The 71703-nt window shown below is 41.4% G+C and overlaps 3 protein-coding genes across 11 annotated transcripts in view; 2 read left to right on the top strand and 1 right to left on the bottom strand.

Moving 5' to 3' along the window:
* Positions 1–1831: 1831 nt before the first annotated feature.
* On the top strand, positions 1832–23821 carry LOC117504952. Of its 3 annotated transcripts, XM_034164443.1 has the most exons (11): positions 1832–2930; positions 4137–4241; positions 4322–4395; positions 8035–8215; positions 12759–12989; positions 14821–16206; positions 17613–17673; positions 19085–19155; positions 20193–20247; positions 21282–21476; positions 22620–23821. In XM_034164443.1, exons 4-11 carry the CDS (start codon positions 8185–8187, stop codon positions 23266–23268), a joined length of 2679 nt encoding a protein of 892 aa, XP_034020334.1. In that variant the 5' UTR covers positions 1832–2930; positions 4137–4241; positions 4322–4395; positions 8035–8184; the 3' UTR covers positions 23269–23821. The 3 variants fall into 3 exon arrangements, with proteins under 3 accessions (XP_034020334.1, XP_034020335.1, XP_034020333.1); XM_034164444.1 differs by lacking the exon at positions 8035–8215 and having other exon boundaries at positions 1833–2930; positions 4322–4469; XM_034164442.1 differs by lacking the exons at positions 1832–2930; positions 4137–4241; positions 4322–4395 and adding an exon at positions 6525–6638.
* Positions 23822–29461: 5640 nt separating this feature from the next.
* On the top strand, positions 29462–59873 carry otud4 (OTU deubiquitinase 4). 7 transcript variants are annotated; one of them, XM_034164437.1, is made up of 22 exons: positions 29462–29861; positions 31571–31654; positions 33863–33913; positions 35013–35059; positions 35467–35539; positions 38396–38477; positions 39311–39476; positions 50653–50707; positions 50802–50901; positions 51490–51554; positions 51634–51734; positions 52007–52104; positions 52277–52439; positions 54646–54784; positions 54870–54947; positions 55035–55631; positions 55680–55764; positions 56168–57496; positions 57915–57955; positions 58051–58729; positions 58874–58953; positions 59270–59873. In XM_034164437.1, exons 1-22 carry the CDS (start codon positions 29718–29720, stop codon positions 59732–59734), a joined length of 4722 nt encoding a protein of 1573 aa, XP_034020328.1. In that variant the 5' UTR covers positions 29462–29717; the 3' UTR covers positions 59735–59873. The 7 variants fall into 7 exon arrangements, with proteins under 7 accessions (XP_034020328.1, XP_034020331.1, XP_034020329.1 ...); XM_034164440.1 differs by having other exon boundaries at positions 55035–55764; positions 56168–56235; positions 56551–57496; XM_034164438.1 differs by having other exon boundaries at positions 55035–55764; positions 56168–56235; positions 56524–57496.
* Positions 59874–69154: 9281 nt separating this feature from the next.
* The window catches only part of LOC117505233 (microfibrillar-associated protein 3-like), a 5798-nt gene continuing 3249 nt past the window's right edge, over positions 69155–71703 (bottom strand). The window contains 2 exon segments of the mRNA XM_034164825.1: positions 69155–70635; positions 70637–70976. Coding sequence (XP_034020716.1) covers positions 70266–70635; positions 70637–70896 — 630 coding nt within the window. The 5' untranslated portion in view covers positions 70897–70976 and the 3' untranslated portion in view covers positions 69155–70265.

Raw genomic sequence — 71703 nt, 5'->3', positions numbered from 1 at the left:
TGTACGTAAAACATGAAAACCTTTTCAGAGGTTGGTGAGATTGTGTCAGTGATTTGAATAAGCATCTGTTACAGTAACTTTTATGTTTTGGAGTAAAAATATGAAGGCAATTGTCAGGTTTGTCTTGAATTTATGAACTTCGGAATCTGAAAATCTCTGACTCACACTCTTCTCTTTGCTTTCCACGTTTGTGTGGTGCAGGTAGGTCATGGCGTGCACGTGGAGCGCTCTCGTTCTCTTTATTCTGCTAACTGAGGCACTGGCCACACCTCCCTCACCAGGTGAGAAATAAATCCTTTTCTTGATCCACTAAGCTGACGGGTGCTTTTTGGCGTGGTACCTGTGTGATATGCCAGTGGGCCTGATTTCTGCACGTTACATGCGAGATGGGTGGACTTGGGGTGTGCCAAAGTCCTTTTTGCTGTCCAGGTGGCATGTGAAGTTCAGTGCCAAGCTGAGCAGTACATGGTTGGGTTTGTCCTGTTCATTAGTCGTGGGTGTGTGATGTGAAATTGAATGTTTGGTCCCAGCCTGTCACTGTGCACAGCAGACAGTGGCCACCAAAGCACCCTGAGGTGAAGCATTAAGGTGAAATTTTTAGTTTGATTTGATTGCTTTCAGTTCGGTATCATTGAGAATATGAGTAAGTGGTTCACCATGAGGATGTTAAGAGCAAAAGTATGCTTAAAAAAAAAAGAAAAAAAGTTGGGTTTGAGTTAAAAAAAAGAACAACATAAAACAGAGATGTGTTGTGAGGTGAGTTCATATGTTTGTGTTGGTGTCTTTGTCCTGTCCAGGTCTGCTTCCTGGGTTGAGCTTGTTTGATGTTTTTTGGGGGGGTTACAGCAATATGATAGCTGAAATGATTCTCTGCTCATCATTTCTTGAAGCCTTGCTTGTCGGCAACCTGACGACGGGATGCTATACCACCTTCATCTACACGAAGTCAGCAGCATACTAGAGTTTTAGAGCTCCGCAAAACCTGTTTTTGTTGCATTTATTGTTTGTGCAAATAGAGTTTTTGTTCATAACTGAGGTACAGGAAAGCCAGAGAGCTGCATTCCAGCACACATGAAATTAGAACTTCAATATGTTGTATTATTTGTATCACAAATTGCAAATTATTTATTTATTTTTTTCAGTTTGTTTTTACTCTGTGGTGGTCTGGAAATAACATGAATAAAAATCTAGAAATTTCTATCAATGGGAAAAGTTTATAAGCACATTAATGTAAAATGCTGACTCTGCACATTTCCATACCTGAGGTGAGTTAAAACGTAAAGTTCTTCTAATTTTGCTTAAGTGGTGCACATTATGGGTTGCGCTAATAGGGTTCGATAAAGGAATAGTTTGTGCCATCTTTTATGCTTAGTTATCAAGTTACAGGGTAATGCGTTATAGAATCCAATGGACGTAGTCCTTGTTACTTTGGAAACCAAGCATTCACCACAGTCAAAATGGTTTTGTTTATTAGACAAACCAATAATTTGTATCACTTTGTACCAAAATTGGTCAACTTTAAATTTTGACTCCTTTACAAACTGAAATTGACTTTTGTCTTGGCTTTTTATCCCATAATTCCATAACAGTCCAAACTATACCTTTTTTTTTTGGAATTCCTATAATCAGACAAAAGATGTGATGTACATTTCAGTGTAACTGGAGCATTTTGCATGTTTACCCAACATGGCCACTGTACTGTTTTTTTTTTTTTTGTTTGTTTGTTTTTCAGCCATGGTATATAGAGGGTGAACTATAATTGTTGTTTAGTCCCCTTAAGTGGTACCAGTTGGGTTGACATTGGCTTCTAGCTCATGGACCGACTGACTTCACCTAAAGTTATGCTTTTTGTGGGAGTAGAAGTTGATCTCGCTGCTTCTGTAAAAGATTTCTGTTTTTCTTTTGGAGCGTCTCTGCAAAATGTTTGATTGACTCGTTGGTGGTCTGTGCTGTAAATCAGGTTTAGGTTCCCCGTCTGTCCCTGTGCGGAACTGGATGATGATCTCAGGATCTTGTTTCCTCCTGCAGACCTCCATCAGACATGTGCAGCACCCGGATGACATAAGAGCACTTGTGGAGGACACACAGCGGGACTACAGGAGCTACTGCAGGATGAACCAGGTGAAGGACACAGATGAACTGCATGGGTTCAGAGTTGGGCAGACATTCCAGTAAAAAATCCCGTAGGTCATAACTCCAGTCAGACTGGAGGTCTGTCTGCCATTTTCATTTTTCCTTGCGTCTCCTGTGCTCCCCTGTCTGTCTCACGCTGTTGCATGTCTGTGTGGATGGTGTGCGCCCCCCCCGGCCTTATTCTGGTTCTGTGGTCATCTGTCAGCACACCAGCTGTTCCTTATTAATCACCACAAGCAGTTCTGCGAGTCCTGCGCTAACCTTATTAGTTTGTCTGGCGGTTCGTCTCCTCACAGCAATTCATCGCCGTTCGTCTCCCCCGTTCACTGTCCTGTGCGCCGCCCCCTTCTGCTTCTTTGTCTGTTGGTCTCCCCTTGCTGTTCTGATCATCGTCACCCCATCTGTCTGTCTGATGTCTTGTCCATCCTGTCCTGCTTCTTCAGCACCAGCAGCCTCTCCGATCAGCCCTGCGCCCAGCAGCAGGGGTCGCTCTCGTCTCACCTGAAATGAAGCTCAAACACACCATCCTCTTTTCACTGATTCTCTCCTCCAGACTATCCTCACTTCAGCTCCGCCGCAGTGGCTCCGTCTCTCCCTTCATTCGTTCCACTCTGTAGTTTTAGAGGATCCGGTTTATTGGCTGGTTGCTTTGTCAGGTCTCCGTGCCTACCTGACGGGTCGGATCTTGACCTCAAAGCCTGGAAAGACTCACTTTGGTTACAGGCTGGTTTCTAGGGCGGCAGCTGGTACCAGCAGTGGAGCCTAGACGGTTTGAAGGAATCTGCCTGGACAGACAGGTACACGGCGACTGTTGACACCATACGTGAACATGGAAGCTCATAGTGCATCTTACCTGTTGTTCTGTTTAAAACCAGATTTGTCCAAAATTTGATACTTTTAACATGATTGTTTGTAGCATAAACGTGATCTGAATTCTTGAAAATTAAATGAACTATTACAAGTCGTACTTCGACCACTTCAGACATAAACCGAAACCATTGTGTATGTATTTTAAGGGGCCATTTTGGATTTCCTTAAAGCTACAGTGTGTAGGATATAGTGCCATCTAGTGCTGAGGTTGGAAATTGCATTACGGTGTCATTGTTTTCCCTGTCACGTTTTTTTTTTTTCTCTTAACCAGTAACGACCACTAAATCCTACATACTGCGGCTTTCAGGTGACATAAAAATTTTAAATTTTTTCATTCCTGCAATAATTGTGCAGTTACTTGTTGCAGTAAGTCAAACGTTTGAGTAAATAACTTTGAAAATCCCTCATTTCTATTTTTTTCATCTTTTTAATGTGAGGGGTGTGTATTTTTACCCATATTTTTTTTTTTTTAATCCAATCAAATTTGAGTTTGACCTGCCAATTCCTCCCATTATATGAAGCCGCATTTGTCCCTGTTGCACTGCAGTCGTTTTAAGAATTAGCAACACACATTTGGTGTTGGCTGTGCCAAACATCACCGCATCAAGCTTAAATTGTTTGTTTGCTGAACAAATAATAATACAAAAACTTCATCAGGCTACGTGCTAACTAGCCAAGATGTCTGACCTGGGCAACCAATGGTAACTACCAACAGAAGCAAGTGTATTTGTACTGTTCAGTCTTGCAAACTGACTACAAATATTATTAGACTAGTTTTTAAAATGTACCAAAAAGTCTCTCCAACTGCAGCTGTGGGAGCTTGTAACTCCTTCAGAGGTGTCAGATGTGTCTTGGTGGCTTCCCTCCTTAGTCTTCTTTGTGCATTAGCTTGCCCCAGACAAAATTTTAGTGTAATTTTTTTAAATATATATATTTTAAGTAATCTCTTTCAATATTGTCTTGTTAAATTCTGTGAAATATTTGAGTTGTTTTTTTTTTGTTAATGCATAAAAAAAACAGGACAAATGTGATAATTGAGAAGATAACGCTGATAAAGATAAAATCTGAGTTTGTGGACAAACAGATTTGCCGTCGTGTCATCCTGGTGTGTAATTGTTGCACTGTTTTGTCAGGTACAAACAGGTGGTGGAGAAACATCAGGACCGCGTAGACATGTTTAAAGCCGTCAACATCTACAGGGAGCACATGATGAACCAGATGAGTCTCTACAAGGCTGCGTAAGAACGCCATCTGCCTCTTTGTTGATGCTTTCATTTGTCCTTCCATTGGTGTGTGTTAACGTGCACGTCTGACGCAGGTCCTGTGACCAGGAGGCGGGGCTGGCGATGGAGATGATTCAGTCCGGACAGAAAGGAGCAAAACAACACTGAAGTGATTCAGCAGGTCGGTTCGTTGGACTTAGTGGAGTAAGAGCGAATTCCTCAGACGGCACCAGGGTCACGAAAGTAAACACAACCACACAATTTTGTCACCTGTTAAACTTTACATATTAAAGAGTGTCTACAAGCCAGGGTCCCTGTTCTTGGATGGACTTTGTCCTCATGTTCTGCCTTTAACAGGTGTCTGTGTTCATATTCTTATTATAAGTAGAAAACCAGTTGAGTAAAAAAAGCAACTGTTTTTCAGTTTCCCTGTTTAGTGTCTGTTGCTCCCCTTGCAGGTTAGGCTTTGATACTGCGGCTTGTTTGAATGCACGTGGGTTTCAAGTTTTACTGCAGTATTTGACCTTATTCTACTACTAACAGGAATACTACAGCGCCTGTCTACTGCCCTCCATCACTAACGCTGCTATTAATACTGTTCGTATAGTTACTGTAATAATAATTTTCTTGTCTGCATTTTGGAAGCTGTTGTTCCCACATTCATGTGAGGTCAAGGTGCCCCAATGCACTTCTTAGTTTCATTGTTTTGCTCAAGGACGTTTTGACCACAATCTGTTTTGAAACCCAATGTACCAATAAAACCTGCTTAAAAAACAACTCCACTGCTTATATTAGTACTTTGGTTTAATATGGTTGATGATATGATTTAACTGACGTGTGACCTCTTGTGGTTTCGATCAGGATTCTGCATTGGTTTTAAAAGGCATAGCTTTCCTTTGTATCAGCAACCACAACAGAGGGGAAAAAAATGATGTGGTGTTCCTCAGGGATCTACTGTAGGTACTCTTGTGTTCAAACTTCACATTTTCCCAGTACAACATAGTTTGTTACAATTATGCAGGTGATATCCAGATATTCCCCGCCATATCGACAAACGACTGAAACTTAAGAATCAAACCTTTTGACAAAATAAAGGCAAAACTGAAATAGATTTTGTTGTGAAGGAGGAAAGACAAACTATTCTTAACCTTTGAAATAATTTCTTTGAGTCCAAAAGTCAGGCGTCTTGGTTTTTAGCCACATCAAGATGATTGCAAAAACTGACATTAACTTTAAACGTGTATCAAGCAAAACTTCAGATAAAATTTTGTATAGAACTGGCAACTAAACACAGTCTATTTGCTGCTGAATTAATGGAATGACTACTTTTTTTATGTAGCTTGGACTTCTATAATACAGGTTTCACAGATCTCTGTACAAACTCAGTGCTTCAGTTTGTCTGAAACCAACAAACGCTAAAAAAAAGTCACTTCCGGTCAGTCCAGTTCTGAGATCGCCTTATGGGTTGTGGGTTCACAAAAGTGCTATATGCTTTTAGACCCCCCCAGTCTATGGGTCTGGAAACTGCATCCTGGTCAGACCAGCAGTTTGCATCTGCCTGTTACAGTTCCAAGGTCAAGTCCAAATGTCAGTGTTTAATTTATATCCATGTATTTGGAACAAACTTCTGCAAAGTGACAGCACTGTTCTTTTATACTGTAAAATTTTTAATTACAATTCTATCAAATGGAGGGATTTTTGTGGGTATTGTTGATTTAATTTCCTGTTTTATAGTTCTTTCAGGTTGTCACTTGTTGATGTAGGTGTGGGCGGTATCTGTAACAAACCGTATTGTTTTTGATATTTTGTGCAATTTAATGTTTGAAACACCAGAGGTCCAAATACTGAACCCTGAGGAACCCCCCACCAATTAATTGTTCTCTTAAGACTTTGCCATATATTAACTTTTTCCCAGTATGCTGTGCCACTGTGTGCTTGTAAAGCACTTTGAAGCTCCTCGGTGATGCTCAGAGTTTGTGCTTGCACACGTCATCCACACATGCTTTGTGTTTTTCAGTAACTTTGATGTCTTTCTCATTGCACGAATTATTAATTAACACGTAAGTCTGCGTGCGTGTGTGCGTGCGCTGCCCTTGTGCGGAGGCACCGCATCTCTCTCCCTCGCGCGCGCTCCTCTCACGCACGCACAGGAGGAGAGAGGAGGCGGAAAACCTCCATCTGCCCTGCTCGGTGACCGACCCGTCATCCTCGGGTTCGGCAAGAATCGGAGCCGCCGGCACCGCGTCAGCTCGCGCCGCGCCGCCCCGGAGCACGGCACGCGCAAAAGAATGTGACCACAAAAAAGAAGAAGAAAAAAAAGATGATTTAAGGTGGAAGAAATGTTGAATCTGTATATAGGCTGTGCCCCGGACTGCAGCACCGACGCCGCCGCCACCTGAACTCACAGCGCCGGTAAGTCACGGAGCGAAGGCGGCCTGGAGAGGAACCGGCTGTCCGGAACCGGTGCTGGTATCGTGTCGGAAATGGACGACGGGCTGACCCGGGAACCTCCTGAGGTCCCGTGAGGTCGAGTTACCGTTCAGCCATGTTGCAGCGGGGGGGGAACTGCTCCTGACACCTGCCCTCGGTCCCTCTGAAAACCGTGCACGGTGCAGGCTGCACAGAGTGAGCCCCCCGGAGCGGGAGAAGACTCTGTGTGTTTACCGGGGACCGGGAGAAGCGGGTTAACGGAGGAACCGGTTCCCCGTGCGGTTCTGCAGACGGACACCGAAACCACCTCCGACTTCAAATTTATATTTACTTCATCACATGCTGCGCTTTATTAAACTATTACATTCATAAAATACACACAAAAAATGTTTAAAATATTTAATGTATTTTACTATTTCTATTTGGTCATTTTATGCATTTTGTTATACATTTGTTTTAATTGATGATTTTTTTTTTTCCCACTTATTTTTATAGGGTTGATTGGTTCATTTCAGAATTATTTATTATCCCAAGATAAAATGTTATCTTGGGATAATAAATTATTTGTGTGGATGCTTAAATGTTGGAAACTTCTTTCAAAAAAAAAAAAAAAGTCTGAAAGCACAACAATATTCCAAAACATCCAACCATCCATCTTTTTTCCATACTCACTCCAATTAAGGGTCATTACAACAAAACAAAAAATTTTTACATCATTTGTGTTTCAAAATGCAATAACAGGATGCATGTCTTAATCTTACGTGTTATTTATTATTATAATTTTGTAACTTAAAAAAATATATATTTTCACACATTTTAATGATTTTGTCCAACAAGCCATCAGGGATAGTGACGTTATTGATGATTATTGATTATAATTAATTGGAGGTAGGAAGGTCAGGGCAGTAACCTGCACAGCAGGGTCCGTTACCATGGCGATAATGGGAATGATTTATTCCTTTATTATTGCGCCTTATGCTTTCAATAATTTATTAATTCACAGATTCACATTGTTGATATTGCTTTTCCTTTCATCTTTCTGCCTCGCCTTTCATCCTGTCATCATCACTCTCCACACTTTTCTCCCCTCAGTGTCTAATCATCTCTCCGTTTCCATTCCTTTTCTCGCCATTGTGCTCTTCTTTCTCACCTGTCCCTCCAGCTCTCTTTTAGGTCAGTGAGAACCAGTAGGAGCTCAGTCGAGAAACAAATCCTCTGGGTCTCCCATCTTTCCTTTATCTCTATCATGCCATCCACACTTCCACACGTTTAAAAGCATGCTTGCCTTATTTTAGTATCACAGCCCTCTTCCTCCTCTCTTGCCCTCCTCCGAGTTCTGACTCTTTCTCTCTCTCTCTCTTCAAACAACAAAATAAAGCGTGGGTCGAGTGTGTTGCCGCCTCTTCCTGATGCACATGCAAAGATATGTGCCAGTGATGATGCTCACTCAGTGAACCTACCCAGTGTTGTGTGTTCAAGTCCCTTCCCAGCAGCCACTTCTCTGTTCAGTCCTGATGTCAGCAGTAGAATGGCATCTGACCTCCTCATCAGACTGTCAGGTAGTATGCACACATATGCTGACGATGTGACTGTATATCACCATGATTAGAAAATGCAGACGATTGTCCGCAGGATAAAAGTGCATCAACAGATTTATGTTAAACTTGTTTCAGTGGTGGGTCTCGGATGAAGGAAAATTTTTTTTTTTTTTTTTTTTTTTTTAGATTTTTAAGCAGTTCCTCATTCCGGTACAGGATCATCAAAAAGAAAGGTCCCACCTCAGGAGATCTACATGTCAGGCTGACAGGTGCACAATGAAGACTCTTAATTGTCAAGTATTGCCTCGTCTAGATGGTGGGAGAGGGCGAAGGTTGTGTTATCACCCCATTTGTCTGTTTGTACAACCCAAAAACTCATAAATGGGCTTAGATTAAATTTTGTGGTACAATAGTCCTCACATCAGAGAGAGCAAGAGAGAGTTGATTAAATTTTGATCCAGATCTCAGTATATCCACAGTCAGTGATATCACATCTCTAAGAGTTGTTGTGCTCTTTAATGTCTTTATAACTTTATGATGTCACCAAGGTCTACTGTATAGATTCACACTTAAAGGCTCTTGTCTCTCAGATGATGGTAATGGTTCACCACTGTTACTCTTGTGGAAGCACTGTATATGATATACCTTCTAGTTGTTAAAGCTACAGTATGTAGAATTTAGGGGCGTTTATTATTTTCATAAATGGATATAACATTCGTAACTATTCATTTGTGCATTAATGCCTGCAACAATGAATGTATTTTCATAATACTAGAATGAATCCTTCATATCTACATGGGGGGGGGGGGCTCTTGGCATGCCGCCATTTTGCGGTGCCATATTTAGAGTAGTCAAAAAGGGATATACTTTCACATTTTGCAGTACAACCAGAAGACTGAAGGTGTGTAAAAAGAGATGAATCAGTGGTTGCTCACAATACGTAGCACAGGCCGAGGCGGAGGATTAGCAGCAATCTTCCATTCCAGCTTATTAATTAATCAAAAACCCAGACAGAGCTTTAATTCATTTGAAAGCTTGACTCTTAGTCTTGTCCATCCAAATTGGAAGTCCCAAAAACCAGTTTTATTTGTTGTTATCTATCGTCCTCCTGCTCGTTACTGTGAGTTTCTCTGTGAATTTTCAGAACTTTTGTCTGACTTAGTGCTTAGCTCAGATAAGATAATTATAGTGGGCGATTTTAACATCCACACAGATGCTGAGAATGACAGCCTCAACACTGCATTTAATATATTATTAGACTCAATTGGCTTTGCTCAAAATATAAATGAGTCCACCCACCACTTTAATCATATCTTAGATCTTGTTCTGACTTATGGTATGGAAATTGAAGACTTAACATTATTCCCTGAAAACTCCTTTCTGTCTATCATTTCTTAATAACATTTACATTTACTCTGATGGACTACCCAGCAGTGGGGAATAAGTTTCATTACACTAGAAGTCTTTCAGAAAGCGCTGTAACTAGGTTTAAGGATATGATTCCTTCTTTATGTTCTCTAATGCCATATACCAACACAGTGCAGAGTAGCTACCTAAACTCTGTAAGTGAGATAGAGTATCTCGTCAATAGTTTTACATCATCATTGAAGACAACTTTGGATGCTGTAGCTCCTCTGAAAAAGAGAGCTTTAAATCAGAAGTGCCTGACTCCGTGGTATAACTCACAAACTCGCAGCTTAAAGCAGATAACCTGTAAGTTGGAGAGGAAATGGCGTCTCACTAATTTAGAAGATCTTCACTTAGCCTGGAAAAAGAGTCTGTTGCTCTATAAAAAAGCCCTCCGTAAAGCTAGGACATCTTACTACTCATCACTAATTGAAGAAAATAAGAACCCCAGGTTTCTTTTCAGCACTGTAGCCAGGCTGACAAAGAGTCAGAGCTTTATTGAGCCGAGTATTCCTTTAACTAGTAATGACTTCATGACTTTCTTTGCTAATAAAATTTTAACTATTAGAGAAAAAATTACTCATAACCATCCCAAAGACGTATCGTTATCTTTGGCTGCTTTCAGTGGTATTTGGTATTTGGTTAGACTCTTTCTCTCCGATTGTTCTGTCTGAGTTATTTTCATTAGTTACTTCATCCAAACCATCAACATGTCTATTAGACCCCATTCCTACCAGGCTGCTCAAGGAAGCCCTACCATTATTTAATGCTTCGATCTTAAATATGATCAATCTATCTTTATTAGTTGGCTATGTACCACAGGCTTTTAAGGTGGCAGTAATTAAACCATTACTTAAAAAGCCATCACTTGACCCAGCTATCTTAGCTAATTATAGGCCAATCTCCAACCTTCCTTTTCTCTCAAAAATTCTTGAAAGGGTAGTTGTAAAACAGCTAACTGATCATCTGCAGAGGAATGGTCTATTTGAAGAGTTTCAGTCAGGTTTTAGAATTCATCATAGTACAGAAACAGCATTAGTGAAGGTTACAAATGATCTTCTTATGGCCTCAGACAGTGGACTCATCTCTATGCTTGTTCTGTTAGACCTCAGTGCTGCTTTTGATACTGTTGACCATAAAATTTTATTACAGAGGTTAGAGCATGCCATAGGTATTAAAGGCACTGCGCTGCGGTGGTTTGAATCATATTTATCTAATAAATTACAATTTGTTCATGTAAATGGGGAATCTTCTTCACAGACTAAGGTTAATTATGGAGTTCCACAAGGTTCTGTGCTAGGACCAATTTTATTCACTTTATACATGCTTTCCTTAGGCAGTATTATTAGACGGCATTGCTTAAATTTTCATTGTTACGCAGATGATACCCAGCTTTATCTATCCATGAAGCCAGAGGACACACACCAATTAGCTAAACTGCAGGATTGTCTTACAGACATAAAGACATGGATGACCTCTAATTTCCTGCTTTTAAACTCAGATAAAACTGAAGTTATTGTACTTGGCCCCACAAATCTTAGAAACATGGTGTCTAACCAGATCCTTACTCTGGATGGCATTACCCTGACCTCTAGTAATACTGTGAGAAATCTTGGAGTCATTTTTGATCAGGATATGTCATTCAAAGCGCATATTAAACAAATATGTAGGACTTCTTTTTTGCATTTACGCATATTAAACAAATATGTAGGACTTCTTTTTTGCATTTACGCAATATCTCTAAAATTAGAAAAGTCTTGTCTCAGAGTGATGCTGAAAAACTAATTCATGCATTTATTTCCTCTAGGCTGGACTATTGTAATTCATTATTATCAGGTTGTCCTAAAAGTTCCCTGAAAAGCCTTCAGTTAATTCAAAATGCTGCAGCTAGAGTACTAACGGGGACTAGAAGCAGAGAGCATATCTCACCCATATTGGCCTCTCTTCATTGGCTTCCTGTTAATTTTAGAATAGAATTTAAAATTCTTCTTCTTACTTATAAGGTTTTGAATAATCAGGTCCCATCTTATCTTAGGGACCTCATAGTACCATATCACCCCAATAGAGCGCTTCGCTCTCAGACTGCAGGCTTACTTGTAGTTCCTAGGGTTTGTAAGAGTAGAATGGGAGGCAGAGCCTTCAGCTTTCAGGCTCCTCTCCTGTGGAACCAGCTCCCAATTCAGATCAGGGAGACAGACACCCTCTCTACTTTTAAGATTAGGCTTAAAACTTTCCTTTTTGCTAAAGCTTATAGTTAGGGCTGGATCAGGTGACCCTGAACCATCCCTTAGTTATGCTGCTATAGACTTAGACTGCTGGGGGGTTCCCATGATGCACTGAGTGTTTCTTTCTCTTTTTGCTCTGTATGCACCACTCTGCATTTAATCATTAGTGATTGATCTCTGCTCCCCTCACAGCATGTCTTTTTCCTGGTTCTCTCCCTCAGCCCCAACCAGTCCCAGCAGAAGACTGCCCCTCCCTGAGCCTGGTTCTGCTGGAGGTTTCTTCCTGTTAAAAGGGAGTTTTTTCCTTCCCACTGTTTCCAAGTGCTTGCTCACAGGGGGTCGTTTTGACCGTTGGGGTTTTTACGTAATTATTGTATGGCTTTGCCTTACAATATAAAGCGCCTTGGGGCAACTGTTTGTTGTGATTTGGCGCTATATATAAAATTGATTGAATTGATTGATTGAATACACAAAATCATGACAGTGCAGTTTGCAACCTCACCACTAGATGGCACTATTTCCTACACACTGTAGCATTAAGTTTGCTTCTTTTTTTTTTTTTCCCCAAGGCCACTTTGCTTCACATTTGGCCAGCATAAATCTAGTGTAAAAACAAGTTTCCAATGGTTAAGAACCACTTCAAACCAGTTTAAGAAAGGTTTATATCTGATTTAAGCAGTTTTTAAATTTGTTTTATGTTAACAGAATGTTAACCTTGCCTTTGTGTGGAATTGTTTGATACCAATTAAAGTGTCATTTTCCAGTTTTAAGACATAAAGTTCAATCCCATTGGTTTCTGCACACGCACACCTGCTGTCATGGTGATGTGAGCGCAGTTATCTGGCTGTGATGTGAACTGAACTGTAATCTGTTTAACACTTAACATGAATCAAATCACACATGCTCAGTTCGATGCCTTTCTATCTCTTTAGAGGCCACCCAGAAGGCTCAGATGCATTCTGGGAGCAGAGCGGAGGCGGAGCCCATCAGGACGAAGACCCCACTGAGTGGGTGTGGTGGCCAGCAGGATGAACCTGGTCTTGCACTCTCACCGGATGGCCCTGGAGCGAGCCCCGAACCGCCCACTCTCACAAATACCCCGGATGGCCATGATGCCACCGCCACGGGCACGATGGCTTCAGACCTGCTGAGGAAACTGGCAGGTACAGTGTCCTGCTGGTTAAGAAGATGAATTAATAAAATTACATAAAAAAAAAAAAAATCATGATTTTTAGATGTATGAATTCATGGTGACTTACAATTACTGTCATTTTTCATTAGTTACTTCCTCCAAACCATCAACATGTTTATTAGACCCCATTCCTACCAGGCTGCTCAAGGAAGCCCTACCATTATTTAATGCTTTGATCTTAAATATGATCAATCTATCTTTGTTAGTTGGCTATGTACCACAGGCTTTTAAGGTGGCAGTAATTAAACCATTACTTAAAAAGCCATCACTTGACCCAGCTATCTTAGCTAATTATAGGCCAATCTCCAACCTTCCTTTTCTCTCAAAAATTCTTGAAAGGGTAAATGTAAAACAGCTAACTGATCATCTGCAGAGGAATGGTCTATTTGAAGAGTTTCAGTCAGGTTTTAGAATTCATCATAGTACAGAAACAGCATTAGTGAAGGTTACAAATGATCTTCTTATGGCCTCGGACAGTGGACTCATCTCTGTGCTTGTTCTGTTAGACCTCAGTGCTGCTTTTGATACTGTTGACAATAAAATTTTATTACAGAGATTAGAGCATGCCATAGGTATTAAAGGCACTGCGCTGCGGTGGTTTGAATCATATTTGTCTAATAGATTACAATTTGTTCATGTAAATGGGGAATCTTCTTCACAGACTAAGGTTAATTATGGAGTTCCACAAGGTTCTGTGCTAGGACCAATTTTATTCACTTTATACATGCTTCCCTTAGGCAGTATTATTAGACGGTATTGCTTAAATTTTCATTGTTACGCAGATGATACCCAGCTTTATCTATCCATGAAGCCAGAGAACACACACCAATTAGCTAAACTGCAGGATTGTCTTACAGACATAAAGACATGGATGACCTCTAATTTCCTGCTTTTAAACTCAGATAAAACTGAAGTTATTGTACTTGGCCTCACAAATCTTAGAAACATGGTGTCTAACCAGATCCTTACTCTGGATGGCATTACCCTGACCTCTAGTAATACTGTGAGAAATCTTGGAGTCATTTTTGATCAGGATATGTCAGACTGCAGGCTTACTTGTAGTTCCTAGGGTTTGTAAGAGTAGAATGGGAGGCAGAGCCTTCAGCTTTCAGGCTCCTCTCCTGTGGAACCAGCTCCAAATTCAGATCAGGGAGACAGACACCCTCTCTACTTTTAAGATTAGGCTTAAAACTTTCCTTTTTGCTAAAGCTTATAGTTAGGGCTGGATCAGGTGACCCTGAACCATCCCTTAGTTATGCTGCTATAGATGTAGACTGCTGGGGGGTTCCCATGATGCACTGTTTCTTTCTCTTTTTGCTCTGTATGCACCACTCTGCATTTAATCATTAGTGATTGATCTCTGCTCCCCTCCACAGCATGTCTTTTTCCTGGTTCTCTCCCTCAGCCCCAACCAGTCCCAGCAGAAGACTGCCCCTCCCTGAGCCTGGTTCTGCTGGAGGTTTCTTCCTGTTAAAAGGGAGTTTTTCCTTTCCACTGTAGCCAAGTGCTTGCTCACAGGTGGTCGTTTTGACCGTTGGGGTTTTACATAATTATTGTATGGCTTTTGCCTTACAATATAAAGCGCCTTGGGGCAACTGTTGGTTGTGATTTGGTGCTATATAAAAAAAAAATTGATTGATTGAATTGATTTTTTCCAAGTGGCCAAACATGGTATTGCAACAAAAACGGATTACAGTACCTCCACTTTTTTTTTAAGTTACTAGTAATTTTTTAATATTTTATTTTACTGTGTCTGATAGTTTGGTGAGTAAACTGACAGATTTTCTACAAATCAATCACAGAGCGTCAGGAAACAAACTGCCAAGGTGTGATGGTCAAAGAAGAGGACCAGCCAATGGAGGTGGACGCTGCTCTTGATCTTGTTTGTCATGAACTGGTGACAGAAGAGATGACGACATCCACGCCAAATCTGACAAACCAACTGTCCTTTACCATTAAGGAAGAGGAAGAGGGCCAGAATCTCACTAGCAACAAGATGGCAGACCAACTGTGTCCTGGAGCGAAAATGGTGGACCATTATCTACGCGAACCTAAAGCAGACCAATATTATCCTGGAGGCTGTGAAGCTTTCTCCAAAATGGCTGACACTGTCATCTCTGGTGCCAACATTGCAAACAAGCTTCAGTTTAGAGTGAAACTAGACAATCAGGGAGACTCTGGAGCCATGATGGTGGATCATTTTCACAGTGGAGCCCGGATGGAGGAGCAGCTTGTCTTTCAATCAAAAATTGAAGAGAGGTTTTTGTCGAAAGCCAAGATTAGTAGGTCACTTCTATCTGGAGTACAGATAGCAGATCAGGTTTTCAACAGACATAAAATAGAGGACCAACTGTTTTTTGGAGCCAAAATGAAGGATCATATAACTTCTGGATCCAAAGTCACTGGCACAGATTTGCCCAGAATGAAGACAGAACAGCAGTGTTTCTTTGGTGCCAAAATGGAGGATCAGGTAGCTTCTGGTTCCAGGCTGGCTGGTCCAGATTCTCCCAGAATGAAGATGAAACAGCAGCACTGTTTTGTAAACAAACTGGAGAATCCGTTTCATCACAGAGCCAAAATGGCAGTTCAAAAGTTGCCTGTAATAAAAACAGAACAAAAGCTTTTATTTGGAGCCAAAATTGGAGCTCAGTTAACTTCTGGATCAAGGATGGCTAGTCCAGATTTGGCCATAATGAAGATGGAACAGCAGTGTTCTCTAGGAACCAAAATGGACTATCAGTTTAATCCTGGAGTGAAGATGTCAGGTCAAGATTGGTCTAGAATAAAAACAGGCCACAAGATTTTCTATGGAGCCAAAATGGAGAATCAGACCTCCTTTGGAGATAGGATGGTAGGTCCAGAGTCCTCTCAGACAAAAATGAAAAAGCAGTTTTTCTTTGGAGCCAAAATGGAGGATCAGTTTACCTCTGCAGCCCAGGTAGCTGGTCCAGAATTACCTAGAATGAAAGATCAGCTTTTCTTTGGAGCCAAAATGGAGGACCATTTTACCTTTGGGGCCAAAATAGCCAGTCCAGATTTGTGTGGAATGGACCAGCAGCTTTTCTTTGGTGAGAAAATGGAGGACCAGTTAACCTCTGGAGCCAAGATGGTGGACCAGTGCCTCAGAGCGGTGCTATGGCAGGACATATCGGTGAACTTGGCATCCACACTGCTGCACCAGCTCTCAGGTACCTAAACACAAATATTTTCATGATGTCATATTGTAAAAACCAAATAACAGTCAAGAGTCCACATAAGCCAACAGTGAAGTGTTTGTATAAAGTTAGCAATGACAAAAATGAAAGTGAGGAGATAGTTGAATATGTACACACTGAATGTGGTACGTGAGAGAGAGAGCGTTAACATGGACATTTACTACTTCAGAGAAAGAACCATTATTTCATGATAAAGCAAATTGTGTTCTAAACCGCCAGTAAAATATTCACAAATCTACACAAACCTGTGGAAAGTGTTTTGTTGATGAACCTGTCGTCTTCAGTCTCTGTCATACAGAGGTGCCTAGGGTTGGATCACGGACCGTGTTAGTTCCACATTCCCTTTGTTTTGGCCTAACAGGAAAATTGGCAAATTCTCTGTAAATTATTAAATTACTAATAACTACATTAAAGAGTAGTGTAGTTAATAATTTGAAAATTGATTTCCAGTTTGGAATTTTAGTTTTCTATATACAGTACGATGAATTTTTCCATGTAATATGTAAGTTGAAATGCATCAACATTTAATTGTGGGCCATGAGCCTCAACCTACATTAAATTGTGACCCCTTTCTACTCTCAACATATATGTGATTTTTATATTACATGTAACTTAAAATGAGCTTGTTTGTTTCAATTTTGCGGAGATCTCTTCAGGTTAGAGACAATGATGGATTCTGTTCAATCAGATCTTCTTCCATCATCTCCATTCTTCACATTTGAGATGATGGAACAAGTCATCTTTTTAATTTTAATTTATTTTCCCATATTTTCATGATTAATCAGAATAGTTGCCAGTTTGTGGCCTGGTTGCAGTTTTTCAGGAGGTTGGAGGCGATTTCACCACTCTCTGGTTTTTATTCAGCGACATGAAAATGATCATCTTCGTGGCCTTATGATGCAGAAGAAGCTCTGATAACTGCCTTGAGCACAAACAGCTGAAAAAGTTTCACTGTCTGTAATAATTTAATCCTGAGGGAGGGAAAAAAAAATACCCAGATGATTACTCTTGTACAAAGTGAAATTAATGACACACCTTACAAAGACTAAATATTCAAAGCTGGTGAAGCAGCTCATTAAATTAACAATTTTTTTCATATGAATATTTATTATTAGTTTGTATGAATATTTAACAGTTTAGCCTGTAGGCTGTGTTCTGTCTTACAAAACTGTACAAAGTACCATGCACAGTTCCAGTGATTATACTAGAAAACAAAAAAATTATTTATTTTGAAATACAGATTCTAGTGATCGACATTCAGTGGTATTGTCTTTATTCGTTTTGGGGTTTTTTTTTTTAAATAAATGCATATGTGACATTTTAAGTGATCTGAAACATGTTGCTGGGATGCCAGAGTGAGAATATGTCTTTGTGTGCAGAGAGGGTCAATAAATCCAAAGATCAGGAGGTGATGAGGGTGACTCCGCCCATCAGAAGCAGGTATTTTATATGACTATAACCAAAGCAGACACACATGCACTTTAAAAAGCATTGCAGTTGGTAAAACCTGAATGAATTGAGTTGTTTGAACTTAAGTTTGTAAGTTAGATCAACTCTAACTTACAAATAACTTAATTCATTCAGGTTGGTTCACCTATTTTCTTTATTCAGTGTGTGTGTGTGTGTGTGTGTGTGTGTGTGTGTGTGTGTGTGGATTATGAAATTTCATGTCACTTAAAAGTGAGTGTGTAGAATTTAGCGTCACCTAGTGGTGAATTTGCAGATTGTATTTTCCCCATTGCCCCTTACCATTTTGTCATTGCAAGGAAGATGATCTCTCTTGTAGAAATGCTTGTGCATGGGTTTGTTTTGCATGTGAATGTCTTTGCACGCCGATAAACACGCGGTCCTTGACAGATCCTTACCCTGGTCCGACGGCTGGGAAATCCCAGTAATCCATTAGCTTTCACTGGCGTTGGGTTCTGAGCATTTGCCCTCCTCAGCTGGATCTGCTGTTGAGGACTTCTTGTTTCATCAGAGCCCCATTAACCGTCTCATGTTCAGGGTTCCTGTTGGGCCTTCATGGCTACCGTAGCAGCCAGGAGGCACCCAAGGTCCCCACCGTATTTCACACCAACAGACAATCACCTCACTTGATCCATTACCCAGGTGTTATGATGAGGACAATGGGTTGTATGGAAGTAAATCTGTGCCATCAGAGTTTGAATTTTTAACATTGAATTTGTTTAGCATCAAAATATTCAGCCTCAAAAGCGTCAGCCTAAAAAAAATTAAACCTAAAATATTCAACCTCAAAAAAAATAAATAAATAAAATAAATAAATAAATAAAAAATACAACCTCAAAAATTAGAAAAGCAGGGGGAAGCAATCAATCCCTGTCTCAATCATTCAGCATTTATGCATGGAAGTAAATCTGTGACGTTCTTTTTGAGGTTGAATTTTTTATTTTTTGAGGTTGATTTTTTTGAAGTTTTTGAGGCTGAATAATTTGATGCTAAACAAATTCAACCTTAGAAATTCAACTTCAAAGTCTGATTTTGATGCTAAAAACATTCAACCTTAAAAATTCGAATTCAAAAATCTGGCACAGATTTACTTACATAGGGTTGGATTTTGACACCCTTAATTGTTGTAATTATACACTAATGCACATGATTATCAATGCTATATTCCATTTCTGCACATAAACACCCTAAAATCCTGTAGCTGCACTTTTTACTGAATTAATGTGAGTGATATCAAATGAAATCTGTTCTCCCTTGTCAGAAATGCATCCACGTCTGTACTTCATTGAACTAAATTTAAAATAGGACCAAAAAAGTATCACGCATAAGCACAGACAATTTTATGGACAATTATTCTTTATTTTAACATGTGTTTTTCTTGTAGTCCTTTGTGCAAAGCGAATGTTGGCCAAAGCTACTCAACACCTCAGTCAGTCTCCCACGATCGTCCTTATGGTAAAACACACTTCACACAGTACTTTGTGTACTTTATACTTGTTTAATGCCCCATAATCTTCCAGTGATCCTTGTTAGCTTTAGCTAACCTAGCTACATGCTTCATAGCTCCAGTTGTCAAAACTAAACACTTAGTGAAAGTTATTTTTGTAAGTGAATTTCTTCAACCAACATTTGTGACATTTGTAACGTCCAGGCCAAATATGCAGGTTTGTTTTACAAACATTTTACAAAGTCAACTGAATGGTAGTTGGCTAGATTAAAAAAAGTGTAGCTAGCTTTAGCATAAAGGCGTACCAGTATTGCATTCAGGAAATGGATTTATTGTAAATGATGTTAAGCAAGTGGTGAATAAAATTATTTTAAAATTACTTTATGGAAAATATACAACAAACATTTCTACTCTCTTTTTTTTTTTTTTTTTACAAATTTTGAATTGGTTCTGTTTAACATTTTGTTCTTGAAGAGTTTCATGAAGTTATTTGATAATTGGTTTCAATTTTTCTTACAAATACAAAGAAGCATGTACAATAAAACATTATACTACCAGTGCTCCATCATAAGAATTTTATTTTTATCAAAATTCTTCCATATTTTTGTGGACATTAATTTTGGTTATATTTTCTCCAAATGACATATTTAAGCTGAATTTAATGTTTAATATGAGGACCGACATGTAAACATTCAAAAACACTTTGATCATCGTTACTTTGATGCAAGTATACAAACGCTTTTAGGCAACTTTCATATTTCTTTAGCCTGAACTTTGTCATACTCCCTCATTATTACATTTGAATGATCTTCTGTCTTTTTACTGTATATATCTGTATTCAGACTTTATGTTGCCACCATGGTTCCCTTTGGCTGTTGAAGTGAAATGATTGAACACACACAGCCTCCAGTCTCGGACAAGTTTACCAATAATAACTTCCACAGGGAGTCATTATTAATAAATTTTGGAGTGCATGGCAGCAGATTTATTTCATGAATTGTTAATATGAATAATAAAGCCTTTATCTCTCTTTTTCCACCCTCAGAAATGCAAATCAGCGTCAGCAGAAATAAACCAGCAGGTTGTTCTTACTTCTACAGGTAACATTGATAACATTTACGCTAACCTTCTTTCATCCCTGATAACCGGACTACTTAACCTATGTGACACTGCAAGCCCCAAACCAAGTCTTAAAGTCTAGTCCAGACATCTTGCAACACTTCTTCAATAAATCTTCAATACTTGTGATGGAATGCATCCTTTACTGACGTTATCCTACAGATGGGTAATTCAGATTAGTTGTAACACTAAACCTAATCCAAGTTTTAAACTTGAACTAAGCCTACTTCACAGTGAGTTGTAATACTTGTTTATGTTTTACTTCCATATTTGTGACAGTGTATCGTGTATTAGCTTTACCTTAAAACTACAGTACAAAACCCAAACTAGTTGTAATCCTTAACCTAAGCCAATACGTCTACGTTTGTACTTCAATCCTTGCAACATAAGCCATTCTTTACTAACGTTATCTTACATCTGCATACCTCAAATGAGTTCCGCAGAAACTAAATCTTTAACTTGAACTAGACAAGTTGTGAAATTTGTATATGTTTCAACTCCAGTACTCGTGATACCATGCATCATTTACTAACCTTAAATTACAGCTTTATAACTTTGAGTTATATAGTTGTTCTAACCCTAAACCCAAACCAAGTCTTACACTTGAATTAAGCCTAGTTGTAGACAAGCCGTTGTTCTTGTAGATGTTTGTACCTCAGTACTTGGAACATAATTCATTCTTTAAGTCGTTTGTCTTACAAATACATAACCCAGAGCAGTTGTAACCTCAAAACTAACCCAAGTCATAAACTAAGCCTAGTTCTCAACGTAAATCATAAATATCAAAGAGATTTTAATTGTCAACAACGGCCTCACTTTCTAAATGTCCTCAGAAAAAAGTTATTTTTCAAAAAAATTGCATTTTTCTACCATGTTTTTTTCACAAGTAATCCACAAGACCATCATTCAACAGGTGATATGTTGGCAAAGTACATTTGTAGTATTTTGTCACATTTTACATCCTCCATAGTACACACTAGTCTACATCAACACACACTCTTCTGTTCATCACCAGGTGTCATGTGTGTGGGTTTGAGACGGACGGGTTTGGCCTTTTCCAGAGTCACATGATGGAACACCGCCAACAGGAGCGTGGTTCATTTTCATTGCACTGCTGTGTGTGTGACCATTTGACCAGTCAGGAGGAAGCAATGAGGGCTCATGTTGATACACACAACCCGGCGGATACGACGACCAGCAGAGGTATAAGGTGTGTGTGCATACAGTCCTATCAGTTTTCACGGGTCCAGTTGGTTCATGGGAGCAAATACCAAAACCGGGTGTGGCCATCAACTTTCAGGGTTGTTATTTTAATATGTGTTTAAAAAAATCTGCATGCATTATGTATAGAATAACATGAATAGCCCATTATAAACAGTCATTCCAGATCTTGGAGATATTATTGAACAAAAGTCCAAAAACCACAATGCACCTGCCTGGAGTTCGATGAAGTTGGCTGAATACCATCAAACCTTCAGCGGAACATCTTCCTCCTTCCAGTGAGGTCCAACTCCTTTTACAAAGTATTTGTATTTGTCATTGTAGACAAACTTGCAATTTGCATCCAGTCTTACTGCCATTTTCCTTTTGTTATGGTTCCGGCTGAGTATTTGCTTCTCCTTTGAATTACCAATGGTTGTTCGTCCTCCTTCAGAAGGTTCTCAACATTACACAGAAGGCATCACGGGACAATGAATGTTCTTGCGCCATTTTTATCTCATCCAGTCCAACGGGCTAATGTAATGGAGAAGCATCCGTCTGTCCGTCCACAATTCATAGAAGGTGCTTCTTCTCCTTCGCGTCTTGATGGATTTTGATTCTGGTGGTTTTGTTTGCTTCATCTAAGCACTGTTCACAATTCATCCTCCCAGATTTTTGGAATTTTAAAATTTGGGGAGAATATTGATTATTTGTGGTGAAAACTGTGAAATTTGCCCAAATTGGGGCATGTCCCCAATAACAACCAAGAAAATTTGCACATTTCCAGTGTGTCGTAATTTTCTGTGTGGGGACACAGTTCGGTGAATGAACTTGGATGAGCTCTGCATCACTGACGCTCTGTAGTTTCTTTCTTGAAGAGGTCATGAACCTTCTGCAGAAGTTGTGTATACTGCCCCCTTGGATGAGGTGGGTATTGCATCACTTTGAATGTGGAGGAAGGCCACAAAGAATGATTTAAAAGGAACTTTTATGTGACATCACACCTGCGGTCGTGCAGTTTAAAACGAAACTGTTTTTGCTTGAACAGTGAGAACTTGCATGCAGTGGGCGGATGCAGCGCTGCAATAAGTGTCATGTGGTCATTTTCTTCTTTTAAACGTCATTAACCTCTTCTTCCCCTCCTGACTCGTAGATGCCCCGCCCCCCCTCCCGCTGCCACTGACAGCAGCGCTCCTACAGTTGCCATGGCAACCCAGCAGGAGAAGAGCACCTCTGAGCATCGGTGCCGCATCTGCCAGAGGTCGTTTCCAGAGCAACAGGAGATGCTGGTTCACTTCCAGGGTCATCGCCAAGGCAACCAGTACCGCTGCGACCGGTGTGGCCACCTGACGCGGACAGCCAACAAACTGGTGGAGCATGTGCGCGTGCACACGGGGGAGCGACCGTTCATCTGCGACCTTTGCCCTTATAGTGCCAAGCGGCGGGACAGCCTGCGTCTGCACTGCAAAGCCAAACACCCGGCGCACGTTGACGGGACCGCGGCCATCGTGTGCAACGATGTGCACACTCACCGCTCGTACAAGAAAGGTGAGAGCCAGTGTTTGGACAAAACCGTTAAGCTGCCGCAGGCCTATGTGAGAACGCAGGCCGCTGTAGACTCCACCTTCTTTCCGAATCCATCTCATCCCGTCCACTTTGAGCAGGAAGTATGGAAGAAGATGATCCGTCTCCTACCCATCACGACTCTCACCTCTTGGAAACCGTGCCCTCCTTCACCATCATCCTCTCTGTCACCTAAAAACACTTTTATGCGCGATCTTGGCCTGAAACCTTCTTTCTAACAGCCTCTCTCCTCCTTCTCCATCCATCCTGTCAACTTGTAAAGTGGTGGATGTAAAGCTCTGTCACGCGCTGTCACGCAACACGTATGTTTAAGAATGTCAAACAGCTGCTGTGTGCACACTTAACGTGCACATCCATGCTGCAGTCACATGTTGACAGAAAGAAACAACAACAACAAAAAAAACAGTTGTGTCGCTTGTTCCAGCAGACTCACCGTTGCCTGGAGCGGCAGACGGTAGACTAGGGTGACAGAAACACGTTAATTAGGTGGGTAATAATCAACTTAATCCAAAGATACAATCATTTTTTGGCATTTTGCACAGCGTTACACAAAAACAGGACAACTCTGGTTCTGGAGTCCACAGACTTGCCGACGGTTCTCGGGTACACGGACCCGCCGGCGCATCCATACCTTCCGAAATTCCTCTTTTAATGCAATTGTACTCAACAAAAATATAAATGCAACACTTTTGGTTTTGCTCCCATTTTGTATGAGATGAACTCAAAGATCTAAAACTTTTTCCACATACACAATATCACCATTTCCCTCAAATATTGTTCGCAAACCAGTCGAAATCTGTGATAGTGAGCACTTCTCCTTTGCTGAGATAATCCATCCCACCTCACAGGTGTGCCATATCAAGATGCTGATTAGACACCATGATTAGTGCACAGGTGTGCCTTAGACTGCCCACAATAAAAGGCCACTCTGAAAGGTGCAGTTTTGTTTTATTGGGGGGGATACCAGTCAGTATCTGGTGGGACCACCATTTGCCTCATGCACTGCAACACATCTCCTTTGCATCATCCGTGAAGAGAACACCTCTCCAACGTGCCAAACGCCAGCGAATGTGAGCATTTGCCCACTCAAGTCGGTTACGACGATGGAGTCAGGTCGAGACCCCGATGAGGACGACGAGCATGCAGATGAGCTTCCCTGAGACGGTTTCTGACAGTTTGTGCAGAAATTCTTTGGTTATGCAAACCAATTGTTTCAGCAGCTGTCCGAGTGGCTGGTCTCAGACAATCTTGGAGGTGAACATGCTGGATGTGGAGGTCCTCGGCTGGTGTGGTTACACGTGGTCTGCGGTTGTGAGGCTGGTTGGATGTACTGCCAAATTCTCTGAAATGCCTTTGGAGACGGCTTATGGTAGAGAAATGAACATTCAATACATGAGCAACAGCTCTGGTTGACATTCCTGCTGTCAGCATGCCAATTGCACACTCCCTCAAATCTTGCGACATCTGTGGCATTGTGCTGTGTGATAAAACTGCACCTTTCAGAGTGGCCTTTTATTGTGGGCAGTCTAAGGCACACCTGTGCACTAATCATGGTGTCTAATCAGCATCTTGGTATGGCACACCTGTGAGGTGGGATGGATTATCTCAGCAAAGGAGAAGTGCTCACTATCACAGATTTAGACTGGTTTGTGAACAATATTTGAGGGAAATGGTGATATTGTGTATGTGGAAAAAGTTTTAGATCTTTGAGTTCATCTCATACAAAATGGGAGCAAAACCAAAAGTGTTGCGTTTATATTTTTGTTGAGTGTAGTATAATGTCCAGAACATTCTCAGGTTTCTGAATGTGAGAGAGATTTTCTAGAACACTGAGTTTAAGATCTAATTTGGCTCTAAAACTTAAAATATGAAATGTTTTTTTTAGAAATTCTTCACGTTTACTTAAAATACACATTTATTCATGTGGACAAATTGTATTGGTATAAGAAATGGGTTTACTAAAGTCTTTTGGTCACAAGTAGTGTCATATAAAAGAGGTTTTAGATGAATGTATAATAAATATCTACAAATAAAATATGTGCCATGCAGAGCAGCAGCGCTGCCCACTGGGAGCCGCACAGCACAAACTTAGTACCTTGCGAAATAGTATTATTTTATTTACCTTATATTTTCAAGTAGACCCTGACTGTATGAATAAAATCCTTCACTCAAACTTTGATGTCCTAAAATCCATTACTGGGAATCCCATACTGACACACGCTGCAGTCATTGTAAGCATAGAGAGGCACTGATCTCACAGGACTATGTGAAATTCTCAGGCTTCTAGCATTGGTTGTGGGTGACTGATCATCTTGAGGGAAGGTAGAAACTACAGAGAAAAGTTGTATTTACATGATGTGGTTTAACAAAGTCTCTGTGACATTCTGTCGCTGAATTATTAATAGAAATTTGACGTAAAGTTGGTCTGGATGCACTGGCACGTCCGTGGACCCCAGAAGGTAAAAAAAAAAAAAAAAGACTTTTGGTGATGTTACAGCATAATTTTGTTTTACAAATACAAGAATGATGTGTGTGACGTTATGTTACACAGAAATCGATCACCTCTGCACTAAAAATAGACTGTCCCTAGCATTTTTTAAAAAAGTTTTGATAGCCTACACCATCGAGGTGTGCCGCTCTTGCCGCCAGCAGTGGAGGAAGTTTACCGCCTGCTCCACATGCTAATGTGAACACGGTTTAATGTTTTCAAACTAACTTTTGCATTGTGGTTTCAGTTCTTATTGCTGCCTGCTTTAGCCAGTCGTATAACCACTTTTTAACCACATCACAAACCTATTATTGCCTGTCTCACTTTATAACACTTTTTACATAGGTATCATTTCATATGTTAATAAAACAAAACAAGGCAACACTATAACTGATATTCTCCATCACGCGGTTGCTTTACTGTAAGTTCAGAATTAAGAGCATGAATGGATTAAATCAAGGGCTGTGTTATAGAATGTAGTTCAAACATTTACTGTTTCTAAACGGCTTCCTGATAAGTAAAGAATGTTTAAGGCTTAACTTTAATGTTAGCTTATTCCTGTAGGCCTGAGCATTGGTGTTACCCTTTCGAAATAAAGGTTTTTACTGTGTTCTCAGTGTAGTTGTTGCTGGTCTGAAATTAAAATGCTTTTATTCTGAAACACATTCAGGAAAAGGAATTCTGAGCAAGTTGCTGGCTGACCTGGTCTGCCGTCTTGCCACTCCTATGGAAGGGCAAACACTAGTAACAACAAAGTTACTCAGATTTATTTGAGATGGGCACACAATTAAGAATCTTGACAAATCTAAAGTAAATCTGAGCAGTAGTTTATGTTGTAACTTGTTCTTTTACAGTCCAGGTAGACTGAGCTACAAACAGAATCCATTCCTAGCTCCCATCTTCCCACACTTAAATCAACCCACTGTAGGATAACTGCAACAGTTCATGTGGTAAAAAAAAATTGCTTTTCAAATCACATCTGTGGGTCTGAGTATCCTTGAGCAAGATGTTTAGGTTTGTATGTCTCCATCCTGCATCCAGGTCTGAAGGTGGTTTTCAACCTGGAGAAATCATCTCTCGGGTCAGTCGACCTCCCCGTCCTGTCACAGTTCCAAAGCACATGAGGGCGGAGCTTGGTGGGGTGCTACAGTGACATCATATAGCAATGCAGCAATGTAAGGAGTAAAAAGTGCAAGTGTTTGTGGTGGTGGTGGTGAATCCACTCATTAATGAGGTGCAGTTATGTAACGGGATCGAAATGAAAAATCACTCAATGTGGGATAAAAAAAATGTAAGGACATTTACAGAGAAAACAGGGATGAAGGTCACGTACCACACGAGTGGGAGGATAAGTGTCAATCGCCATGGGTCTTATCCCCTCCTCTGCGGTTGCCACGGTTACCTGGCATGTTGTAGGTCTCCATGACGGCAGCAGGAAGATTCCGATTGGCCGGGAGTGGCCCCGGCTCATCAAATCATCGAGCGGCAAGCGGCCAAAGGGGAGGGCTGTGGGTCAACCGGGTGTGCACGTGCACACATGCACATACAGGACGCACGTGCACACAAAGGTCATTGTCAGATCGGAGAAAGCTGCAGTAAGAACGAAGAAGCGATAAGATGCAAAGAGGAGACTGTGGCGAAAGGAGGTCAAGAGCAGAGGATGCATGGAAGAGGAGGAGGATGTTATACAGTATGTGGTGGCATGACATCCCAAATTTTACAAAAAATTGTTTGTACTTACAAGTATGGTGGCCAGGCAATTAGCGGCGTGCACTTGTTTCCAGAGTGGAAGATTCTCTGGTTCAAGAACACCCCTGTTCATTCTTCATGCAATATGGACTTACACCAGGAAGGACATCTGGTGTAAAACTTGTGCCAAAACAACATACAGACCCATACTTGGTACTGTGCCGCCCCCAAAAGATGTGGATTTTTCTTTTTTTTTTTCTTTAAAATTTCATTATCAAACTCTAATCGCAAAGAAATGCATTTGGGATGTGACTTAAATAAATGTTCTAAATATAAAAAACAACCAAGGTACATCACACTCCCTACACTCTGTTTGTATCGCATCACTCAGCGTGTCTACAAAATAAACTCCTCAAATATTTTGGCCCCGCCTAGCTAGTGTCATAGCAACCGCTTGTCTCTTGTCAGTGAAAAATACCAACTCTGATTGAAAATAAATGATAGCTGGTCACATTGCCTCTGTCTCTTGTAGCTACTGTGGCCAAGGGGTGATGGGGTCCCAGCCATGCTTGACAGCAAGCAGGTTAAAAGCAAACAGTTTACATACGGAGTACACATATAATGTTGACAAGAAATGGCAAAACAGCCCCAAAGCAAACAGGAAGTGATGGTAGCCACAGTGGAAGAGGATCATACAAAAGAAATTCGGTATCTGGTGATGTCTAGTGTTTAAAACAGTCATTGATTTACAACAAATTTTTGCAATTGCATTAAATTGACAGTGTCAGTTCGAACTTAAATATGCTGTTAAATGAGTGTTTCTTAAATCGTCCTTTTTGCTCATTCACAACATTACTGGCAACAAACGTTCAATTACCCTGACTGGTATTTATACATTAATTGTGTTGTATAGATTTTGTCTAAATATTTGACAGCAGTCAAACATGCTAAAATATGTTGTTGAAACTTTACCCCAGTTTGGCGGAAATGCAGCTTTTATTTTGAAGGGGCCGCCTTACGTCGCATTGTGTCGATCTTGATGTCAGCAAAGGAAGGAGGGTGTGTGTGTGTGTGTGTGTGTGTGTGTGTGTGTGTGTGTGTGTGTGTGTGTGTGTGTGTGTGTGTGTGTGTTGCTAACTAGAGTGCCTTAATTGAGAGAGTGGCATCAACTCAGAACATTTTGGTTCCAACTGTGATACTGAATGAACCTTTTATGTTTTCAACATTTTTAAAAAAATCTAAGCACATACAGCAACATATCAGGTGGATACAAAATACATATGAAAATAGTTAAGCTATCAAATTTACGTTTTATTTAATTAATTTAAAGCCTGACTGATGCTTCTGCAGCTCTGTAACTCCATGTCATGCAATGACATGCGTGAAAGTTTTAAAGTGCTCTTTCTCTGGATTATGCTTTTTTTTTTCTGTACTAATTTGACTCTCAACAAGCTTTTCTTTCTACAATCATCACCTCCTATTCAAAGGTAAGCTGCACAGTTTCATCTTTTTCCAACTTTGTGTCGTAAATGTGCGGACTTTTCTGATCCATTTTAATCAGTGTGCGCACTGCAAAAACTATTTTAAAAAATATGATGTCTGACGAAGTACTGAAAGCAGAAAAGTGTCAAATCACAGCCTTTTGTGTTTGATTTAACAGGTGCAAATCAAGTTACAGCTCCGAGTCTGAGCACGATGTGAAAAACAAAACAACAAAAAAAAAACGGTCGGACTTTTAATCACGGAAATGACTCCGGTCCCACATGCGAGGGGTTTTAATTGCAACTGGATGGGACATTTTATCCGAAGTATGTATTAAATGGAAAACAATACAAAACCTTTGGGACTTTTTTGTCCGGTGACTGCGAATATCTGGTTTATACGATGACGATTTAGTTGAGTTTCACTGTACATGGGACTGAACAATAAATTGACCTAACTCGCCTCGCAAAGCGCGATAAAGGCGTCTTCCATCCCACATTACCAAATTATTCTTCTGTTCTGACCTGAAGGGAATCTGTACATCTTGAAGCCCTTGTTGTGTCTATTTGTGCATCCAAACGCACAACAACCCGTCATTTTCAGCGAATAAATAAATAAAATAGCTGCAATTCTATGCAGCTAAATGCAAACGCTATTTTGAACCCAAGATGGCACCATGAGTCACGTGACCGTTCCCCCCTCCCCTCCCGACGCGTCATGTCGCCACTCTCAATTAAGGCACTCTATTGCTAACCGCACTAGCCTGTGTGCTAGCGAGCTAAAGTTGACTGGACTACTTTCACTTTGTGACAATCAGTAGGATGAACGGGGCTTCGTGGGAAATGAAACTAGATGTCGTCATTGGCGTTGCGGGCCCTCGATAGCCGGCTCATGTAGCCTTTTAAGCTTTACCGGTGTCGATATTGAGAAGTTGTGTCGGGCGCGTGACAAACTTTGAGGCGTTAGCGCGTTAAACACGCAGCTAGCGTTAGCGGCTAGCTCGCTAGCATGGACGGCGGCGGTGGAAGCATGCAGAGCAACGACGACAGGAGCGCCGAAAAATCCATGGATGTTTATCTCAATTCAATCGGATTGCATCGGAAGAAAATCGCCAAAGATGGATCGTGCCTGTTTCGGGCTGTGGCCGAGCAGGTAACTCTGAGAAAAACGAACGTTGAGTTGAACAAAGCTAGTGCTAACTGGACACAGGTGTAAGTAGCTGGTCAGTTGTCAATGCAGGTTAATTCCTGATCACAAAAATATTCTTTTATTCTCTGAGTCGCAGTACTAGCTGTTTTTAACTGACTGCTCTGGTAAACATGATCATACAGTACTCAGAAGAAAGCTTTAATTTCAAATGCTATCCAGAAGGACTTGTCGTTAGATTAATAGGTGACTTCATAAAAGTAATCCCAGCTTTATGAAATACGTCAAACCTTTTTTTAATTGATTTTAAAATAGCTGAAATTGAGTTATTGTACCGGCACTGTTTAGGGATACTTTTATTTTGAAACGTCAATTGATATTTCATGACTGATATCTCATTCTCTTTCCGTATCGCTCACTTAGAAAGTGAAAATAATGAACGTAATGCCAACAGTTTAAATAAATCCGTACGAAATTGACATTTAAAAAATGGTAAAAAGTTCGCAGAAGAAGCGGAAACCGGAAATTGTTTAAAAAATACCGGAAGAAACGAACACGAATTTTCAAACATGACATTGATTTTTCTACTCAGTGCTGTTATTGGGAAGCACTATCTCATGTTTAAGACTAGTTTATTAAAAAAAAAATCGATTTGCAATATTGCAAAATAACAGGATGTTATTTTGAAATGTTGACTAGTCATTTAATCTCTCTCTGTCTCTCTCTGTCTATATATATAATTGATGTTTTGAAGTGTTACTTCAGAAAATAATCTTTAAATGAATTGTTACTGGTTGTGAATAATTATAAAAGTAAAACAAAGTTTGCCAAAGGGGAACACATTAACCTGAAATGTATGCACTAAAAAATGTTAAATTATTTCATTTAAAATATTTCTAGTTATCCATCCATCCATCTATCTGCTTCTGCTTTATCCGGAGTCGGGTCGCGGGGGCAGCAGCTCAAGCAAAGCTGCCCAGACCTCCCGATCCACACACACCTCCCCAGCTCCTCCGGGGGAACCCCAAGGCGTTCCCAAGCCAGCCGAGAGATGTAGTCCCTCCAGCGTGTCCTGGGTCTTCCCCGGGGCCTCCTCCCAATGGGACGTGCCCAGAACACCTCTTCAGCGAGGCGTCCAGGGGGCATCCGGAAAAGATGCCCGACTTCTAAATTTTGTGAATATTGAATTTTGAAATAATTTAAAACTTTTTCCTTTAACATTTATCAGTTGATCTTGAATATAAGTATTTCCTAGTTGCAACCCTGTTATTTTAAAATAAGTAATGTTCTGTCCTTATAACTGTCATTTTAAGCTGAATTCTCACTTTCTCGGATATGTATACCTGTATGTCATGCTCTATAACTGACTAACCAGCATGTGACATTCACGGTTAGCCATGAACGTGAGAACTTAACCTGCTGCATTTGTTTGAAAATCCTACCAATGTTATTAAAAAAAAAAGTCCAGGACACAATGACAGTATGGTATTTGGGTTCTTCACTCCCACCTCAATCCTTTAAGGTTTTCTGAAGGTATGGATAAAGTTTAAATCCGTGACCCATCCAGGATGTGAATGTGAGAGCAGAGCTTTAGAATATAAAATGTCAACTACAGGGATGAGATGTTGATTAATCAAATAACCATTTTGGATTGAGTCTGTGCGCTTTTATTACTGCCTGTTAATCAGTGTTGGGTGAACTTTGACCTTGTGTAGGTGCTGCACTGCCAAAGCCTTCACACTGAAGTCCGGGCCAAATGTGTGAAGTTCTTGAAAGAGAACCGAGAGACCTACGAGGCTGTACGTGTAAAGTATGATTTGACTTTCCTGTTGTGACTCGCTGTGACGTCAGCAGCTGCTCTCCATGACTTTGTGTTTATTTTTAAATCAAGCTGACAGGATCTGATTGGCCATTGATGAGAGATGGAACTTTTTGAATCTGTGGGCTTTCCACCAGTCCAGCCATTCATTTTGCAAACAAAAATCCAAACATGAAAAACTGTACCGGTTTCAATCAATTTTGTCTGTTTTTGAGCTGAAATGAATTGTTTAGTTGATTCAGAAGAGAAATGATCCTCAGTGACTTTGATCCACGAATATTCATTTCAGCTGTTTTTAACTTGCTGTCTCGAGTTTAGTGCACAGCCTACTGTTAAAATTGTGTACTGCAGCTTTTATGGTGCATCCAAAAAGTTTTCACAGCGCTTCACTTTGCCACATTTTGTTATGGTACAGCGTTATTCCAAAATGGATGAAATTCATTTTCCCCTCAAAATTCTACACACAAAACCTCATAATGACAATGTGGATTTTTTTATTTTATTTTATTTATTTTTTAGATTTTTGCAAATTTATGGAAAAACAAAACTAAGAAGTCACATGTTCATAAGTATTCACATGGCCTTTGCCATGAAGCTCAAAACTGAGCTCAGGTGCTTCCTGTTTCCACTGATCATTCTTGAGATGTTTCGACAGCTTAATTGGAGTTCACCAGGGCTAAATTCAGTTGACTGGACATGATTTGGAAAGGCACACACCTGTCTACATATAAAGTTCCGCAGTTGACAGTGCATGTCAGAGCACAAACCAAGCATGAAGTCAAAGGTCTCGAGGTACAAATCAGTGGAAGGTTACAGAAACATTTCTGCTACTTTGAAGGTCCCAATGAGCACAGTGGCCTCCATTATTCATAAATTGAAGAAGTTCAGGTCCACCAGGACCCTTCCTACAGCTGATCGCCCGTCTAAACTGAGCGATCGGGGGAGGAGGTGACCAAGGATCTGATGGTCACTTTCCAGAGCTCCAGCATTCCTCTTTGGAGAGAGGAGAACCTTCCAGAAAGACAACCATCTCTGCAGCAATCCACCAATCAGACTTGTATGGTAAAGTGGCCAGACAGAAGCCACTCCTTAATAAAAGGCACATAGCAGCCCACCTGGAGTTTGACAAAAGGCACCTGAAGGACTCTCAGACCACGAGAAACAAAATTCTCTGGTCTGATGCGACAAAGATTGAATTCTCTGTTGTGAATGCCAGGTGTCATGTTTGGAGGAAACCAGGCACCATCCCTACAGTGAGGCATTGTGGTGGCAGCATCATGCTGTGGGGATATTTTTCAGCAGCAGGAACTGGGAGACTAGTCAGGATTGAGGGAAGATGAATGCAACAATGTACAGAGACATCCTGGATGAAAACCTGCTCCAGAGCGCTCTTGACCTCAGACTGGGGTGACGGTTCATCATTCAGCAGGACAATGACCCTAAGCACACAGCCAAGATATGAAAGGAGTGGCTTCAGGACAACTCTGTGAATGTCCTTGAGTGGCCCAGCCAGAGCTCAGACCTGAATCTGATTGAACATCTCTGGCGAGATCTGAAAATGGCTGTGCACCAACGCTACCCATCCAACCTGATGGAGCTTGAGAGGTGCTGCAAAGACGAATGGGCAAAACTGCCCAAAGATAGGTGCACCAAGGTTACGGCATCACATTCAAGAAGACTTGAGGCTGTAATTGCTGCTAAAGGTGCATCAACAAAGTATTAAGCAAAGGATGTGAAAAATGTACATGTGATTTCTAAGTGTTTTATTTTTACAAAAAACAAAGCTTTTTTCATGTTGTTGTTATGGGGTGTTGTGAGTATTTTGAGGGGAAAATGCATTCACTCCATTGTTGATTAAGGCTGTAACACAACAAAATGTGGAAAAGTGAAGCGTTGTGAATATTTTCCAGAAGCATTGTATTTATAAATATGACCTGAAGGTCAACCACACAAATGATGTGGAGCAAAATATCTTAAACTGTATTTAAACTGTTTTATGTCTGCAGCCCATCAAGTTTACTGTTTGTATGCAGGGCTGCAATTTTAGTTTTAAATGTAATGTTTGACACAAGAAAAATGTTTTCAGCGTTCTTATTTTTTTCTTAGCAACATGAGAATCCTAAAAATATCGTGATGGAGAAAAAGCCTTCGTGGATGTTAAAGAAATCGCTCATGTCCTCTGTTTCAGTTTATTGAAGGTGATTTTGAGGAATATCTGTGCAAACTTCAAGACCCGCAGGTAAATATACACTGTCAAATGATGATTAGGACACTAACAAACCAGTCGACACCAAAACCGCTTTGAGGAGCACGAAGGTTTCAAGAGAGTCTTAAAAAAGAAAGCAACCCAACTGGGAAATGCTTCATCCCAATGCATTTTGTTGTCATGATAGCCAAAGGTTTTCACTGAATACATGGTGACAGCACATTTTGTACTAAATCCAGGGCCTGGTTTCATAAAGCACTCTAATCTTTTTGTTTACTCAACTTACTTATTTGACCAAGGTTAGTCGCCCAGCATTAGCCGTATAATCTCAGTTTCACATCAACGGCTAAACTTGTAGATTAGCTGTCTAAAGTTAGTCGAAAATATTCACGGGCATAAGCGGCCTCGCCACTGCCGTTGCTAATAAACACCTCCAATGTGCAACAGTTTTGTTTAATTCGGGTTGGTTGTGGGCTGCAAACATGGCCGAGTCTGCCGCACCAAAGGAGAAGCACTTCTGGCCTCTGCATCCGTAAACATCTACAAAGGACTGTTCTGGTCCCGGAACACCCGCGCCCTCCACAAGGCTGTCCTTCCTTCCTGCTCCATCAATTGGTGGTACATGATAGCTGCCATTTTTGAGGTAAGACACTGAAACTTTGTCGACTAAAATAAGATTAGCCTTCTCTGTAGCAGGCTAAAAATCTTACTCGGCTAACGTGAAACTTTAGCCGACTAAGGCTTTGTGTAATGACTAACATCAAAAGATGAGTCGTCTAAGTGAGTTTAGTCGACTAAAGGAGGTTAGACCGCTTTATGAAACTGGGCCCAGGGGTCTAGAAATGTTATGAAATGGGCCTCATTGATTGAAAATGCTCTTAAGTTGTTTCAGTGAACCTTTGGGTGGATCCTTAGGAACCAGAGACTTTTTAAATAATTTTACTTTAGTTCAAGAAAGATGACTCCAGAGCCACCATTGCATTCTGGGGTAAAAATTTTATCCCCCGTGCGCCCCTCAGCAAAGACCTTGTTCTGTATGTTCAGCTCTCTTATGGTCACCGCTGTTGATTATGTTTGATTAAATTATATATATTTTTTCTTAACAATGCACTTGATATTGTCTGTTTTTCAGCAGTGGGTGGGAGAGGTGGAGATGAACGCACTGGCTGTCATGTACAAGTAAGAGCTCATCTGAAAATCTTCAAGAAACGTTCCTCATTGTTTCTGTAAGCACATCATGACGTCTTTAAAACATGTTTTTGAGAGTGAATCCTCCATCAGCTGTAGCTAATTGCCAGTTCTCCCGCTCTGTGCAGATGATGTCATCGTCACGGTTGCATCACTTTAATGTATTAAGCAAATTGCTTTGTGTTTGTCCGAATGAGCTCTTACCATCAATCACCTGCAAATTGAATTAAACTATAAAGTGCATTTAAAAAAGAAAAACAACCACAGTAGTGTGAGTGAGTGAACTGTCTCCACATTACTTCTCCTCAACCACTGAGATCAGGACCAAGCGGTGATGATGGGGACTAATTTGACCTTAGTCATGGAGTCATTCCCGCATTTCAACTCTTTCCCTGTAGGAGGGACTTTTTGATCTTCCAGGAGCCGGGAAAACCTCCTGTCAACATTACAGACAACAGCTACAAGGACAAGGTGAGACTGAACACGTCTACGTCAGTGTGAAGAACCTGCTCACACAGTCAGGAAGTCACACAAACAGCGGTGGACAGCTCCAAAATTTTTAAGAAGATATTTAAAAAAAATAAATTAAACATTTGGACATTTTGGTTCCCATTGCAGTGCTTTGGAAATAGCGTAACCTTCTAGTAGAAATAGTGACCGTTTTTATGCTGAAAATAGCCATTTTGAACACTTAGCCCTCTGGAGTCTTGGGTATTGTTCAGCGTTTTTGACTACTTTTTTGTTTGACCTTCATAATTTACCTTAAAAAAAAAGTTTTACCTGGCCTTGCTTGGTATCATTTTTTTCAGCACAACCTCACATGTGTGACTTTACAGTTTTTCTTTCATTCTGACATACTGCATTAAAACAGTGACCTTAAATTCACCCCAAAAACATATAATTCGAATCAGGAAAAAAAGCTAGGATTTTACTGTGAAAACCAGAAATATGTTTAACGAACCATTTTTATAACTTAGAATGCAAATATAAATTGTAAATTTCTAAAATTATGTAAAAATGTAGCTTAAACAAAGTTTTTGTCCAATAATTCACATTAAAATGTAAGAAATGCTTCAGGTGTTTTTTATGGCTATTTACATGCAATAAGATGACACGCAAATTACATTTGTGCCAGTCAGAAAAACAATTCCTGTCCAATGAACAAAAGAGAACCAAAAATTTGTAGATATTCCACCTCAATATACATGTGTTGTTTTTTTTTTCTTCCCCTAATTCCTTGTTTTTGTAGCTTTTTTTTTTTTTTTTTTTTGGTGTTGGTACAGACTGTCCTGACTGGCCAAAAAAAAAAAAAACCCAACCCAATAGAAACCTGTGTTGTCTGCCCGTGGAACCTGCTTACTGCCAGTGCAGTGTGTGTCTACATACTGCTTTGCGTTCCAGGATTCGGTGCTGGGGCAGAGCTCTGTAGCGCGAGTCCTGGAGAAGCACGCGATCCGATCCATTGTGGAGATCTGTGCACACGTTGGTGGATAATATTCATGAAAACGCATTGCGTAAATATACTCAAGTTATACTAGGCCTATTAACAAAATTTAAAAAGTGGTATAAAGGTAGAAGTCTCCACGTTCAACACACATTCGAAGGGAAACTCAGAGTGCAGCGGATTGTTACGTCCACTTAATTAGGTCATGTGACTTTTTACGTGGTGACGCAGTTTTCTCAAAAACAACCTTTTTTTTGTCAAGGGTGTAATATGGGTTGTTGACATGTTTCACCTCAAAAAATATTAGTCATATATTTGTTTGTTTGGAAGTGGCGGCCATTTTTATGCACAAACGGTCAATTTGCTGAAAGTTGCCTAAAAGTGGAATTTTTCAAATGAGCTCTCTGTGCGTCTGTGTGAGCGAGCAGAGCCGCACACACAGACATGGAGGGGGGAGGGGGAAGGGGCTGAAGGGAGCATCGTCTCAGTGCGCACTGCACAGTCCCATTAAGCAGGTTACAACTCTGAACATTAATAATAATAATAATTTTTTTTGCCAGCTGCACTCGACCGAGACGGACGCACTTTTCTCTTCTCCCTCCCTCCTTATCTCTCCTGCTTCTGTGGCGTGTTGTCTGTGAGGCTGCAGCTTTGCTCTTCTGGAAAACGACAAATGGATCTGTTAAAGTGGTCTCTGAACACAATTGACACTATTTTTTCTACAAGACATTCGGGGGCGGAGGACCCGACCTGTCCTGCCGGGACGCATGTGATGGGTTACGTGATGGACTCGTGGAGGAGATGGCAGGTCATGTGCCTTTACATGCTTTCTGTGGAGGACGTCGAAGATGTGTACATATTCGGCTTGGTGGTGACCGGCTTTCTGCTGTGTGGAGCGGGCACTTTGCTGGTTTACCGGAAAATCAAGAAAGTGGAAGCAGCTTTGATTGTTCCTTCCAGGCTGCCCTACATGATTGATTCGATTGGGAAGGCAGTGGCTGCGCAGTTAACCGCGTTGGAAAACATCTCGAGCAGGATTGCGGCCCTGGAAACCCGCTATGACCGTCTGTGAAGACCACATTCTACATTCAGATGCATTGAGAGCCACTCTGTTCTCAGAACTGTGGAATCTTTCAGGCGTCTGCTAATCTGGCTATTCATTTGGCTTCCCCAAATACAGCTGCACTTCAAGGTTGCTGTGATAAAACCTCCTCAGAAGATCAACACTTAAGCCTCACTCCCTGGTCTTCCCCCCGCCCCTCAGCTTCTCCAGCTCTGTTAGAACTGTTCAGGACTGCTCAGACTGTGCAGGGCTGCTCCCTCCCCCTCCAGGATTGTCGGACAAGGCCGTTGATGGCGCCAAACAGGCTGCCTCCGGAGTGTTCTGATAAACTGGTCCTTTCAAATCTCGGTTGTCGTCCTGTGTCCTTGTTCTGTCTCTGTGATTGTTTTTCTGTGCTGATGGGGATTTTTTTTTTCCTCATTGCTGCTGTGTAATGCAGCAGCTATGAGGGTTTTTTTTTTTCTCCTTTTCCCTCGTGTTTTGCTTTCATATATATGTTTTATGTACCGGGCCGGCCCATGTTTTGTGTGTGTGTGTTGTTTGTTATGGGTCGGTGTTGGTTTGCTCAGCCCTGCTGTTGACCAAGGCAGGGATGTACATCTGGAGCTGGTCCCCGGGCGCCTAATGGCGACTTCTGCTCCTACTGGCAATTAGGATTTGGTTAAATGCAGTAGACACATTTCATTGTGCAGGGAACATGTTCATGTTCTATATTGTGCATATGACAATAAAATTTCTTTGAATCTTTGAATCTTAATAAGCTCTAGTATTTTTTTTATGTTGTAACTGATGGATGATGTTTTCCTGCTCTTTGTCTCAGGTACGATTGTGCTTTCTCAATGGGAATCACTACGACAGCGTTTATCCCATGTCCTACATTAAGAATGCTGCCATCTGCCAGTGTGAGTGTGTAATTGGGGTGGAGGAATCTCAGGACTAGTCATATTGAGACTAGTCAAGAGTTGAATCATATGCTTATATTTTCAATTTGAAAATTTGCTTAATAGTTAAAAGTTGATCTTTTCCGGACTATGGGTCACTTTTTTGTTTCACTTGTCTTGTGACATGAATTTCGAAGCAACATATGAGGAAAAAAAAAAAGCTAAATTGTCATCTCTGAACACAAGATTACATAGTCTACACACATGACAAGCTTCTCCTATATACTGATCTGAAAATGGTCATGTCATTCAAATTAGAGCAGAAGGTGGCAGTAATGCTCCATTAAGCTTGATGCCAATCATGGAAGACAAGAAGATGATCTGAATGAGGATATGCTAGGTGCTAGAGAATGAATGGAATTAATAAATCATGCTCTCAAACTGAAAGGCCACACTCTTGAATAGGTATATAAATTTACTTGGCAATCCACCTGTTTGAAGTTTATGGGACAACCTGAATAGCAATGTGGAGGTTGGCTCAGCTAAGTTATAGCTAATGATTATATTTAAAAAATGTACAGGAGTTTTAAAAAGTTTAATTGCATTTAATGAGGTATACGTGCCCATGTTTTCCTCTTCCTGTTGATGATGCGTTTTTGCACAGATGCAACTGATAGTTGGGCATGACACATAGTCCAGAAAATAAGGTAGATGACTGTTTAAACTGTAACTAACTTGTATCCTAAAAGGCTGCAACCTAAAAGCTCTTGACTGTTTCTGTCCTGTGATTTTTGGTGCGATTACTTTGAAATATTTCAAGGAAGCTGCATGTCTGTGTGTGTGTGTGAACGCAGCCATCCTGTACGAGCTGCTGTATGGTGGCGTGTTTAAGGCAGACAGGAACACATTGGACCGTTTCAGCCAACGTGCCAGCCGACACTCTGACCTCTTGATCGACGACAACATGGCTGCATGTGCCAGCAGTGACGAGTCTGATGTGGACCCAGGTGACACACTCTGGTAGGACACTCAAGCCCTTTTAAGTTTCTTTTATGTTATCACCAGGCCAAGCAGAATTACACTGAATAGTGCAACTCTAATAGATAACATCTTCACAAACAATATAGAAACTAAAAATATAAGAGGATGCTGTGGGACTGTCTTGGCTGACACGCCTCTGCAACATCGCGTGGCGATCGGGGACAGTGCTTCTGGATTGGCAGACCGGGGTGGTGGTCCCTCTGTTTAAGAAGGGGGACCGGAGGGTGTGTTCCAACTATAGGGGGATCACACTCCTCAGCCTCCCCGGTAAGGTCTATTCCAGAGTACTGGAGAGGAGAATTCGACCGATGGTCGAACCTCGGATTCAGGAGGAGCAGTGTGGTTTTCGTCCTGGTCGCAGCACACTGGACCAGCTCTACACGCTCCATCGGGTGCTCGAGGGTTTATGGGAGTTCGCCCAACCAGTCCACATGTGTTTTGTGGATCTGGAGAAGGCGTTCGACCATGTCCCTCTGGGCACCCTGTGGGGAGTGCTCCGGGAGTACGGGGTCCGGGGTCCTTTGCTAAGGGCTATCCTGTCCCTGTACGACCGCTCTCGTCTCTGCTGTTTGCGGACGATGTGGTTCTGTTGGCTTCGTCAAATCAGGACCTTCAGCATGCACTGGGGTGGTTTGCAGCCGAGTGTGAGGCGTCCGGGATGAAAATCAGCACCTCCAAATCCGAGGCCATGGTTCTCGACCGGAAAAAGGTGCTTTGCCCTCTTCAGGTCGGTGGAGTGTCCTTGCCTCAAGTGGAGGAGTTTAAGTATCTCGGGGTCTTGTTCACGAGTGAGGGACGGATGGAGAGTGAGATTGATAGACGGATCGGTGCAGCATCTGCAGTGATGCGGTCGCTGTATCGGACCGTCATGGTGAAGAGAGAGCTGAGTCGGGGGACAAAGCTCTCGATTTACCGATCGATCTACGTTCCGATCCTCACCTATGGTCATGAGATTTGGCTCATGACCGAAAGAACGAGATCGCGGGTACAAGCGGCCGAGATGAGTTTCCTCCGCAGGGTGGCTGGGCGCTCCCTTAGAGAAAGGGTGAGGAGCTCGGTCACTCGGGAGGAGCTCGGAGTCGAGCCGCTGCTCCTCCACGTCGAAAGGAGTCAGTTGAGGTGGCTATTAAATTATATTATACCATTCCATTAACTTTAACTAGTAATGACTTCATGACTTTCTTTGCCAACAAAATTTTAACTATTAGAGAAAAAATTACTCATAACCATCCCAAAGACGTATCGTTATCTTTGGCTGCTTTCAGTGATGCCGGTATTTGGTTAGACTCTTTCTCTCCGATTGTTCTGTCTGAGTTATTTTCATTAGTTACTTCATCCAAACCATCAACATGTTTATTAGACCCCATTCCTACCAGGCTGCTCAAGGAAGCCCTACCATTATTTAATGCTTCGATCTTAAATATGATCAATCTATCTTTGTTAGTTGGTTATGTACCACAGGCTTTTAAGGTGGCAGTAATTAAACCATTACTTAAAAAGCCATCACTTGACCCAGCTATCTTAGCTAATTATAGGCCAATCTCCAACCTTCCTTTTCTCTCAAAAATTCTTGAAAGGGTAGTTGTAAAACAGCTAACTGATCATCTGCAGAGGAATGGTCTATTTGAAGAGTTTGTCAGGTTTTAGAATTCATCATAGTACAGAAACAGCATTAGTGAAGGTTACAAATGATCTTCTTATGGCCTCGGACAGTGGACTCATCTCTGTGCTTGTTCTGTTAGACCTCAGTGCTGCTTTTGATACTGTTGACCATAAAATTTTATTACAGAGATTAGAGCATGCCATAGGTATTAAAGGCACTGCGCTGCGGTGGTTTGAATCATATTTGTCTAATAGATTACAATTTGTTCATGTAAATGGGGAATCTTCTTCACAGACTAAAGTTAATTATGGAGTTCCACAAGGTTCTGTGCTAGGACCAGTTTTATTCACTTTATACATGCTTCCCTTAGGCAGTATTATTAGACGGTATTGCTTACATTTTCATTGTTACGCAGATGATACCCAGCTTTATCTATCCATGAAGCCAGAGGACACACACCAATTAGCTAAACTGCAGGATTGTCTTACAGACATAAAGACATGGATGACCTCTAATTTCCTGCTTTTAAACTCGGATAAAACTGAAGTTATTGTACTTGGCCCCACAAATCTTAGAAACATGGTGTCTAACCAGATCCTTACTCTGGATGGCATTACCCTGAGCTCTAGTAATACTGTGAGAAATCTTGGAGTCATTTTTGATCAGGATATGTCATTCAAAGCACATATTAAACAAATATGTAGGACTGCTTTTTTGCATTTACGCAATATCTCTAAAATCAGAAAGGTCTTGTCTCAGAATGATGCTGAAAAACTAATTCATGCATTTATTTCCTCTAGGCTGGACTATTGTAATTCATTATTATCAGGTTGTCCTAAAAGTTCCCTAAAAAGCCTTCAGTTAATTCAAAATGCTGCAGCTACAGTACTGACGGGGACTAGAAGGAGAGAGCATATCTCACCCATATTGGCCTCTCTTCATTGGCTTCCTGTTAATTCTAGAATAGAATTTAAAATTCTTCTTCTTACTTATAAGGTTTTGAATAATCAGGTCCCATCTTATCTTAGGGACCTTGTAGTACCATATCACCCCAATAGAGCGCTTCGCTCTCAGACTGCAGGCTTACTTGTAGTTCCTAGGGTTTGTAAGAGTAGAATGGGAGGCAGAGCCTTCAGCTTTCAGGCTCCTCTCCTGTGGAACCAGCTCCCAATTCAGATCAGGGAGACAGACACCCTCTCTACTTTTAAGATTAGGCTTAAAACTTTCCTTTTTGCTAAAGCTTATAGTTAGGGCTGGATCAGGTGACCCTGAACCATCCCTTAGTTATGCTGCTATAGACGTAGACTGCTGGGGGGTTCCCATGATGCACTGTTTCTTTCTCTTTTTGCTCTGTATGCACCACTCTGCATTTAATCATTAGTGATCGACCCCGTTGGGGTTTTACATAATTATTGTATGGCCTTGCCTTACAATATAAAGCGCCTTGGGGCAACTGTTTGTTGTGATTTGGCGCTATATAAAAAAATTGATTGATTGATTGATAATCAAAAATAAGGTAAGAGGTCATTCTTATCCAAATTATTTTATTGATAAGAACAGGGACATCTATAATATGAATAACATAGTTAATGGTTTTAATAACTTCTTTAATATTGGACCCGACTTGGCAGCAAAAATTCCCAAAGGTGGTAACAAGGAGCAGGAATCACTCATAAAAATCAATCCAAACACAATGTTTCTCTCCAGTGTTAGTGAAGTGAAGCCGAAATAATAGATGTTAATAAATGTAAAAATAAAAAATCGACTGTTATGACATACATATGAAGCTAGTAAAAACAATAATTAAAAGCATATCAAAACCACCGACTCATATAATGTAACTTGTCATTTCAAACAGGGACATTCCCGAACAAAATGAAAATGGCAAAAGTTATTCCACTATACAAAAATGGAAATAAACATATCTTCACAAACTACAGACCGGTCTCTCTACTCCCACAATTTTCCAAAATTTTAGAAAAGCTTTTTAACAACAGGTTAGAATCCTTTATACAAAAATATAACATAATTAACGAAAGTCAATATGGTTTAGGTCTGGAAGGTCAACTTCACTAGCAATAATTGAAGCAATAGAAGAGATCACAAACACCTTAGATAGTAAAAACTATATAGTTGGAATATTCATTGATTTAAAGAAAGCGTTTGACACACTTAATCACTCAATTCTACTCAATAAACTGGAAAGATATGGTATCAGGGGAGTGGCTTGGAACTGGATTCAAAGCTATTTAACGGAGAGACGCCAGTTTGTGCAGATGGGTGCATTCAAATCTGGATGTTTGGGCATCGCTTGTGGGGTCCCACAGGGATCCATACTGGGTCCACATTTTTTAATCTTTATATAAATGACATTTTTAATGTGTCAAAATTATTAAAATTATTATTTGCAGATGACACCAATATATTCTATTCCTGTGATAATTATAGCAGACTTATTAATGTGGTAAATAGTGAATTAATTAAGCTGAAAACCTGGTTGAATATTAAATTATCCCTAAATATAAATAAGACTAAAGTCATGTTTTTCGGAAATCATAATGACAATTCTAATTTACTAATAAATATAGACGGTGTCGAAATAGATAAAGTGTCAGAAATCCAATTTTTAGGGATAACCATTGATAGTAAATTAAGCTGGAAGTCTCATATCAGCCACATACGTACATAAAAAAAGTTTCCAAGAATGTCTCTGTTATGTACAAAGCAAAATATTTTCTGGATCATAATGCATTATATTTATTGTATTGTTCTTTAGTCTCTCCTTATTTAACATACTGTATAGAACTCTGGGGCAACAATTACAAAAGTTTGCTACATCCCCTCTGTATACTCCAAAAGCGTGCAATAAGAATCATCTATAAGGTAGGATATCTCGATCACACAAATAGTCTATTTTTGCAATCCAAATTGTTGAAAATGCCAGATTTGGTTAATTTCTACACTGCACAATTATTATATAAAGCCAGTAAAAATTCATTACCTAGTAATATTCTGAGTCTCTTCACTCAGAGAGAAGGGAGCTATAACTTTAGGGGATGTGGTAACTTTAAAGTCAAGGCAGTGAGAACTACCAGGAAAAGTTTGTGTGTCCGTGTGTGGCATTAAGCTGTGGAATAGTTTGGTACCTCAGCTCAAACAATGTCCAAATATCCATCAATTCAGAAAAGATACAAAGAAATGGTTCTGTTGAAATACATGAATGAGGAGAGAGGTGCGTGATCATTATGTCTTTTTAATTTATTTCAACTTAATTTACCTTTTTGTTTTTTTGCCTTGTCAGCAATAGAAGGGGTCTCGCTAGGACACACAAACTTTCATAAAATACCTAGAATTATACTGTACATCAATTGAATTATATATATCATAGCCATAATTGTAAATTATATTATTAAAAAAGAAAATAATAAAATCTTACTATATGTTTGTTAATATATGTTAACATATTTGCATAATACCTGTTATTGCTGGTGTCGTAACCATGGTCAAAAGTATTATTTTTATACATTACGATCCTGTAGTCGAAATGCTAGTCAAATAGAAGTATGGTGCCGATGGTAATAACTTAGAGAGAGGTGGGAAACGTATGTATGTATGTATGTATATATGTATGTGTTTGTGTATGTATATATGTGTATATATTTCTATTTATATAAATGTGTACATATATAAGTTTATTGATACATAAAAACACTTTTCTTTTTCTTTCCTCCTTGTTTCCCCCACTTAGATCACTATCACCAGATCAGGGCCGGCAAGTGGTGGTCTGTTGCTCGAAGGTCTCCCCCTTCTGCCAGCAGATTCCAAAACCTTGTCTTTTAATGCAGAGCCTAGGACATTCAGCAAAAGGTGGACCTGTGTCAGGGGGCGACCCTCTGGCAGCAGGTTTACAAAATACTTTGCATCATTTAATGCACCACACACAAGACGTATGGGGAAGGGGGAAAAAAATTAATAAAATTAATAAAATAATAAGATAAATGAAACTTATTTGTATACATATGTGTGTATGTGTATGCATTGTGTATAGATGGTGTGTGTGTGTGTGTGTGTATATATATAGAGAGAGCGCTACCATTGACGCATACAATAATAATTCTTCTAAATAGTCATTCTCTGAATAAATGTGGGGAACTTATTGACATATGAAAATGACTCAAGGAATGACACCAGCAATATCAATTAAAAATAAAAATTTGATTGATAATAATAATATTATCATTATTATCTTCTTCTCCCTCTTCTTCTTCTTCTCCTCCTCCCCCTTCTTCTTCTTCTCCCCCGGCAAAAATTATGGAATCACCGGCCTCGGAGGATGTTCATTCAGTTGTTTAATTTTGTAGAAAAAAAGCAGATCACAGACATGACACAAAACTAAAGTCATTTCAAATGGCAACTTTCTGGCTTTAAGAAACACTATAAGAAATTAGGAAAAAAAATTGTGGCAGTCAGTAACAGTTACTTTTTTAGACCAAGCAGAGGGAAAAAAAATATGGAATCACTCAATTCTGAGGAAAAAATTATGGAATCATGAAAACCAAAAGAACACTCCAACACATCACTAGTATTTTGTTGCACCACCTCTGGCTTTTATAACAGCTTGCAGTCTCTGAGGCATGGACTTAATGAGTGACAAACAGTACTCTTCATCAATCTGGCTCCAACTTTCTCTGATTGCTGTTGCCAGATCAGCTTTGCAGGTTGGAGCCTTGTCATGGACCATTTTCTTCAACTTCCACCAAAGATTTTCAATTGGATTAAGATCCAGACTATTTGCAGGCCATGACATTGACCCTGTGTGTCTTTTTGCAAGGAATGTTTTCACAGTTTTTGCTCTATATCAAGATGCATTATCATCTTGAAAAATGATTTCATCATCCCCAAACATCCTTTCAATTGATGGGATAAGAAAAGTGTCCAAAATATCAACGTAAACTTGTGCATTTATTGATGATGTAATGACAGCCATCTCCCCAGTGCCTTTACCTGACATGCAGCCCCATATCATCAATGACTGTGGAAATTTACATGTTCTCTTCAGGCAGTCATCTTTATAAATCTCATTGGAACAGCACCAAACAAAAGTTCCAGCATCATCACCTTGCCCAATGCAGATTTGAGATTCATCACTGAATATGACTTTCATCCAGTCATCCACAGTCCACGATTGCTTTTCCTTAGCCCATTGTAACCTTGTTTTTTTTCTGTTTAGGTGTTAATGATGCCTTTCGTTTAGCTTTTTTGTATGTAAATCCCATTTCCTTTAGGCGGTTTCTTACAGTTTGGTCACAGACGTTGACTCCAGTTCCCTCCCATTCGTTCCTCATTTGTTTTGTTGTGCATTTTTGATTTTTGAGACATATTGCTTTAAGTTTTCTGTGTTGACGCTTTGATGTCTTCCTTGGTCTACCAGTATGTATGTTTGATTAAATAAGCTCGTCTTCTTCCCACCCCTTTTCGGGCTAAATGCGCTTGTATGTATGTTTGTACGTATGTACGTATTTCCTGTTCCTTTCAACCCGATGTGGGTAAATGTAAATGTGAAAGAAATGCTTATTTTGTAAAGCTCGAAATAATCAATCAATCAATATATGTGTGTGTGTGTGTGTGTGTGTGTGTGTGTGTATATATATATATATATATATATATATATATATATATATATATATATATATATATATATATATATATATATATATAAAGGGGTGGGCAAACATAAAAAAAATCTTAATCGCATTAACTCAGTGACTTTCTGTGATTAATTGCATGGTATATGTGAAACCCAAAAATGAATTCAAAAGCCGCTTAAAAGCACAGTTTTATTTGAAAATGTAAATGAACATTGCATAAATTTGAAAATGTAAATTTCAACTGAAACACACTAATGAAATCAAATACAAAACCACTGACAGGTCATTTGTTATCCTGTTTCATATCAAAATAACAATATTCATGTCCATGATTAAATGTACTAAAACAAATACGTCACAATTGTACACATGCTACAATTTGATATGTGTACAATTGTGATGTATTTGTTTTAGTATATTTAGATTTTGTTGTGATTTGGCACTTTATAAGCCGATTAAATTGAATTGAAATTGAACATTTTGAGTCTTAAAGTAAATAAATATGAATTTAGTCACTGGATCCTTAAACTTTGTACATAATGAACTCTACATGGTGAATCCTTGATCTCTGGACATAAATAGGAATAAACAAAATCTGTAGTTTTTGTCAAAAGCATTTCCTTTCAGACATTATTGGCATGAATGTGTTTCCATATATCTGAGCTGAGCTCTTACAGCTGCTGTGCTTCACAGCACGTTTCATTTTGGGAGGAAAAAACGTTTGTCGATTGTAGTTTCTTGTCTGTATTACATTTGGAAAGAGGTGTCATTTATTCATTTTGAAGTTATTAATTCCGACCGGACTCTGTCTCAGCAGCGCAGCGTTTCGAGCTGTGTGAACGGAACGGAGGACGATTCTCGTTTCTTGACAGCAACAAGACAAGAGTCCCAGTTAGTGACTTTAAGCCACACAAAAGTGACTGACGATATTTTAATGGCTTTGCGAGGGGTTAAGAAGCGGCTTTCCGTTTCTGAATAGCAGTGAATCAAAGAACCAACGAGCTACTGGATCGAAACATTGCTTAAATGGTTCATGGCTTCAAAGTGGAGCCGCGCTGCAGAAAGTTTATTACAGACCAAACCCTGAATATCCGACTTTATTTGTACGTCCGTATGACTCTGAAACTCTGAAAAATCCGTATAATTTACGGACTATAGGTTGACATGAAAACCACTGAAAAGCTGTGTTCACCGCGGGGACACGTGGCACGGCCCAAGCAGAGGGTCACCCCCTAGAGCCTGGTCTGCTTGAGGTTTCTTCCTAAAAGGGAGTTTTTTCTCACCAGTGCTTGCTCTGGGGGTTGGCAAGGTTGGTCCTTATGAGTGGAGTGACTTGGGCCAAGTTTGTTGTGATTTGACGCTTTATATATATATATATATATATATATATATATATATATATATACTTATACATATATTGAAGTGTAATTGAATATTGAAGTGTAATTGAATATTGAAGTGTATGTCTGTGTGTTATGTAGTGTGTTGTGAATTTGTTTGTTATTATGACTGTTACGATTGTTGGACTTGTACTAGCAGGGGTGGGCGTTAAGCTTTGCTTCTGCCCACACCCTTTCGGACTCACAGGCTTTGTTTATATAACATTCATGTTATTTGTATGTTTGTTCTTTCGGGTGTGTGTGTGCCGAATAAATTCATTTATTCATTCATATGTCACCTCTGGAATCTCATCTGTTTTGGCCTTGGTATAGCGAATTATTGTTGGTCACGCCCACTCTTATTGAATATAAATGGAAGCTGCTCACTTTTCCTCTGTCTCTTGTAGCTAATGTGACTAAGGAGCGATTAGGGGCTGGGGGAGAGATCCAGCCATGCTTGGCAGTGTTGTAAACAATTCTGTCACAGCGCCCTATATATAATAACTATATAATGGCACCATTTTCAGCAGGCAGTGGGTTTTTCTCCATTGTTTATTCAGTAAAATAAAAAGTTTCTACAGAATCAATCAATCAATCAATTTTTTTTATATAGCGCCAAATCACAACAAACAGTTGCCCCAAGGCACTTTATATTGTAAGGCAAGGCCATACAATAATTATGTAAAACCCCAACGGTCAAAACGACCCCCTGTGAGCAAGCACTTGGCTACAGTGGGAAGGAAAAACTCCCTTTTAACAGGAAGAAACCTCCAGCAGAACCAGGCTCAGGGAGGGGCAGTCTTCTGCTGGGACTGGTTGGGGCTGAGGGAGAGAACCAGGAAAAACACATGCTGTGGAGGGGAGCAGAGATCGATCACTAATGATTAAATGCAGAGTGGTGCATACAGAGCAAAAAGAGAAAGAAACAGTGCATCATGGGAACCCCCCAGCAGTCTACGTCTATAGCAGCATAACTAAGGGATGGTTCAGGGTCACCTGATCCAGCCCTAACTATAAGCTTTAGCAAAAAGGAAAGTTTTAAGCCTAAACTTAAAAGTAGAGAGGGTGTCTGTCTCCCTGATCTGAATTGGGAGCTGGTTCCACAGGAGAGGAGCCTGAAAGCTGAAGGCTCTGCCTCCCATTCTACTCTTACAAACCCTAGGAACTACAAGTAAGCCTGCAGTCTGAGAGCGAAGCGCTCTATTGGGGTGATATGGTACTACGAGGTCCCTAAGATAAGATGGGACCTGATTATTCAAAACCTTATAAGTAAGAAGAAGAATTTTAAATTCTATTCTAGAATTAACAGGAAGCCAATGAAGAGAGGCCAATATAGGTGAGATATGCTCTCTCCTTCTAGTCCCCGTCAGTACTGTAGCTGCAGCATTTTGAATTAACTGAAGGCTTTTTAGGGAACTTTTAGGACAACCTGATAATAATGAATTACAATAGTCCAGCCTAGAGGAAATAAATGCATGAATTAGTTTTTCAGCATCACTCTGAGACAAGACCTTTCTGATTTTAGAGATATTGCGTAAATGCAAAAAAGCAGTCCTACATATTTGTTTAATATGCGCTTTGAATGACATATCCTGATCAAAAATGACTCCAAGATTTCTCACAGTATTACTAGAGCTCAGGGTAATGCCATCCAGAGTAAGGATCTGGTTAGACACCATGTTTCTAAGATTTGTGGGGCCAAGTACAATAACTTCAGTTTTATCTGAGTTTAAAAGCAGGAAATTAGAGGTCATCCATGTCTTTATGTCTGTAAGACAATCCTGCAGTTTAGCTAATTGGTGTGTGTCCTCTGGCTTCATGGATAGATAAAGCTGGGTATCATCTGCGTAACAATGAAAATGTAAGCAATACCGTCTAATAATACTGCCTAAGGGAAGCATGTATAAAGTGAATAAAATTGGTCCTAGCACAGAACCTTGTGGAACTCCATAATTAACTTTAGTCTGTGAAGAAGATTCCCCATTTACATGAACAAATTGTAATCTATTAGACAAATATGATTCAAACCACCGCAGCGCAGTGCCTTTAATACCTATGGCATGCTCTAATCTCTGTAATAAAATTTTATGGTCAACAGTATCAAAAGCAGCACTGAGGTCTAACAGAACAAGCACAGAGATGAGTCCACTGTCCGAGGCCATAAGAAGATCATTTGTAACCTTCACTAATGCTGTTTCTGTACTATGATGAATTCTAAAACCTGACTGAAACTCTTCAAATAGACCATTCCTCTGCAGATGATCAGTTAGCTGTTTTACAACTACCCTTTCAAGAATTTTTGAGAGAACAAGTCCCCCAGAACAGAACAAGTCCCCCCCCCCCCCCATGGTGCATTCTCATTGACACCAGAGTTTCATATTTGGATGTTGGGAAGTTGAAGGTGATACAGCATCCATTCAGTAAAAATAAGATGGAAGTTTTTCTTTTTTTTTTTTTTTTTTTTTTTTTTTTTTTTGCTTGGGTGACGTCTTCCAGCGTATCCTCATGCATGTTTCATGTTGTAGGGTGGAAAACGGAACAAATGCTACAGGGACAAGACACAGTGGCCAGAATTACAGGGTAACATGAACATCCACACAATCTGTGTCCTCTTCTATGGGTCTATGTGCTGTCATTAATGAAAGAAATCTCACCCATTAACTGTGTGTGTCAGGGCCGTGGGCGTGGCTGGTTCTCTGAGAGGGTGAAGCGGTCTCTGAACCCGACTCTGTTCAGGAACGTAGAGTACGACATGTGGCACAAGACTAAGAGAGGTGAGAAGATATTTTTTTTTAAGTCATCAAAAGTGATCAATAAGCACTTGGGCTGCAGTGAATTACATTTTTTTCGGTGGTCGACTATTTCAATTAAATTAGATAGAACTTTATTAATCCCTTGGGAAGACTCCTTCAGGGAAAGTGCCAGCAGAATTGGAGAGTAGCACACCCAGTAAGAGCACACAGAGTATCAAAATAGCAGTATGAAAAAATATGCAAAAAGTAAATACAAATATAAATACCAGAAGGACTGGCTCATGAGCTACAGTTGCTCCTCTCATTCCCGTCCTCTGTCTTCTTGTTACTCCTCCTCCCCCCGAGTGAGGAGTTGCACAGCCTGATACTTCTTAAAGTATCTATGTTTGTCAATTATGTAGTCAGCTGGTTTAGGTTTGATATTTTGTATGTTAAACTTGAGGCGATTGAGTAAAGTTACTGAGCTTGTGACATTTAAATGGATAATTAGTGAGTTTTGAGACAAATCAAACAAAACTCCATGTTTCACAGAGGTGTCCACATCATTTCTCACTTTCTGTGAGTTGAACACGTGCACATTGAAACCACATTGTGCATTTCCTCCTTTAGCCCAACAGAAGCTGGACTACAGCATTGCTGCTGGGATGCAGTACGCCGTAGGAGACCGCTGCCAGGTCGGTGTGAACCCAGACACCCTCTGTCATGATTCTGCAGTTGGGTATTTTGATTTTTTTTTTTTTTTTTGCAATGTAGGTTTGCCTCAATGGGAGTGGGAGGTGCTACAACGCAACCATTAAGGATGTGTCGCCGAGCAACGGTCCAGTCACGGTTTACATGGAAGAGCTTGGCAGGAAGTAGGTTACATTGTGTTTGTGTCACACCGTTGGTCAGCTGGTCGACACTTCTTAAGAGATGTGTGCTTGAAAACCCATTGTCACATGACATAGTGACATCCAGTACAAGAGAAAGTTGAGCGAAAGTTCTATCCGATGGTGTTAGATTCCACATGCGTCACATTAAGTTTGTGACGCACAGTTCCATGTATAGTTGAATGCACCTGTTAATTCTAGTGTGGATGTCTTCTTTGTGTGTCTTAGGCTGGTGGTTTTTGTGTGTTTTTATGTAGACAGGTGCCTTTGTCAAGCTTACGTCCCCTCCGTGAAGAGAACAGCTGGCGAACGGTCGCCAACAGAGACAAGAGGCTCAGTAACGGACACGGCGGAGGTGAAAAGACGCTACTGTGACCATGTTAATGTAAAAACAAAAAAACATACGTACTGTTACATAATTGTACTGTGGAAAGTCTGACTGACTGCCTCAATACCCATTAGTCTAATACACATCGTCTCGTCAATAATTCTAATTTAATAATAATTCTTTAAAACTACTTTCTCAGAATGGGAAGAGAGGGTACGCGGTAAAGGCAGGGGGAAGTCCCTCCCCCCATCATCCTCCGTTTCCCAGGGAACGGCGGTAGGCTCTGGTGGACGTCTGCAGAAACAGAGTTCTTGGCCTCCGCAGGCTGTTGTAGAGGAGCAGGGAGCAGCCAGGACCATCAGGTCAGTTTGTCTCTCTTTCTCAGATGAAATTTTCTGCTCCAAGATGTCACATTAACTCCATTTTCCAGGACAAAACAAAGCTGCTCTCCTCAGCCACTCCTCCCCATTCCTCTGTCCCTCTCCCTCCTCTGCATTGAGCAGAAGGACCAGCAGCTGGAGCCTTTTAACAGTTCAAACAGCTCTGCATGGGGAAAAGCCAGATCACACACAGAGCACACATCATGCTAGACAAGTTAACATCAAGAGAAGGTTAGCAACAAATAAAATACAATCATCTTATTCATTGAGTTGTAACGGTGTGTGTGTGTGTGTGGGGGGGGGGGGCAGATTTTAAAGACACAGGCATTGTGCCAAGGAATTCCATTCTCAATCTCTTGAAACAGAGTGGAAGTTATTCAAAGAAGTCAACAGTTTCGGTTCAGATTGGAGGAGATTCCAATCAGAGGGAGCAGAAAAACTGAAAGCTTTCTTTCCGGTTTCAGTGCGGACACGAGGCACACGGAGACATAACATGTCATTCAAATGCAGAGCATAACGGCTTTCCGATCTCTGAAGTAAACTGGGTAAATAGGTTGGAACCAGTCCAATAAGAGTCATCCAATGTGTATATCGCCTAACAGTCAAAGAGGGCATGCCAGCTTTGGCATGCAACTCAGTGGTGTGTGAGGCAACGACAACCAGTGATCAATCTCGGCACAGTGATAAAGCGATGTCAGCGACTCTGCACAACTGGTTAAAGCGCACATATACACAACATCATCGTAGTCCAGTCAGGGCAGGAATGCAGTTATCAAGAGCTTCTGGGCACTTAAGAGGAAACAACTTATTTCTATAAAGGCAGCCGAGCTTCAACCTTAGTTTGGAGATCAAGTGTTTGTTGTATGTTGATTCAAGTCTGATCACATTTTTTACAGGAGGTGTAAGGTAGTCAGTACTACTTTGTCTTTATAAACGGAGTGAGGGGGACTCGCATGTATATGAAGAAATGTGATGCACTAGACATGAACGTGCAGCCAGACCAAAAATTGGTGATGAACCCCCACAGAGGGAGCGTTGCTTAATTCTCTACACAGAACGCCATTACAGAATGAAACCTTCACAAACAGTTGCTGGCTGCTTTATCAATGTGGAAAAAATCTCATTTAGAGCAGAGGATGAAATTCAACTGTTTTTTTTTTTTTTTTTTTTTTTTATTATTATTATGTGACTCATTGAATGTGTAACATGTTTGAATTGTGCCTCCATATTAAAAGTACGCTAAAGCAGCCTGACTTGGTGTGTGTCACGTTATACGTGCCGTGAATGTGATACTTGCACAGTGTGATCAGCTCTGCTTTGGGAACATGTTGCCACATCCACCACCTCACAGCGCTGCTTTGTGTCCCACCTGGTGATCACCCAGGACGGTCCTTCTGTCCTAAAAATAGCAGCCAGGTGTTCGCTGGGAAGTACTGGAAAAAAACATTTATGCTAGTCCACTTCTCTCAGCCTCCTCATCAATATGATACACTATTAAGATGTTTCGCTGTAGGATTTATATGCTTTCCTACATATCTTCCATTTTTTTGTATATTTCATAATCAGTTCCTTGCAGAAACACAGGAGCACTTCTCAGATCACGAGATGAGCTACTGCTCAGGAACATTATTTGTCTTCCTGATTGTCCGTGTGCACCCAGTTCTTTAATGGTAAACTGGTAATAAAAGTTCTGTTTAAAAAATCAGAACTATTTATGCTGTGGTAGGGTGTTTTTTAAAGTATGTGCTTGCGTGAGATTCATTATGTTCTCTTTATTTGCATTTGTTTGTTGCGCTGGCTGCATTATGTCACAAAATGTTGGAATGTTGCCAAGTGGGAGGAGCCTAAATGTGGCTGTGTTTTTGTACATCTGTGGCTGTCTGACTGCGATTTTTGCTCCACTTGGTGGTGCGTCTGTAACAGGAACTAGACGGAGGCACTTGGAGTAATCGCTAAAACAGTATTAGGAAGGCGGTCGCTACATTTTAGTCAGCAGGATATCTGTAAAGCTTTGTGACATCAGGCATGTTCATGATGACAGTTTATGACAAAGTGGTTAAAATGTCAGACAGGTGTCCTCTGTCTGCTGGTGGAGGTAAATATGTCCATTTGATGTTGTGATGTGTCAGAACCTTCATCTTATGTAAATGACACAACAGATTTGACAAAAGGTTATTTTTGCTCTCAGCAGGAAGGCTGCATGCTCGGTGGACTCGCCGTTGTTTGGTCTGACAGAGCAGGAGCGCTTGGCCAAAGAGGAGGAGGAGAGGAACGTGGCTTTGGTGGAACTCCAGCTCCGAGATGAAACCAGTTTTCCGGCCCTCGGGGTGAGATGAACAGGACTCTGATTTGTCCACGGTGCAGCTGTACACGGTTTGGAAAAAAAGTATAAATTTAAATGTTGTCTTTTAGACTCAACCTACAGTTCAGGGTGAAGGTGGAAGGAGGAAGGGAGGAGAGAAGAGAAGATCCCAGAAAGCTGTCAAACTGGTATGATGATAGCAGACTGTGTGTTTTACACATTTTTATGCCGCTGGAAGTTCTTGTCCATCAACGTTTCCTTCACTTTGTTTCCAGAAAAGTCCAGTTGACGACATCGGAGCGCCATCGCCCTCTGCTGGAGAAAGACCCAAATCCTCCAGCCCCCCACTGGCATCTCCCGCTGCTGCTCCTGCACAGGCCAGCCCCGCCCCTCCATCCACAAAACCACCTCCTACTTCACCTGTGAACTCTGACCCCGGGCCAGCCCGGGTGAGCACGTTCAAGTCTCCCAAAGAGAACGTGGTTGCTACAGCAGCATCCGCTTCCAGCCCACCCCTCAAATCTGTGGCCGCCAACTGTGCCGCCGCAGCTGCTCCATGCACCTCCTCTGCACTGACTCCTAAAACCAACACCTCAGCCTCCAGAGCAAATGTCGTGAGAGTTAAAGGCACTGTATCAACCAGCGCTGCGCCGCTGTCTGTCACACCCTCCGCCGCTCTCCTCTCCGTCGCTCCTGTACTCCCTGCTGCTGCTCCGCCCCCAAGTCCTCCCACCACCACCACCACCACCTCCTCTCCTCCTCTTGCTCCAAATTCCTCGCCCTGTGTGTCTCTGTGCTCTTCAGGTTCTGCTCCCACTTTCATCGCTCCCATTGCGCCCTCTGCTGTTGCTGCGCAGGGCTTTCCTCCCCCCTCCTCGCTCTCTTTTTCTTCCTTCCTGCCCATTACCCCTCTCCCCCAGTGCTCCAGTCCACAGCCATCTTCCTCGCTCCTCCGTCGTTCTCCTCCTCCCTGTGTTGCGTCGTCAGCTTCATCACCACCTGCAGGTAAGCTTTAGTCTTAAATATTAAACAGGGTTTCTCGCTGTTGGAATGTGAGGTGTTTTTTGCAACTCCTTTTGGGGAGTCTGTGTGAGGAGTAGATGGAGTGTCTCAGACTGAGAAGTTCAGCTCCAAGCAGCATCACAGGTGTTTTACTACAAAATGTTCCTTATGATGTGTTGAAACTGTTTTTTGATCATTTATTGAATCATTTCTGTAGCTGTCCAGTCGGAAAACTACAGGGCCTCTGTTTTGTGTTGGAGATTTATATTTATAATTGGCAGTTGGATAGAATGTACTGAAACTGTTGAACTGTGACAATTAAGAAAGAAAATAACCAGTTATTTGATTCTGTCATTGATTGTGTTAAAATATTGAAGAGACTTTAATTTGTATCTTTTGTCACCAGCCTTCCCAAGTACTAGTGGGTCTCTGATGGGATCTTGCACAATCCAGACCATAACCCAGGATCCTCAGGTGCACACAGCATCCCTGGCGCAGATGGCACCACAGCTTACGCAGGCAGATGTGGTGCCCCATGTGCTCACAGCACCCCAGCCTACCCAGGCGCACATGGCACCTCACACCCTCCCGACAACCCAGGTGCACATGGCGGCCCACAGCCTCACAGCACCCCAGATGACCCAGGCGCATGTGGTGCCTCACACGACCAAGGCGCACATTGCGCCCCACACCCTCCCGGCACCCCAGATGACCCAGGCGCACATTGCGCCCCATACCCTCCCGGCACTCCAGCTAACCCAGGCGCACGTGGTGCCCCAGATGACCCAGGCGCACGTGGCACCCCACAGCCTCGCAGCACCCCAGACGACCCAGGCGCACGTTGTGCCCCACAGCCTCACGGCACCCCAGGCTCCCTATGCACACACAGCGGCTCAGGCTCAGACCCACACACGGTTTCCCCAGCAACAAAATCAAACCAGGTTTCCTCAGCCGGAGGTTCCTTTGTTGCAGAACTCTGCATCCCATAAGCAGATTCTTGCTCACCCAACTCAAAACAAAGTCCACATTTCTCACCATCAAACCTCGTCTCTGGTTCCCCAAACACAAATCCAGGCTCATCAGCCTGACACAGAGATGTCCTCAACCCAGATCCAAACAGGTGCTTCCAGCGATCAATCCCAGGCTCCTCAGCTCCAAACCCAGGCATCCATTTCCCAGGCTCATGTCCAGCAGGATTCCCAGTCCCACACAGAAGGGACTTCTGTCCCACAGACGCTGTACTGCTTCTCCCAGTCCAGTCAGTCTGTCTCCCAGCTCCAGCCTGAGCATATCCCAGTTCAGTCCTGTAACCCATCATTTTCCCAAACCTCTGTTTCTGCCCCTGCGCAGGCTCAGGTGTCACACCCTGTCCCAGATGATCAACCAGCCCCAAGTCCTCAACCATCCCACCTCCCACGTCAATCATCCTTGCTCTCCACCTCCCAGAATCATCCGCCTCCTCAAAACCAGGATCAGAGTGAGGCCCCGCCCCCTCCCACTCAGGGTTTTTCTATGGACCATCCTCCCTTGCAGCAGTCACACCCTCCTCACCCCCAGTTCCACCCTGCACATCCCCATCCTCACCCATCCTACCACCAGTCCATCGCGGCAGCCATTCCTCTGCAACAGCTATACCAGGACCCACTGTATCCCGGCTTCCCCCAGGGAGAGAAAGGTGATGTGGCTATGATCCCGCCCTACTCGTCCAGTCCTGCAGGGGAGGACCTCCCCCAAGGTTAGATGTTTACACATCATGGAACTAAATAGAGCGCAAACAAGAGCATGATGTGTGGGAAGATATAAACACAAATGAACCTATTCCTGTTCCCCACAGAATACACAAAGTGGTCAGATTATCCACCTTTTCACCAAAACTTTGATTAAAGAGGCTTCTGTCGATTTAAATCAAATGAACTGCTCCTTCACCCGTCTGTTGAGAGCTGGTTCACACCTGAATCTGATTCCAAAACCATTTTTGTCTGTATATGTACACCAGCCTCATGACATCACAAACATTTCTAAACATGCTGGGGTTTAACTAACCCCACCCTCTACTGGCTGGCAGATGTAATGGAGCAACACGTCTTCTTGGTGAAGTTTGTCTTTGTTGTTTTACTTCAGTGAGGTGATGAGTGTTGGTTTCTCTTTTACAGATGTCAACATCTTGAAGTTTTTCTTCAACCTTGGTGTAAAGGTACAAGAACGCAAACTACATCAAATAACCTCATGTTCACATAGAAATTCTGTTTTCTAAAGAGACTCTTCTGTTCTTCTCCCCCCACCCCCCAGGCTTACTCCATGCCCATTTTCCCCCCCTACATTTACCTTCTCCCCCTCCATCAGGCACACACCATGCATCCCAAAATCCCCTCCCGCTCCCCGTCTCCCGCCCATCATTACCCGCCCTCAACTCCGCCCATCAGGCAGCAGTCAGAGGTGCTGTCCTCCCAGTACCCCCCCGCTTCTGCATCAGTGCCACCTCAGTACGACCACCACGCTGCCCCCACTGAACCAACCCATCCCAGTGAGTCAACCTTCAGTCAGACAGGATACTCTGTCACCCACAGGATGCCCTGTGCCTTGTTGCCGTGGCAACAACAGCAGCTGCCTCCACCCAGAAACCCCAACTACTCCTCCGGCTACCCTGCCTCGACTGCACACTACCCGACTCCACCGCCTTCATCTCAGGGGTATCACCAAGGTCAGGTATCAGGGCACCCGCTGTACCCCACCACTGCTCATCAGTACCCTGCTTCGTCACTGGTATACCCCTCCCTCACCAGTCCCAGTGAGCTGCAGGTGACCCAGGGCACCATGGAGGCATTTCAGCACGCCAACAGTGAGGCGTTGGCCAACCTGGCCTCTGGGCCTGGCCAAGTCCCCAGTCCTCTGGAGGGTTTCACTGCTGCTAATGTGGCTAATGCTAATAGCTGCAGAACGTCAGCAGTCGCCGCTTTGCCGAGTTTAGGTGCGTTTAAATGCTATTTCTGCACAATGAGTTTTGGTGGCATCGAATGTCCCAGTTGTGAAAAAGTTGAGTTTTCTCTAGGCGAAAACCAAAAGAACTTTGAAATCAGCTCTTAATTTTGATGTTATTTTTATTTCCCATCAGCCCTCACCAAGAAGGATCAGAGAGAGAGTTTGACCAGAGCAGTGCTGCTGGTGGACCCACCCCTCAACAACAACCCCATCGTACGTACATCCACCCGCCACATACATCCACCCACAACAGTACAGATGGTACTCACTGATGAATATGAGGCATTGCTGTAAAGTGCTTTGAGCATCTGCTATAGAAGAAAAAAAAGTGATATAAATGCAGTCCATTTACTGTTTAGTTATTCATTGCATCATCTTTCACATAGCTACTCTGTTAGTTTATTTAATTTGGCGGCTGTAGTAGTTGTAGTAACATAGCTGTGAATACAATAGTATAATTTAGAATGATAGAAGAAAAAAAGGCACAGGATTGTAGTAGTAAAATTTTAAAACTCTGTTCATCTCTTAGCTCACGTGGGTTTCCGACCCTGAGGTGAAGGATGTCTCCATGACAACTTTGTCCAAGTCCAGCAACACGCCAGTTCTCCCGGCAATGTACGATGTCATTGCGAAGCCCGCCGGCCCAAGCGACGGCAGCCACACCTCCCGACCTTACCGGGGCCAGCGAAAGCTGGCCAATCCCTCCAAAGCGTTTGTCCCCGTGGTGACGGAAGGAGGTCAGGTGGGTTTCATGGCGACGGATTCGCTGTCGGTCGGCTGCAGCACAGAGGACAACTGGGACGAGTCGGAGGGGTTCAGCTCGAACCAGCGGGGGTCGAGGAAGAACTCTGGCAGAGGAGGGCGGGGGAGGGGCAGCTTTCACCGAGGCAGCAGGGGGCTGTACAGGGGGAGACAGGGAGACACGGGGGGCGGATTTGGTTATGTGCAGTTCAACGCCACCCAGAGGGGGCGTGGCCGGGAGAGAGGCTACTAGCAACAGCAATGAAAGATCCCCCCCCCAAAAAAACCCCAGATGTACGACTGGTGGACTGTGGTGTAGCAGCTGTGGACTGACCGTTCTCCCAACATGCACTGTGGTGAAGCTACTGACACAGATGGGACACTGCTCGTCGTGCCTTTAAGTTGTGACGCCGCGTTGCATCATGGGCCATGTTTGTATGTTGTCGTGTACAGGATACCCTGTTTCTGAGCGGTTTAGCACGTCAGTGGTCATCTACACTAAACGGTAAAACCACAATCGTATTCCCCGCGCTGCTTCTTAGATTAAAAATGTGTAAAGACTTCAGGTGCGTTAATGTGGCTTTCTTTCTTTTTTTGTTGTAGTTGTGCTTAGCGTATTTTTCCTTTTCAAATCGCACCAAATTTGACAGGTAGCTGAAAACGCAGTGCCTTACCTCGCACTCTGTGGCGCCGTTCGAATATCTGCAACAGGCGGCGCTGATTCTCAGTGACGTGATGTGCATCGTCTATGGCACAGTCTGACTGCTGGCGTGAGTTTTGCTAATCTGACCGCGCACATACCCGCTGCAGGTTTGAAGAAATAGCCGTTTTGTTAGTAGAATGTTGTGCGACATTGTGGCGTCTCTGAAATGAAGCGTGACTGTGGACGTGTAGATATTTAAGCAGCATCACCAGTAATGAACTGTGTTTTCTTCTGAGCGCCTGTCTGGGTCATGATTTCAAGTTGGAACTGAAAGAAGAGTTTTGTGGTAGCCGTGGACTTTTTGTTTGTGTGTTTATGTGGGTCTGTCCTTCTGTGTCTGGATTTAGAGTGCCTTAGTGTTGCTACTTTTATGTTGTATAAACTGCTGTACAGAACAAAGTCTGCTGGAGTTTTCTACGGGATTGAACCAATAAAACATTTCTCTTAACAGTCATTACTGATTTGTTACTGTTCTACAAAACCATGGGGTCCTAAATGACAACCACCCAGGCAGACAACCAGCCCATTCCAATTTTTCCATATGTTCGTGTCATAGCTCATGTTTCCTTATGATACTCCACATCTACCACATCTTGTGCCACAACTTGCTTATATTGTGCCTTTTTGTGAAGTGAAAGTGACTCTGGCAATATTGTTGGGTAAGTCAGTTAGCTGACGAGACCTTTAGAACATCATATCGACAGTTAACAGATTCCAAACACAAAACTAGATCTCAATTTGCAGTGAAGGAATAACATTTACCCGACGGGCCGTCCAATCGGAGCCGGACGCCTGGATCTGGAATGTTTCCAGTAGATTTCTGTGCAGCAGCACCTTGAACCGAGAACATCCGTTTATGAACAAGAAACACAAGGGAAGATTAAAGAAAGATAGTCAACGCTAATTATGAGGAAAATGCTCGTGGAATATTTTAGGAAGAGGTTTCAATTCCAAATCCACCTTCTGGCTTTGCCTTTGACAAACACGTAAACAGTGACACTCAGTGAAACTGATCCCTGTGAAAACAAAGTTCCCAGATGGTAAAAGATATTAATTTATCCAAGGTAAATAGACTGCATTTATATATAGCGCTTTTCCATCTGCATCAGACGCTCAAAGCGCTTTACAATTATGCCTCACATTCACCCCTATGTCAGGGTGCTGCCATACAAGGCGCTCGGCCAAGCGTAATGTGATGGACCTTGGACATCGATACCTGGTTCTCCAGCTGAGGACCAAGACCACAGTCAGAGCGTAGATCCTTGATCTAATCAGTGAGACTGAGAACACCTGCTGCAGGAAAAACAACGAAAAACACAAACAATTTGAGTTTGTTGACTTTGCAGATATGAGTGGAAATGTGCAGCTGAAGAAAAGCAACTTTTGTTTAAAAGAGCTGTGTTCTACATGTGGAACTGACGACACGACTCCATAACAGACACTACTAAATACACCAAAAAACAAGACTTCCCCCAAGATGTAATTACCATATGCAACCACATGATGGTGTTAACTTCATGACAACGCTGTAATATTTCAGACGTAAACTGTATTTTGGACGTCATTCTGAAAATATCTTTAAAACACACACCCACACAAAACACCTTGGATAAAGACTGTAGAGGAGGAATAAAAATTCTGACAGTTTGACACCTGAGACAGCTCAACTTTGTTGTTGGATCGCAGCATTTAGTCTCAGTAAAAATTACATTTGTAATGTTTGGGTTGGTGTTTTATTTTTAGAATATATATGGTGAGATTTTTCAAGCTGTTCTCTCATTTTTGACCCGGATTGTTGACCTTTGATCCTAATCATAAGCTTTGATCCTGACTGTTTCATTTGAATGTGATTGCTGAATTTAGGTCCTGATTACTTTTATCCTGTAAAAAGGATCAAAGCCAAGATTCCTTCTAATGATCCAGATGCATTTCAGAAACATCATTTTAGGCTGAAGTTTTTGGAAGCCTGAACCACAGGGACCTCGAAACCAAGACTTTATTTGAACCTTTAAACTGTTTCATCCACAGGCTGCACTGGAACATCATATATCCCCAAATGTGGAAGATTTAAACCTCAAAATGTGAGTTGAATTTTCAAATAGGAACCAATAATGTCTTGGATGTTTCACATTTCCCATGTGCGTCTTGGATTTAGAACCTGAAGTTGTCCAGAAGAAACCCAATTAGTCAAAGGTCAGTCATCGGGGACAGGGTCAAGGTCATGTCTGAGTGTTGGTCTTCTCCCAGGTCCTGATGCTGATTTCTACCAAACTTAGTTCATCGATGAAGACTGATCTAGAAACTGATTTTGGCAAAGGTGAACCTAATTTTACTGACAAACATACGTACTGGGTTCCCGCTCTGTTGTTGTTGCAGAAAAGAAGCAAAAGATGGAAATTGTGATTTTAGGACGTAAAATTCAAGAGGGCAGTTCCACAAAGATGATTGATTCAGATGAAATAACCTGAACATCCTGGAAAATTTCGTGGTAAAATAAAATACTTTCACATACGCTTGGTGTCAAAAGACAGCCCCAAATGATTCAGATTAAACCACAACATCACTGTCATAAAGAATCTTGGCTGCAGTATTTGAAATTAAAAAAGTCATCACTGCACGGAGCATGTACATCACGTTAGCTGTGAATTAAGATGTTTCTTTGTCCTACTGAATAATGAGAATAATTTGTTAAAGGTTTCTCTCTAACTTCGAACTGATTGTAATTCTGTTCTTACTGATGGGTCACCACAGTCACACATCGTACTCACTAGTATCTCCTCTCTGATTGGATAAATTTAAATTGTACATAGTTGGTCTTTTTACACTGTTATATTGAAATGAATGATTATGAATCACTTGGGTGGGTTTCTGTGCATATTATGAATCACTTGGGTGGGTTTCTGTGCATCTCCACCTTTTGCCACCCCAAGATGCTAAAGGTGAGACAGTAACCGAGACACTCATCACCACACTCACTTTTAATTTAATTAAATTTTCAAATGTGCAACTTTAAATTGTTGTTTTATAACCTTTATTCTCTTTTGGACCTGCAGGTCCTAAATCTGTGTACACATAGAAAATACATATAGAAATTACCCACTAATATTTTCGGGGGGCGTTCTGAAAATATTACTTTTATTAATATTATATTATTTTCCTTCAGTGCACATGAGTAGTTTTGAAATCTGCTGCTAACTCAAACTGCAATTTCAAAAGGAAAATAATTGATGTTGCTATTAATGTGTCAAAATTGGTGTGCATGAATTATTTAATTCTATTTCAAATTTGTAGGATGTCAAAAATTGGAAATAAGCGAAAAATTGATAAACCTTGGGGTCAGTGGGGTCAGAACAAATGAAGCTACAAAAATTGAGATCTTGTAATCAGCAGTACTCTAGCGATTTATTGGGAAAAATAAAACCAGCGTTAATAGTCTAGAAAACATGAAAATAGTCATTACACACCAGAACGATTTAACAATTGTAAATGTGGGTAAAAAGTTTGGTGGTATTACAACAATCACCGGCCTCGGACGATGTTCAGTTAATTTTGTAGAAAAAAAAAAAAGCAGATCACAGACATGACACAAAACTAAAGTCATTTCAAATGGCAACTTTCTGGCTTTAAGAAACACTATAAGAAATCAAGAAAAAAAGATTGTGGCAGTCAGTAACGGTTACTTTACGAAGCAAAGGAAAAAAATATGGAATCACTCAATTCTGAGGAAAAAATTATGGAATCGCCCTGCATCAAATCAGATCTGCTCATTAGTCTGCATCTAAAAAGGAGTGATCACACCTTGGAGAGCTGTTGCACCAAGTGGACTGACATGAATCATGGCTCCAACACGAGAGATGTCATTTGAAACAAAGGAGAGGATTATCAAACTCTTAAAAGAGGGTAAATCATCAGGCAATGTTGGTTGTTCACAGTCAGCTGTGTCTAAACTCTGGACCAAATACAACATGGGAAGGTTGAAGACATCAAAGCGTCAAGACAGAAAAATCGAAAAATGTACAACAAAACAAATGAGGAGGAAACTGTGACCGAACTGTAAGAAAAACGAAAGGCATCATTAACACCTAAACAGAAAAAAAAACAAGGTTACAATGGGCTGAATCTCGAATCTGCATTGGGCAAGGTGATGGATGATGCTGGGCTGAATCTCGAATCTGCATTGGGCAAGGTGATGGATGATGCTGGAACTTTTGTTTGGTGCCTTTCCAATGAGATTTATAAAGATGACTGCCTGAAGTCATTGATGATATGGGGCTGCATGTCAGGTAAAGGCACTGGGGAGATGGCTGTCATTACCTCATCAATAAATGCACAAGTTGTTTGGGGATGATAAAATCTCAAGATGATAATGCATCTTGCCATAGGGTCAATGTGCAGATCTGATTTGATGCAGGTGTTAAAATTTGGGGGGGAAAAAAAAAAGTAACCGTTACTGACTTGCCGATCCTGATGCACAGCACTCATCTTATATTTTCTACCCTCCCGCTCAAAAAAAAAAACAACAAAATCCGTCTGTTGTTTTGTGGTCCCATAATTAATATAATTAATTCCATTGAAAGAATTGTGACCGGCGGCGGGATCGAACCCCGGCGGCGGGATCGAACCCCTGAGTGCTCGCTCTAAAGAGCGGAACTCTACGAGGTGAGCCAAAGGAGAATTTTCGGTTTGATCTTCGCAGAATAGCAAAACAAAAAACACTGTGCAGTTCCTCAGTCCAGTGGATCACGTTGGTCCGAACAGCTGTTCTGTGTCGATCGAGGTGGTAAAATGTCAGTAACGTGTTGTTTCCCCGCGTTCAGACGAAAAATCGAAAAGGACAAATATCTTCACTTGGGAAGGCGAGAAGTTGCAGGGAACAACTTTACTGCAGTAAAATGTCAGCTCTTCATAGTTTTTGGTTTCATAACCCCCGTTGTCCATCCCTCAGGAAACTCGGGAGGGGCACACTCCCCTCCCGAGCCCACCCTCACACCCGTACAGGTAGCTCCAGGTACTCAGCCGCAACCACCAGGATTCGAACCAGCCGCTTTCTATTCCAATGCGACCCTGAGCGGTTTCTTAATCCTTTACGCCACCAAGTACCTTCTGATGAAGACCTGTCTGTACTGGTGTCTGTGCTGCTTCATGTGTCGTGTATTTGTCATGTTGTCTTCTTGTGTTACGTGTCATTTGTTCTTGTTGTCTTTTCTCATGTCTTCTTGTGTCATTTGTTGTCGTGGTGTCTTCTTGTGTCATCATGTTGTCTTCTTGTGTCATCATGTTGTCTTGTGTTCTTGTCATGTGAGTATTTCCATTTAGTAAGAAGATAATGAGACTATTGCTGACCATTTTAATGAATATTTTGTCAATGTAGGTAAAAAATCTTGCCAGTAATATTGATTCATTGAGCGTTAAATCTTTTGAAAATAAGATAACATTTAATAAATCTGTGTCAATGTTTGTTGGTGGAAAAAATGAAAAAGAAATAATTGATCTGGTGCAGAATTCTAAAAGTAAGAAACCAAAGGACTTCAATAATTTGGATTATGGCTTTATTGAAAAAACATCATTGATTGTATAGTAAAACCTTTCACTTATATATATCATTAAGTTTTCTTCACAGATGAAGATAGCCAAAGTAATACCTTTGTTTAAAACTCTGTGAAGAACAATATGGATTTACTACTTCACATGCATTGATGGATTTCGTGGAAAATATAGCGACTGCAGTCGATAACAAGCAATATACAGTAGGTATTTTTTTTTTGCTTTACAGAAAGCGTTTGACATTGTAAATCATGAAATATGGAATCAGAGGATTAGCATATGACTGGATAAATAGTTTACATGGTCGGTGCCCAGGTCCTTTGTTATTTATTTTATATATAAATGATATATGTTATGTGTCACGGATAATGAGGTGTGGTGCCAAATCACAACAAACAGTTGCCCCAAGGCGCTCCACATTGCAAGGCAAGGCCATACAATAATTATGAAACACAGTCTACGTCTAAAGCAACATAACCAAGGGATGGTCCAGGGTCACCCGATCCAGCCCTAACTATAAGCCTTAGCGAAAAGGAAAGTTTTAAGCCTAATCTTAAAAGTAGAGAGGGTGTCTGTCTCCCTGATCTGAATTGGGAGCTGGTTCCACAGGAGAGGAGCCTGAAAGCTGAAGGCTCTGCCTCCCATTCTACTCTTACAAACCCTAGGAACTACAAGTAAGCCCGCAGTCTGAGAGCGAAGTGCTGTAATGGGGTAATATGGTACTACGAGGTCCCTAAGATAAGATGGGACCTGATTATTCAAAACCTTATAAGTAAGAAGAAGAATTTTAAATTCTATTCTAGAATTAACAGGAAGCCAATGAAGAGAGGCCAACATGGGTGAGATATGCTCTCTCCTGCTAGTCCCTGTCAGTACTCTAGCTGCAGCATTTTGAATTAACTGAAGGCTTTTTAGGGAACTTTTAGGACAACCTGATAATAAAGAATTACAATAGTCCAGCCTAGAGGAAATAATTCAAACCACCGCAGCGCAATGCCTTTAATACCTATGACATGCTCTAATCTCTGTAATAAAATTTTATGGTCAACAGTATCAAAAGCAGCACTGAGGTCCAACAGAACAAGCACAGAGATAAGTCCACTGTCCGAACAGCTTCTTGACACCGTGGTAAACGAACTGGATAAATTTAAGGCTTGGTTTGATGCTAATAAATTGTCACTTCATCTTGGGAAAACCAAATGTATGATTTTTGGAAATAAACTTGTGCCTAAATGTAAAAGTGTAAATACAGATAGTAACTGAGAACAAATTTCTAGGTGTTATAATTGACAATAAAGTCAGCTGGAAACCTCATATAAATTATATAAAATTTAAAATGTCAAAATGAACTCTGGGGTAACACAAATCAAATACCAATCATGTATTTCTTTTACAAAAACATGCCATCAGAATACATTCTCTGTTTATAACTTTAAATTTAGTGAAATGTAGAGATTTAGTGGATTATATCACCATACAAACTTTGTACAAAGCTAATAACCACTTTATGTCCAGAGCCTGTTCGAGATCAGGAAATCTGAATACAGTTTACGAGGATGCATGGTTTTTAAGAAGCCTCCCGTACGTACTAATGTCAAGGTTTTTTGTGTTTCAGTTAAAGGGGTGAAGATTTGGAACAAATGTCCTGTGGAAATTAGATTGTGTAGTTATTTAGTCTGTTTTAAGAAACATAAGAAATTAATAATTTCTAGATATAAAGAAAATCATAAAACAAAAAAAGATGTATAAATTTGTGGATGTATGTATTTGAAATAAAATTCTATTCTGTCACGTTGTCTTTTGTGTCTTCTTGTGTTATCATGTTGTCTTGTGTTCTTGTCAGTGTCGTGTCATCATGGTGTCTCGTGTCACGTCATGTCTTCTTGCGTCGTCATGTTGTCATTTGTTCTTGTCATAGTGTCTTCTTGTGTCGTGTTGTCTTCTTGTGTCACTTGTGTTGTGATGTTGTCATGTCGTCAGTTGTGTTGTGTTTCTTGTGTCTTGTCGTCATTTGTTCTTGTCATGGTGTCTTGTGTCATGTCATGTTCTTGTCGTGTTGTCTTCTTGTCATGTGTTCTTGTCATTTGTCATGTTGTCTTGTGTGTTATGTGACACCCCAACAGTAAAACGTCAGCTGGTCATATTTGTTTGTGCGCACGCGTGCCCCCCAGAAACTCAGGCAGGTAAGCAGGTGGACTCCACAACTGTTTGTCAAACTTTAGTTTTTCTTGTTTGTTTCACTTCAGAACTCAGGAGAATTCATAAAGAAGTAGATTATTTGTAACCATTATTCTGTAAAACCAGAGAAATTAGTTTTGAGTCCAGATGAAAAAATGTCACTCAAATGTCAGAGGCCTGCTACAAACTTTTATATACAAAGAAAGTTATTTTATTATTGGTTGCCAGCAGACATTTTGAACATGTTTCACAGTCATTATTCTGTCCAAGATGTAAAGGAGATAAAATGTTATCATTTTTGGTTACAAGTTTGGATGTTTTATTTTCATTATTACAGTTTAGCGTCCTGGAGGAGATCAGTCACTTGTCAGTGGACATCATACAAATCAACACGCTGAATCTTCGACACCCGGTTGTGGTCAGAGTCCCAGCAGAGGCGGGAAGGGAAGTACAGGCCGCGATTGTGGCGTCTCCAGCATTGTGCATCAGATAGCGGCAACTCTTGAGGTCACACCACAGCTGGACATCCTGCATGAGGGGGGAAAAAAAAACCTTTAAATGTTTGCTAATAAATAAATGCACTTTTAGTTTGTTTTTTTTTGAAATTGTAATAAAGTGACACTTTAATATATAATTGATCCATTCAGCACATCAGATAACTGACCTGCAGCCAGCTGTGCTCGCTCCAGCAATGTTCCCACAGTGAACCTCCATCTGACAGCACCTGCAGCAGGTTACACACACACACACACACACACACACACACACACACACACACACACACACACACACACACACACACACACACACACACACACACACACACAGTTAATTAATCAATGTAAAGGTTTGTGGCCAACTCTTAACTTTCATACTCCCTGAATACACCATCAGAGCCGGCGTGAGCGTCTCACCCTCCAGGGAGATGAAGGCGGCCTGATGTCCTTGTAGAGGACATCAGGCAGCAGATCACAAGTCCAGTGAGCGGTTATAACTGCCAATCACCTCGGGGTCCAACAGAATGACATCGGCCGGCTCACTGGAGGAAGAGATGAACAGTCTGAAGATGTACAAATAAAACAAACTGGAGGGCGACTCTGGCACCAGATCTGCAACGACGAAATTAATGGTGAGTGTGTGAGAGACAACAGAGCAAACAGGGAAGAAAAAAAAAATGTGGGAACATATCAGGCATCTGTTACTGAGAGTTCTGGTCATGTGGGAAATAAAACCACTCAGCTATGGCTGGTCCTGATTTTTGTCATCTGGAAATTAAACCTACAATCAAATGGAGCTGTTCAACACAGTGAGCAAGTGTATATATTTATAAAACACAAAGCTGTAAAGCTTTTTTTTTTTAATTTATTTTAAACAGTACTATCCTTTTATTCCACTACAGAAAGAAGCATCTGAACAGCACCATCGAAAGCAGAAGCGTTCTTATATTCACAGACGCGTGCACAGTCTGTCCACACTGCCCTCCTGCGACACCTTCACATACCATCAAGTCCAAGACCATGCAATGTCACAATAAAACAGCAGATGATGAAAGAATCCAAACTCAACCTCAAATGATGTCACACCAAGCACCAAAATAATAATAAATCATATCTGAGGTGTTTCCAGTGCGGAGCTTCAGTACGTTTACCTGCTTTGACACAGAAGTTTGTATATTGATGAAAAAGTGACCTAAAATCTTATTTTTCAGTCCAGCATGCATCCAAACACCTTTATGCACCAACAGCAGACAGACAGTTACTGTCTGGGGAGATCCACCTACTGTCACAGTGGGTGGATGTCATTTTTTGGTGGGGGGGTTGCTAATAAACAAAAGCCTTTAAGGTCTAGAAATGGTGATGACCATTGTGGTATTAAAAAAAGAAAAATCAATCATGTGCGCTACAAAAATCTACAATTCTTTACTTAATTACTTACATGAGGAACACAATCTTCCTGCGTACATTCAGGCACAACACCCCCCCCCCCCCCCAAGGATCAGATCATTTGAATTATGATCATAAAAACAGTTTGAAGAAACGTGAACAAGGAACCACTAAGCCCACGTAGTCATAGGTTCAATGAATGAAATCAAAAAAAGATTCCTATTCAGTTTTTGCTGTAATGCATAGTAGAGGCGCACGGGTTCCATCTCCAGAGTGTGTTTTCTGAGTGGTGTTTCCATTACTGCTCGTCAAACATGGCTCTCGTAAAACATCTGGCAGGGAGGATTGTTATTGGCTGGCTCGTTTACAGCCACGTCCACGCTCTGCTCAGCCAATGCCCCAGCCTTCTCCTTGGTAAGGGGAGGAGCGGAGGACAGGGCGTCAGCCTGGGGCAGCGCTTCTAAGCCACAGTGAACTCAGTTGGGGAGTGGCAGGTGGACCGACACCTGGATGGCGATGTGCTGCGGCTGGTCCTGAACAGAGGAGTTGTCGGAATCGGCCGCCGGGGATTCACTGCGCTCCCTCTCCCGCCCTTGTTCCCTCTCCTGCAGGATGGTGAAGACATCCCGGACGACCCTGCCTGCGGAGTCACGGCGTCCCTCAAGTGCTTGCTGCGCAAAGGTGTGCCTCATCTCCTCCACCCCCACCACCTCTAGGATCTCCTCCATGAAGGTACAGCAGTTCATGATGAGCGGCGGCAGCGGGATGCTGCGTGCCAGCTCCTCGATGTACCGCACAAACTCCATGGTCTTGAACTACGTCACTTTGGCGAGCTCCAGCGTCTTTCTTGGTGATGATGGGGATGCACTTGGCGATCTCAAAGGCTTTCTGCTGCTTTTCGGCGCCTTCAGTGCAGAAGAACTCGATGGCTTTCTCGGTCTTCTTCAGGTGGCTGCTCATCATGCAGAGGCGCGTGATGTTCAGAGCCATGATGATGGTGAAGGTCACCAGGCACACCACCAAGTAGTAGATGCCCATGTCGCTGTTGCTGAAAACCACGCACAGAGTCACCGTGCAGTTGGAGGTGCCATGCACGTTGGACGCCATGCAGGTGTACTTGTCGCGGTGTACAAACTGGATGCTGGTGATGTTGAGGACGCCGTTGTCAAGCAGCCACCACTTCCCCCCTACAGAGAACACACATTAAGGCGCTTTTCTACTCGGCTCTACTCGGTTTGTTTCGAAGCGTGAGCTTTTCTACTGCAAATAGTACCTCTTCAACGTGGGCGGGTCAGCAGAGCAAACTGCAGTGACGTCGTTTTATATGCGACCGTGTGTTTACTGCTGTGAGTTTTTAAGAGAAAGTTGCTGGCGGCGAGAAAAACACGCTTGAGATGTACACAAGACTTTGGGAATTCATATGAAGATGAAGACAAGATACAAGCTGCTAGAGATGATGCATGACGGTAAGCTAATCGTTAGCTTCCTAAGTAGCGCGTAAATAATTAATAACTACAGGCTGTCGCTATTAACTATTAAAATTGTGGCTGTCAAAATAAAGCGTTAATTTAGATTAATTACAGCACCTATCAAGCCTTCAGTCACACTTTGCTCCATTTTGTTTTGACGTCAGTGACTTGGTCTGTAAATAAAGACGCGTTTCTGAGCAATAAACGTGTTAATGTCAATACTTTTTTTTTTTAAACCAAAGTAACTTGCTTTGATAACTTACTGTTAAATATTGCATTTACTGACGTTCACGCACAAAATGTCGATTCGGTTTTAATGACCGTTAACGTCGTCATTGAACGCAGACTTAAAACACATTAAAAACGTGTTTTTCATCCAGATTTTAATGTTCAATGGACAAATTTAAAATATAAAATCTAATAAGATAATTATTAGATGAGTCAT

This window comes from Thalassophryne amazonica, chromosome 23 (assembly GCF_902500255.1).
Source record: "Thalassophryne amazonica chromosome 23, fThaAma1.1, whole genome shotgun sequence".
In the NCBI taxonomy this organism is placed as follows: domain Eukaryota; kingdom Metazoa; phylum Chordata; class Actinopteri; order Batrachoidiformes; family Batrachoididae; genus Thalassophryne; species Thalassophryne amazonica.
Note: the sequence above shows the minus strand (reverse complement) of the source record. Positions and strands in the feature narration are given on the sequence as shown.

Excerpts from the sequence above, each read along its gene's own strand:
- LOC117504952 (XM_034164443.1), top strand. The coding sequence starts at position 8,185 with ATGGCATCTGACCTCCTCATCAGACTGTCAG. Across the intron at positions 12,990-14,820 it reads CCTGCTGAGGAAACTGGCAG|AGCGTCAGGAAACAAACTGC; the intron begins GTACAGTGTCCT and ends AATCAATCACAG. Across the intron at positions 20,248-21,281 it reads GGTTGTTCTTACTTCTACAG|GTGTCATGTGTGTGGGTTTG; the intron begins GTAACATTGATA and ends GTTCATCACCAG.
- otud4 (XM_034164434.1), top strand. The coding sequence starts at position 29,718 with ATGGACGGCGGCGGTGGAAGCATGCAGAGCAACGACGACAGGAGCGCC. Across the intron at positions 31,655-33,862 it reads ACCGAGAGACCTACGAGGCT|TTTATTGAAGGTGATTTTGA; the intron begins GTACGTGTAAAG and ends CCTCTGTTTCAG. Across the intron at positions 51,555-51,633 it reads CCGTAGGAGACCGCTGCCAG|GTTTGCCTCAATGGGAGTGG; the intron begins GTCGGTGTGAAC and ends TTTGCAATGTAG.